The sequence below is a fragment of the Crassostrea angulata genome, chromosome 8 (assembly GCF_025612915.1).
Source record: "Crassostrea angulata isolate pt1a10 chromosome 8, ASM2561291v2, whole genome shotgun sequence".
Lineage (NCBI taxonomy): Eukaryota > Metazoa > Mollusca > Bivalvia > Ostreida > Ostreidae > Magallana > Magallana angulata.
In genome coordinates this window covers 3875901-3940222 of record NC_069118.1, presented here as the reverse complement: position 1 = coordinate 3940222, position 64322 = coordinate 3875901, and the positions used below count along the sequence as shown (strand labels likewise).

Genomic DNA, 64322 nt, shown 5'->3' with positions numbered 1-64322 from the left:
TTCTTTTGATTAAAATGTTTCTCTCGTCAAAATTAAGTATCTGCAGATGTGGCTCTTGCTGGGTTTGGATGTCCGCTCAACCAGTATCAGTGTAACTCCCACTGTAAGTCCATCAGATGTAGAGCGGGGTACTGTGACGCCGCCACCCTGTGGATGAGGTGTACATGTACCGGGTGTAGCGGGAAGGTAGCCCTGTTTATTACCTAGATACAATTACACTAAATTATTTGATATGATAATTAGAATAAATGCAATATAAGCATGAAACTGTTTACAACTTGATTTTTCTTTTTCTTTTACAGAAAAGATCTTTCACGCTGGGTTAATTCTGATCAACAGCTTAAAGTGTAATAAATCTTTAGACAATCTGCAGGAAAAACTGTGTTTTTTTAATGAGATAGCTAAATTCTTATACACCAAAGACGGTATTCAAATAGTCATCAGGAGGCCTCGGTTGATTAACTGCATTGAATTGGTTCACATATGTTTCGTACATATTTATCATTCATCATTTAGCAATGAATAATGTCGTCATGGATTTCCATGAGCACGCTCTTATTTTCATAGGTTATGATTTTAGTAGGGTATGTAAGGCTGTCTTTACACAAAACTGCTATTGCGTTACGCTGAAAACAACAGATCTAAAAGAAAAGTTGTTCACTTTTACTGATGGTATTAAATTGATAATTGTTTTTCCTAAAAAACAAAGATAAAGAGATAAAACGTTTCAAAGGCCTAAGTTTACTCTCTTGTTACATCAACATTTTGAGGAACAAGCTGCAGTTCGAAATGCACATACAATATCAGTATGCATGTTTTGGTATTGGATTCTAACTTGCGCAGAAAATATATATTCTATTTCAATATTTTAACTTCGATGTCTATACTACTATATTAGAATTATAATAGACTCGAATTTTTGGGCTTTAATACCGAAAAAACGGAAGAGGACTGTCTTTTGTTTAATATTTTTAAACAACATTGGTACTTGAAGATTACAAATTTGTTTTTATTTTTTCTCAGTCAAGCTTCGTTAATTTAATAATCAACAAAAATTCCTTTAAAAAATCCTGAAATCATCGGATTCTTTTTTAGATTTTTACCATTTTGCGCCTGCGCATTACATGCACGCTAAATAACGGGAGGCTCTTTAGTTTATGTTTCCACAATATAAAAATACATGGATAAACAAACACACGATATTACAAATACGTGTAAATTTTAATTGAAAATTTGTCATATATTCTGTTCATCAAAGGAAATACGGGAGATAACTCTAACTCATTTAATAGTGCATTTAATATGAAAAATCCTGAGAGTTCCGAATGCCAACATGGTGTGTAAATTCGAAGCGAGTAAAAAACATTGGTAAAAGTGTGTTGAATTCTTCAAAAATATGAATTAAATTTTTTGATGAAAGGTATTTGCAGCCTCAAAATGGTTTGTTATGAACAATTTGTTATTTTCAATGTAGCTGCTGCTTCCTTAATTTTCTCCAAAAATCGTTTCGGAGCATTTCTGGGGCCCGTTTCTCAAAAATTAAGGCGTAAATCTGGGCCTAAGTTGGTCCGACTAACAAAGTTACGCCAATATTTAGTCGGGTCTAAGTTGCGTTTCTGAAAAAGGCGTAATATAAGTTAGGGTTTAAATGTCGAAAAACTTAGACATCTCCGCTGAGTACTAAGCATGCGCATATCGTATTTTGTTTTGCTTTGAGGCTATGATTATATATGGTGGATCAATTTTCCAGTTCATGGTACATGTTGTACCCGAAAGTACGCATGTTATACTTTACCATTGACTGTGCATAGTTCAAGCTGTTCATGACATTTTATATTAATAAAAGTAGAACAAATGCCTATACACTTCTTAACTTAATGAAATTTTAGAGAAAAACAGTTGATATGAAAGCGGCATATGTAAGAGGTTTCAGAAACCAAATATGTGACAATTTAAAAATGCATTGTAGATGATATTGAGGCACAGTCTTACATATTAATTGAACGAAACAATACATAGAAATTAACTTCAATGTTCGTGTAAACTTCAAATATTTATAGAATAGAGGGACAAGGTACAGTGGATATGCCCCAATACGTCTGCAGAATGAGAAGTATGCTTCATAGACACTGTAGATCTTTAGACATTTTCAGATGCTTGGATAAGGCTTGATTCTTTTTTATCAATTCACTATATTATATATAGAAAATAATATGACCATGAGTATAACAGCAACCAACTGAAATCGAAAATATCTACTGTATAAATAATATTACATGAACCTTGTCCATCCTCTGTTCCAATATTAAAGAATGTAGACAATGACATGAAAACGATTCTTGATTTTCTGCGATTCAAATGATAATAGTTTTGAAAGATTTTAATAGTCAACAATTAACAAGACAGGAATTATCAACATTTGAGGCCGGGGTCTCCCCAACTCCCTTTCCTGTTTTTGGTTTAATCTATCGATTGTTTTGTTTTGGGGTTTTTTCGGGGGGGGGGGGGGATGAAAGTAATATACACCATAAACAGGGAATAATTCGCCCTGTTTAATTTTCAATCATTTCACTCTCGTTGTCAGCGGGCGAATTTATGTTGATTTTCAATATCTCAATATCTAATATTAAGTAACTTAAGTAACAGCTGTGACTGGGCGAAGACACGACAGAGTGAAACTGTTTGCAAGTGTAGAAGGACGGAAATTACACGGGACCCAAATATCCCTGTATACAGTATCTTGATTAAAATAAAGATATAAAAGCAGTTATCTAAGAACACCATTCCTATTTAAAGAACGTTTTATAAATAAAAGGTTTTTACAAGTTAAATGGAAAAGGCATCTAAAAAATCACATATCCCCTTCCGGATAAAACATCTTTTATCTTTGCGGTTTTAACAAGTGCATGTGAGTTTTACTTTTTTCCCCTATCTGCTTTGAGTTATTGGGGTGGAGGTGTGGGTGTATACAATTGTTTATTTAATAAGTATGACAAATGCAAGCTAGCTAAATTTGTAAATAATGCACACTGTTGTAAAACTGCTAAAACAACGCTTTTGTATTGCAAGTCGACAACTTAGAAAGAAAAAATATCCCTTGATATACATACATCTTAAATATGATGAAACAAAACTATCATAAATTCAAGTAGTTAAAGATCGATTCAGTTAAATAATTACAAATAAACAATGCATATGAATATGCAAGAAGATCATTGATAGTACATCTGCCCCAGAATTACGATCGATGTTTAATATGAACGCAATTGATCACTTCATCCTAGAATTATTAAGATGAATGGATTTGATTTCCAAAAATTCAAGGTGTGCATGTAAAATTTTAGAATCTTCGAGAACCTTGACAGATCTAAAATTAATGCACACTCTGCCCGCTTCTAAAACATATTTTTAAGTAATAATTTAAGTAACAAAAATTTATTGTATCTAAATGCGAGTTCATAAACATTCCAAAATACATGTAGCTTTCATACGGTTTTGTAAAGATACTAGGAGTAAAAAAATTAAAATGAGAATGCATACGTGTTGTAAAGTTTTCAGTAATATAGGTAAAGAACAAACAACCACACACAAGGACAAAGTACAACTGTAAACGTTTTGAGTTGCTCCTATTTATAATTTTTAAATCAGTTTCGTTTGATAGGTTCAAACTTCATTAGAAACATTAACTTCTAGTTTATGCTTACTGAGTATTGATTTAAAAATCAATAATCTATTCGTATACATCTATCTTGTTGGGGAATACATGTTTAATTTAGAATTATAGCATCTTTTTAATTATTGTGTTTATATCATTTATCGGGGTATACCCATTCTTCACACTTTAGGTAAATTTCATTAACGAGTAGTAATGTATATAACATACGATTAATAATAGTCTAGTCAAGGTGAGCCCATTATTTATCAAATTGATTTAATCTTAATTTATTTAGAAATAGAAACAGTTATCAAACAATATGTATTTTTAAAGTTATACGTACATGTACAAATATTTAAATAAATGTGAATGTTTTCCTTAATAACACATATAACAAACCAAAAAATAAAATTCTCTGTTTATTTTGCCTTGAAAACAAAACACTCGCAATTTTTGTGCACAGAATAAGGACTTACGCCTACCCATTAGCAGGCGTAGATTTAAACCCGTCCCGACTAAGTTTCCGCCTTTTTGTGAAACGCAACTTAGTCTGGTTTTGAGGTTTAGTCCCTGATTTAGTCCGGACTAAGCTTACGCCTGGACGTAGGCCTTTTTGAGAAACGGGCCCCTGCAGTTTTCTGCTATATTACGGGCACAGGGGCCAAGCCCGTTTTAACATTAATTTGAATGTAACCATAAATAAAGAAAGGGGTCGAACTCTGACCCCGAGAAAAAAACTACCAGCTCGCTTCAAAGGCCTAATAAATCAATTATTTTTTAAAACACTTGCAATATGCATGTATTTTTCAAAAAAGTAATGTCTAAGATTCACTCATGCCGAATTTCAAGTTGATGGGTCTTAAAATAGCGGAGATATACGTCATTATTCTCTCGAAGTCGCCAGTTTATTTTTACTCGGACATTTACCATTTATTTATTCGTAAATAAAATAGAATAACGTTTATACATGTACATGCAGTTGATGCATTGTCTTTAAGTTGGTAAGATGACTTATGTATGATTAAGATTTTTTAAAATATCAGTTCTTTGGAATGAAACTGATATATTATAATTTTTGGATAGAGTTGAGCTCGTTTAACGATATAAAATACTTGTATAACACGATGGAATTTGTTTAAGGTTCTTTATTTCATAGACGTAAAGATTTCTTTCTGGAAATGAATATATACAATGTACTTAAATAATGCGAAATCATTAGCATGTATTGTGTTGTCCCATAGGACATCATCAAATATTTATAAACATAACTTTTGTAAAGTTTGATTAATAAAGAAATAACTTAACTGTCTTGTAGAAGGAAAATTATGAAATAAACATCAGTTAGCAAATACTAGTACCGGAGTTTTAAACGTTCAACTACATTTGATCAATCCGAATTGACGCGATGTAGAACTGTCATTGAACATGCTGAAAATACATCAAAGAAAGAAATATTAGAGTTTAAAAACTACACCGGCGGAACTTTTTATTTTGCTTTAATTAACAAAGCTAGAAAAGTTCCTTTAATTCGAATATTTTATCATTTTAATTGTTCCTGTGCCACTTTCAGCTACGAAGAGGTTGTCTTTTGTGTCCACGCATAAGCCCCATGGAGTATGTAAGGAATTGCTTTCAATGAAGCGGAGAAACACACCGTCTTGATCAAGGATGTGGATACGATCGTTGTTACAGTCTGCTACAAGGATTCGGCCCTGGCTGTCTGTAGTAATGCCGCGCGGTTTAAATATGTCCTTGGTTGAATATGGAGGACCTGTGTATGAAAAGCGAAATTTCCCGGCATGATTCACCACCACTACTGCACCAGCGTCAAAGTCAGCCACACATATATCTAGGTTCCTGTTTTCAATGACATATTTACTATTGTCATATGAATAAAGTGGATCGCCCTTGTCGTTGAACTGAATGATTTGTTGTTCTGTCGAGCCAGAATACCGCACAACTTTTGTTGCTTCGCCATTATCACTGACTACGACAACTAGGAGGTCATCAGCAGAAGTAACACAGAGTCCCCGAGGTCTCCTACCTGGCAACCGCATTAATTTCTCTATCTGTGTATTCTTCACTTTGTTTACAAGTCTACCTGTGTAATCGGTATAAACTAAATCCTCACTTTTTGTTAGCGCAATATCAATTGGTCTGTTATTAGAATTGTTTTTAATTGATTTCTGTAACTCTCCCTGGATGTTGAAGAGATTCATAATGTTGTCATCTCCACTGGTCCAGATATTGTCATCTCCCAGACAGGCCACATTATATAGCGAGGAATGTTTACTTTTTATAGTTGTGATGATGGATGGTTTATCCATCAGTGGTTTGAATGATGAAGAAGACGTACCTTCTGTTGTCTTTTCTGTGTAGACTCGCTCTTCTTTTGTGAAGGATAACGCTGAAAGGGAACCAATCTGTTGAGCAATTTGCTCCCTGTTGATTTCCTGAGGAGAAAAACTTGGTAAATTTACTTTCAATCTAGGAGGCAATTTCCTGAATACAGCATTATTGGACTTGTATGAAAAGACAAAGTTGACATCATTGGAGTCGAGTAATTTATGTACATTAATAATTGCTTGTTCGATTTCAGAAATGGTTTGAGAGATTTTATCTTCCTCATCATCTAGGACGATGGTGTGTTTGGATTCCATTTCATTTATATCTGATTTAAGTTTCTGAATGATAATGTCGATTTCTCTGTGCAAGTCGTCACCTTTTTTGTCGAGTGCTTTTGCCAATTCCTGAGAGTGTTTACTCAGACTAGCTTTCTGAACTGGAATGTTAGATGCAAGTTCTCGATACTTTGGAAAAATGGATTTCTCTAATTCTTTTAAATCTCTTTTCAAACTTTCCTTTTTGCTTTTAAAAATTTCTAATATGTCAACGAGTTTGTGCCCTTTATGTTTTTCAGAAGAAATGCAGAAAGCACAAATAGGATTCCGACATTGTTCACAGTGAAGTTCACACTGTTTCAGGGAGTGTTGTGGACATTTCGGATATGCAGGGGTGAATCCTCTGTGTTTGAGTGGCACCACTTTGTGATCCTTTGTTACATCTGAAATATGTGTTTCAACGCAGTCCTTACAAAGATTGACGTGACAAATGTCACAGTGCATGGGGGCAATGGAACCTTTGCATAAAGTGCAGCGTACAGCGTCCTGGGCGCTATATCGTGGATCCATAGTCACACTTTGCTTCAATTACGACACGATAAATCTGAAAAGGATAATTTGCTTGTATGAATTTATTGCTCATAATATAATTCCAAATTTGTTATGAAGTCATATTGTGATTTGTATATGTGTGTACCTCAATGGATCTCCCCCTTCTCTTAAACTTAACTACCGTTCACAGTATACAACATTTTGAAGAAATGTTTGAAGGACCGAGAGTTTAAATGTTGCTCAATGACATTTGTGATTTTACTTCATGTTTTCCTCTTCAAAAGTTCAACAATTTTTGAACGATCCTTGATAGTACTGTCATGTTGTAAATTTTGAATTTACTGGGTGGGTGTAAATACAAAATTTACAAGTTGTCATGCTGTAAATTTTGTATTTACACCCACCCAGTAAATTCAAAATTTACAACATGACAGTACTGCCCTTTTATTGGATTTAACTTTTAATTCCATTGATGTTTTAGATTTGTGTTCTATATTCAGATTATTTATAAATGTTTTTATCCTGCAAAAGTTCTTAGTGTTTGGTCACTTTTTACTACAAGAAGTGGGTAGACATATTTTGATATGGCAGATTACATAATATGTATGCTATGACTGACATTTCCATGTGTTTGGTATTAAAGTTATATAATTTTGCCATTAATATTGTCAATATTTTTAATTTATCATTTAAACTGTTTAATAAGTAGTTCGCAGTTGGTAATTTTCATATCACTTTTTGTAAGTATCATAATAGTGAGAGTGTGTCAGTAAAGATAAGATTTTTAGATAGCAAATTAAGTACGCATATCTGCCTAACTGTGATATTCTATATGTAAATATTTTATTTTATCATACAGAAATATATGAAAAATGAGCAACGTTAACGACAACGACGACGAGGACAATTCTAAACAGAGAGGTTCAGCTTTGGCTTAGTTGAGCTAAAAATAAAAACTTAAGTTTTGATTTCAAATCGTGTCTAGGTCTTGGTCCCTTTAAATTCTCACAATCTTACTTTTGTCGCGGCATTTTACTAAAAAATGCACGGTTTATGCTGCGGTTAATTGCATTTTGACTTTAACAAAATGATTCCTCGAGGAGAAAAAAATCGACACATATCATGTAAACGAATGTTTTATTATGAAGCAAAGAAAGCATGATGCGCTTTTTCTTCATTAAAACGTAACTTATTCAGATAAATGAGTCCCATTTGGTAGGAAAAATACATATGTACCATTAAGACGCTTGATCAAATAGGAGTCAAACCACCACTGTTCTAACCCCCAATATTGACAACCCAGAAATATACATGTATGTTGCATATTTACATTATCTATAAATGATAATAATCTATGTACCTGCTATCATAATTAACTAACAAATATGTTGCATTGAAAACAAATTAATATATTATAAACAAATCAACAAACCATTAAAAATCCAACATGGCGATTTCATTAGTATCTGGACACCTGTGTAAAAGCACGGAACCTATTAAAGGGTCGTGCGTGTACACGAACAAATTTCTGCCGGGCGAATAGACAATATACTTGCTCAAGTCTCAATGCTGTTTTAAATACAGCGAAGTACATTGCAATCTGATTAAAATCAGATCCTTGATGCTCCCGTTTTAATGATGTGTCAAAACGGGAGCATCGAGGATCTGATTTTAATCAGATTGAGTACATTGAAGCGTTTAATAGGGGTTTACTCCAGTTAAGTTTCTACGTAATGTTTTGACTGATCTTTGTCCAATCAGATCGTAGCTGGGCGGAGTTAAGACATTGCCGCTCGTGACTCGAATGAACGAGAGAGAGAGAGAGAAGGTGAATTGAGTAAATTATAAGTGGTGCCAATGAAGGAATAATCATTAGTTATAAACTTGCAAACACATTGATTAAGGTCTGTTAAAAATTACATGTATATCCTATATTGGTATAACTTTAAAGCGTTTTAAAGAACGATTGTGAAAATTTCTTTGGCCGCACGCCGTCGACGACATGTACATGGATAAGAATGACGTAGCTAACCAACTAAATTTCCTAGCATGCATGGAGTCCGAGAATACGGACATTAAATATTTTGAAATGCGAACGAATGATCACTTATGAACATGAAGAATTTAGATATAGTGTAAAAGAAAGGCAACGCAGGCGGATGCTTAGTGGAAAAGTAAAAGAATGGCGGACAAATTCGTCTTATGGTAAAGAATGTTTCACACTGAGTAACCATGAAGAAAGTTTTTATACAAAGTAAATTTACAACCTATGTTTAATTCCAGGAAGATTCGGCAAACTTTGATTTGAATATTAACGATAACACTTGTAATAAAAACAGTTTCTTAAATATCTGTACAGTCTTCGATGTTTGGCATTACCTCATCCTATTACTGATCTATAATATATAGATATAGTTGTCCCCTGGCCAAAGAATTTCAAAACACTTCAAAGTTTCATAAATTTATAAGATATACTAGACCGTGATTTGTCACTTTATACGATAACTATTGTTGATAGATAGTTCGCTCATCTGCGTCATCTATAATTTACTCCATTAACCAGTCTCTCCCTTTCTCTCTCTCTCACAAAATAAATTAAGTCACGAGCGGTAATGTCTCAACTCCGCCTTCTACGATCTGATTGGATAAAGGTCAGTCAAAACATTACGTAACAACTTTTCTGGAGTAAATGCCTATGAAACGCTTTAATGTACTTTGCTGTAATCAATGTTTTATTCTCACAAGCTTATCTTTTAAAAAGATTGGTGAGCTAGCGCTGTAGCCATCACAAACACAGAAGCAGATTTCTAAAACATTGGTTTAAATTTCTGAATCGATTAATTAACAATAAGAAGGCACAGTGGTGTACTGGAATTGTTCTGGAGTGGGGTCTCAATTTAGAATTGTTAATCTAGAGTGGGTTTCACATCGGCAATGGCATAGCTCATTGACTGTGCCTTAATCATTATGTATATACTGTAGTTTCAATTTCGAGGTGAAAATTTTCAAGAACCATTGGTTCCTTTTTGAAGCAATCGTATCTTCTCGGGATTTTCCGACAAGCTCGGAAAACATATCCGAAGTTGTTTTCCGAGCTTGAAGGAATTTAAGATAAAGATAGCTTTTTATCATAATATTGAAAATAACTTTGCATTATAAGACCTGAGCTATTGTTACTTTTTGAAATTTACAATAAAACACAAAACTTCATCAGGTCATGTGAAGACGATAAAACGAAATTCAAATGGTACAGTTTATCTATCGTAGTGCAGTATTCCCAGAATCCCCTTCTATGGAGTCGAGCATGCGTATTCCAGTGAAAAAGACTAACGTAGTTGCTAGCGCTCGAGAGCGCTAGCTATGATTGCGTGGACCCTGAGGTCCACGCAGAAAATATATAAGCGAGGTTAAACCGGATGCTATGGGGAAAATTCAGCCTGCGCATGAGCTAGCCTGGTTCCTGTGCGTAATGGGTAGCTCAGGGAACCAGGTTAGCACACGTTTATCTGAATCGGGATCGGGATTCCGTGCCATATGCACACATAAGTTCAAAGGCGCTGTAATTGTAAAGTTGTCAGTACAGATTGGCATGTGATATGAACTCTTAAGGCTTTCACGTTTTCGTTGGAAACACATGCAAATGGTCCACGTATTGTAGTCCTTTTTTAAAGGACAGCAACTTGTTGTAGAATATTATTATGGACATCATAGTAGTTGTATAGATAAAGTTCTCTAAGTTTTGTTCTTTGTATATCATTCCATGAGACTTAAAATATTATTTACTCAGAAATTGTTTTGGCTATAACAAAACTTTTAAATATCTTGGAGTGCGTTTTGTGACATGTTGAAAAGTTAACTCGTAATAAAATGACGATGTCAGCGTTTAAGGCGGCGCAGCAGTAACTGATACAATTTTGTAAAGACCATGAAATAAATGCTAAGCGGCTTTGGAGGTAAATGAAATTAACAAAATCGATTAAAAATGCGTTTTGTGAATAAGTAGTTAAACAACATTGAAAATATTTGAACAAGTATGACGACAATTAGTGGTTTAAAAGAAACCCCGAACGATATCAATGGACGTCAAAATGCTCAAAGACACATTTCGGCAAGACAGACCTTAGACAACAGTTAAGTAATACAGGACAAGTGTGGACCCGACAGATCGTTTGTCCTAAGAAAATATTTAAAACAAAAAAACAAAACTAGAAATATATGTTGAATGTGCACTCAGGTTACTTGTTCAAAGATAATATTTTTTCTAAGACTTTTTCGGAAATAAAACGTAAATGTTATCGTAAACGATGTAGAGGGTTTAGCAACAGCGTAAAACTGGAAATTTTCGACGTCGAACATTGCGCCGCCTGACAAAACTTGTTGTTAATAATTATTTATTTTCTCGAGAAATAAATAAAGTACAGATTTGAATTTTTCAGTATTGTTTGCCAAAGGGTAATTGAAGAAAACATAGAAGTCTAATGAAATTGCAGTGAACAGATTATAAATTATGTGTCCTGTCTACGCTATTTTGGGACAACCCTCGTAATCTTTGATAATTTTCTTATGGGAAATGTTTGCCGTGAATTAATACATGTATTAAGATATGAAACCTATATAATAATAAATCATATATGGCCTTTACTACCACCAATATTAACTGTTCTGTCGTAAAAGAAATACAGAGTTTTTTTTGCTTATTTATAAATTCATCAAGCTGCATACCAGGTTATAGGTAGAATATGCGTGAATAATGATTATAATTTGACAAACGTTTCTGAAATACCTAATGAATATCATACCAGGACAACCCCTAAAGCTCGAAACTAATTTTAATGGGGTCCTTGTATGGGACATAACTTTTCAAGGGGCATGGTCACGATTTTGGTCAAAAATTATTTTTCCGATTTTAATGTGTACGATGGTTCAGTAATGCATTTTCAATAGGCAACCAAAATTTGAGTGTCATTTGTTGAGTTACAAGCGAGTTACATAGCTTACAATTCTTCGCTATGTAAGCAAAGCTTTTGTTTACATTTTGAATGTTGAAGTGAAAATTCCCGTTTTAGACCTACAGTCAATGTGTTAATCGTTATATAGGAACTGTTTATTTAATGCTTAAAATGAATAAGGAAATAGACAAATCAGCTTGAAAAAGAATTTTTACTGGTATATTGATCCTATGTAAACAAAAACAGGACACGAGCCTTGTTTACATGACGAGGAATTGTGAGCCCTGTATCTTGCTTAAAACTCATCGACTGGCACCCAAATTTCATTTGATCATTAGGTATGCATTTCTAAAGTATAGTAAATAATAGAAAAACAGAAAAATGAAATTTGACCAAAATCGTGACCATGCCCTTTTAACGTTATTAAAGCACTACTAGATATGTTTTTAACTGTTACATGTTGTTGGATACCGTGTTGACTATAACATTCCCAGCACTACACAAAATAAACAAATACTGAGTATACGTGTGATGACGTTGATTTAATTATGAATTTAGTAATAATATACATATTTTCTGTTAATAATACAATTAAATTTAATCGAATTTAAAAATCTCAAAGAGATAATTTTTGCAAGTCTTCTCACCTTGTAAATAAAATGTCGACGCAGAAGTATTGATTGTGCATAGTCTAACGCGTTCGGGGACAACGGAAGAAAAATTTTAGTCTGAGTTTCTTTTGAGTTGATGGGTCCCCAAAAGAGGACACATTGAAGTTATATTTTAATCATTCTCTTATCTTGTGTAAAAAATGATATGGCGTTCCTTATGTTTATTTATATTGCACTGAAGAAATAATCTTAAAATATATATTCTGTCATCTTTTAAAAAATGTATTTTTTTTTTCAAACGACTTATATTTGCATGAACAAACTTACCAGAATAAGAAAATATTCATTTTTTTCTTTTATTAAATAACCTTTAAGTTAGTACTCAAATACATATTATACCAATTTTTAATTCCAAAGCAAAGCAAACGAGTCTTTTTAACGAAAGCATTTTCCTAATCCATTGCTAAGTCAGAATGACACATCATTGACTGATGACATACAAATTGAGACAGTCTCCCTGAAGAATGCAAACTGTCACATTTGTCACAAAGTTTTCTTTCATAATTATCGGCTATTGGTACTTTGCGGAACGGAACGGAACGGAACGGAACCAGTTAAGAGGCCCCAAAAGGGGAAACAAGATTTTTTTTTAAACGTCATTATTTCAATTTAACTTATCGTAAATGGAAGATTGTTTTACAAATTTTGCTGTTTTAATGAACTGTGTATTACATAAAATATGCTATTCATTGCTCTATAAGTCAATACACGCTTCTTTCCCGAGAAAACCTGGAGTCACTAGTTGTTTTATGATGTTTGATTGACACTGTAAATATAAAGTTGAGGTTTAAACCAAACTCAATTAATCTGACTGTGTGTGTAACGTCGTTGAAAATTACTTAAGTAATCTTTCTTCTGAACAGATTTCTTCTGATTCCGTTCCGTTCCGCAAAATACCATTACCCGTGTGGATATTGGTATTTAACGGAACGGAACCGTTTAAAAATTTTGAAATATAAAATATATCATAACAACTACTAGCTGTTTGTTTATTTCTATGTTATTTTGAGATAAATGAAGCAAACCAACAAATCATTTCATCAATTCAAACATCTTGCATATGTGCATATCACTCTTGTGTTGTGTACAGCTATAACTTTTATTTCATCTATGATACTGCATTACTTACACGGATGATATTACTAGTTTGTTCAGCAAGCTAGCAATAATGCAATGTGTATCCCATATTACGTAGAATTCTGAAATATAACGAGCCCATTCACAAGGAAAAAGTTTAATATTCAATACTTACCTTTCGTCTGAACAATTTTCTTCTGGTTCCGTTCCGCAAAATACCATTACCCGTGTGGATATTGGTATTTAACGGAACTGAACGGAATCTTTCAATTTTTTTAAATAATGGAAAATATCGTAACAACTACTCACCGTTCCTTGAATTTTTTATCAGATTCTTTAAAGATGAATGAGTCTATCAATCAAATCAATTCAGTCATCTTGTTTATTTGCTGATTATTAATTTCAGCGTTTGTGTGCGTGTGCTGCATACAACAACAACTCTGTTTTCATTTTTTTTTATCAATTTCATATAATTGTCACGGCAGAACTAACTAGTTGGTTAATTAAGCTAGCAAAAACACAATGCTTATATCAAGTAGAATTCATATTATACAAAGATCATTCACAGCGCAGGGATAATATCGATAAAAATACTTGATAGTCTTATTTGAAATAAATTTGAATGAATGATGATATAACAAATGTTGTTACCATAGTTATAAATAATTTTCTTCTGGTTCCGTTCCGTTCCGCAAAATACCATTACCCGTGTGGATATTGGTATTTAACGGAACGGAACGGAACCGTTTAAAAATTTTGAAATATAAAATATATCATAAAAACTACTAACTGTTTGTTTATTTCTATGTTATTTTGAGATAAATGAAGCAAACCAACAAATCATTTCATCAATTCAAACATCTTGCATATGTGCATATCACTCCTGTGTTGGGTACAGCTATAACTTTTATTTCATCTATGATACTGCATTACTTACACGGATGATATTACTAGTTTGTTCAGCAAGCTAGCAATAATGCAATGTGTATCCCATATTACGTAGAATTCTGAAATATAACGAGCCCATTCACAAGGAAAAAGTTTAATATTCAATACTTACCTTTCGTCTGAACAATTTTCTTCTGGTTCCGTTCCGCAAAATACCATTACCCGTGTGGATATTGGTATTTAACGGAACTGAACGGAATCTTTCAATTTTTTTAAATAATGGAAAATATCGTAACAACTACTCACCGTTCCTTGAATTTTTTATCAGATTCTTTAAAGATGAATGAGTCTATCAATCAAATCAATTCAGTCATCTTGTTTATTTGCTGATTATTAATTTCAGCGTTTGTGTGCGTGTGCTGCATACAACAACAACTCTGTTTTCATTTTTTTTTATCAATTTCATATAATTGTCACGGCAGAACTAACTAGTTGGTTAATTAAGCTAGCAAAAACACAATGCTTATATCAAGTAGAATTCATATTATACAAAGATCATTCACAGCGCAGGGATAATATCGATAAAAATACTTGATAGTCTTATTTGAAATAAATTTGAATGAATGATGATATAACAAATGTTGTTACCATAGTTATAAATAATTTTCTTCTGGTTCCGTTCCGTTCCGCAAAATACCATTACCCGTGTGGATATTGGTATTTAACGGAACGGAACGGAACCGTTTAAAAATTTTGAAATATAAAATATATCATAAAAACTACTAACTGTTTGTTTATTTCTATGTTATTTTGAGATAAATGAAGCAAACCAACAAATCATTTCATCAATTCAAACATCTTGCATATGTGCATATCACTCCTGTGTTGTGTACAGCTATAACTTTTATTTCATCTATGATACTGCATTACTTAAACGGATGATATTACTAGTTTGTTCATCAAGCTAGCAGTAACGCAATGTGTATCCCATATTACGTAGAATTCTAAAATATAACGAGCACATTCGCAAGGAAAAAGTTTAATATTCATCACTTACCTTCCGTCTGAACAATTTTCTTCTGGTTCCGTTCCGTTCCGCAAAATACCATTACCCGTGTGGATATTGGTATTTAACGGAACGGAACGGAATTTTTTCAAAATTTTTAAAATGTGAAACATATTTTTACAAAGGCAACATTTATTCATTATATAATAAATTATTTGATTTTTTTTTTAGGAAGAATTAGCTAGTTGGTTAATCAAGCTAGCGAAAGACAATGTTTACATCAAGTCGAAGTTTATATCAAATCCATTTGCAGGGTTATAATCATTTTTAAAAATAAATACTTGATAGCCTTATGAGTGGGCTGACTTATTAAGTTGGGATCAAACTTCAATTGCGCTTCTGTAAATTAAAATTCTGGGAAGGAATTAGACAGTCCTTGTTAGAGAAACTCGAAGATTCTAGGTCAAACTGGATATATATCTTGAAAGACTGCCCATAAGTATCGTCTGCATTCACGGGCCGGTGTCTTCGGAATCAGCTTAGTGAGATTGGAGAGAAAATGCATTGGCAGTAGTTTGCGACAGGACCATGAAATTCAGAGTGCAATCTTGCAAATTACAATTTTAAGTAATAGGTAGATTTGCAATTCGTTCGTTATAGATTGAATAAATGCCGTGCTTGTTATGATATTTTCCATTATTTAAAAAGTTTGAAAGATTCCGTTCCGTTCCGTTAAATACCAATATCCACACGGGTAATGGTATTTTGCGGAACGGAACGGAACCAGAAGAAAATTGTTCAGACGGAAGGTAAGTGATGAATATTAAACTTTTCCCTTGCGAATGTGCTCGTTATATTTTAGAATTCTACGTAATATGGGATACACATTGCGTTATTGCTAGCTTGCTGAACAAACTAGTAATATCATCCGTGTAAGTAATGTAGTATCATAGATGAAATAAAAGTTATAGCTGTACACAACACAGGAGTGATATGCACATATGCAAGATGTTTGAATTGATGAAATGATTTGTTGGTTTGCTTCATTTATCTCAAAATAACATAGAAATAAACAAACAGCTAGTAGTTGTTATGATATATTTTATATTTCAAAATTTTTAAACGGTTCCGTTCCGTTCCGTTAAATACCAATATCCACACGGGTAATGGTATTTTGCGGAACGGAACGGAACCAGAAGAAAATTATTTATAACTATGGTAACAACATTTGTTATATCATCATTCATTCAAATTTATTTCAAAAAAGACTATCAAGTATTTTTATCGATATTATCCCTGCGCTGCGAATGATCTTTGTATAATATGAATTCTACTTGATATAAGCAGTGTGTTTTTGCTAGCTTAATTAACCAACTAGTTAGTTCTGCCGTGACAATGATATGAAATTGATAAAAAAAAATGAAAACAGAGTTGTTGTTGTATGCAGCACACGCACACAAACGCTGAAATTAATAATCAGCAAATACACAAGATGACTGAATTGATTTGATTGATAGACTCATTCATCTTTAAAGAATCTGATAAAAAATTCAAGGAACGGTGAGTAGTTGTTATGATATTTTCCATTATTTAAAAAGTTTGATCGATTCCGTTCCGTTCCGTTAAATACCAATATCCACACGGGTAATGGTATTTTGCGGAACGGAACGGAACCAGAAGAAAATTGTTCAGACGGAAGGTAAGTGATGAATATTAAACTTTTCCCTTGTGAATGTGCTCGTTATATTTTAGAATTCTACGTAATATGGGATACACATTGCGTTATTGCTAGCTTGATGGACAAACTAGTAATATCATCCGTGTAAGTAATGCAGTATCATAGATGAAATAAAAGTTATAGCTGTACACAACACAGGAGTGATATGCACATATGCAAGATGTTTGAATTGATGAAATGATTTGTTGGTTTGCTTCATTTATCTCAAAATAACATAAAAATAAACAAACAGCTAGTAGTTGTTATGATATATTTTATATTTCAAAATTTTTAAACGGTTCCGTTCCGTTCCGTTAAATACCAATATCCACACGGGTAATGGTATTTTGCGGAACGGAACGTAATCAGAAGAAATCTATTCAGAAGAAAGATTACTTAAGTAATTTTCATCGACGATACACACACAGTCAGATTAATTGAGTTTGGTTTAAACCTCAACTTTATATTTACAGTGTCAATCAAACATCATTAAACAACTAGTGACTTTAGGTTTTCTCGGGAAAGAAGCGTGTGATGACTCATAGAGCAATGAGTAGCATATTTTATGTAATACACAGTTCATTAAAACAGCAAAATTTGTAAAACAATCTTCCATTTACGATAAGTTAAATTGAAATAATGACGTTTAAAAAAAATCTTGTTACCCCTTTTGGGGCCTCTTAACTGGTTCCGTTCCGTTCCGTTCCGCAAAGTACCAATAGCCTAATTATCATGATAATATACATGTACCAAATAATATATTTGCTAGAACGACATACAATATGTGCATGAAGTGATCGGTTATCCACTGCATCCAGAACATGTACATCTGAACCAGAGGAGGGCGGGGTCACACCGTCCTCCATTACAACCGATGAGTTTACAGTGCGAATTACATTGGTAGTTATTATGCGGACACATGAAACTTCCGATGACCTCTGTAGACACTAAAAAATATGAATAAAAATGTTAATAGATTTAACTAAATTTACCTCGGGTTAAACAATAAAACAAAATTTTCCACATATAAAGGTTTATCTGAGCACTACATACGCATAGATTGCTAGACTAAATGATGTTCAATAACTCCTAAAAGCTACATGAAAATCTTTTTCTCCCCAAAATTAGCAAAACATTTACATTGTATTTAGGAAGACATCATTTTAATACAAATGTAATGTAAATTATATCAATTAATTATATATTTATTTTTTATTGCATTTAAAACGATATAAAATAAATCAATACAAACCCATAAGAAGAAACGCCAGAGTAAGAAACCCAAACACCTTCATTTTGTTTTGCCAAATTGTAGACTGATATTTAAGAAAATAAAACTCTGCATTGAATTAATTCGATTTTAAAGAGGTAGAATTTCAATATGAATTGGTAATTTGCAAGAAAACTAACATTTAGCTCTTACCTAGACAGGATTGACAGGATTGTAAAGTTATTTTGATTTACTCAATTCAGCAATATTTGTATATACTGCTGTAACTAAGAGAAAAATGTGTTGCATAAAAGCGTTATGCACCATGTAATACGCAGGCTTGGGGTAATGCTAAATGTAATGGTAATGCATTGCAATGCATTACATGTTTTCAAAGTAATGCTAGTAATGTGTAATGCCACAAAATTAGCATTACAAGTAATGGTAATGTAATTAATTACTTTCCAAAATCTAATGTAATGCTGGCATTACATGGCATTACTTTGCATTACTGTGCTTATTTATGCATGTTCACTTTTAAAAATGTGATGAAAAAATGAATATTTGAAATTATATTTGATTAAATTTATTTATAAAGAAGAAACAATAATTCTTGAGATAAAAATGTTTTAATTGTATTATTAAAAAAGATTTTTAAAAACTTCATATTTGAATTGTTAATATTACTAAATATAACAGCACAATTTCATAACATTTTTTTGAGTGTTGTTATTAAGAGTTTTTAATCATTTAAACAATTTACTCCAATTAGTTTGCACTTCAACGTGTCAACAAAACACTATGCCCCCAGGATAATCTAAATATCAAAACAATCTATTGTTATAAGAAGTGCTAAACACCCCAATCCCCTTCCCTTTGCTATGTCCCAATAGAATAGGAGACACATGCACCTTTAAAAGCAAAATGAATGCAATGTCCATCCATGATGAAAATAAATATCACTTCCAATATTATAACCCATTTGAAAATAATTTTACTTACTTATTCTCTCTCTCTCTCTCTCTTCCTCTCTCTCTCTCTCTCTCTCTCTCTCTCTCTCTCTCTCTCTCTCTCTCTCTCTCTCTCTCTCTCTCTCTCTTGTATCTTAAGTACAATATACATTAGTTTGTACTGATAGAAAATACAAGATTCATGTATTTTTTCTATTATTGCACTTAATATATCCAAAGATAAAGATCGTCAAACAGTACTTTTCAGTCCAAGCTTCGACTTTTCCTGTAAAACATTTATTTAGTATAGCTCAGAAGATTTTCAAACTAACAGGATGCAGTTAAAAGATGAACCCTTTGAAACTTCGATCATAAAGTGCAACAGCAATCTTTTGTCTTAAAGTGCCCTCAGTAGAAAGAAATACGATTAAAACACCTTATCTTAAGAAATATAACTGGGAAAAACCATCTGTTTATGAATTATACAATTAAGTGTCCAAAATTATAGAGATTTGTGTAATCTGGGGAAATATCTGTATTTAGCTTTTAATAACCGCAACATTATTCCATAATTTTTTTTTTGTTATGCATGTAATTCTGTGTCTCTATTTTGTATCCTACATTGTATCAAGCCAAATGTCAATAAATATCATTTTACTTATTTGATACGCATGTTGTTCATAACGCCACAAGATGATTATATATTGAGCAAATAAAGAATGACTCTTGTATAGTCATTGAATTTGAACCTGATACTGAGCATGAACCTGTAGTTATGTTAAAGAGTGTTATATATTTGAAACTTTTGCAAAAACTCTTTATTAGCTTTGCTTTTTTAAAACAAAGTAATGGTAATGGTAATGCATTACTTTACTCATGTAATGGTAATGTAATGCATTACTTCAAGAAAATCAAGTAATGGTAATGGTAATTTAATGCCCAAATTCATGAAGTAATGGTAATGTAATGCATTACTTTACAATGTAATTCGCCCCAAGCCTGGTAATACGTGAGCTACACAATGACCATCGGGGTGTCAGAACCGTCACTACATCAGTATCAGAGTACGGTCACTGTAGTTTTAGAGATCGGTCTCGTAGGAATTTAATTTTCAAATACATATCAGCTAAATTATTACAAATTTTAAACATCATTGTACTCTTCATTTATGTCATGAAATGCAACACGTGTTATACATTGTTTTCACTCCAACAAAGTATAAAAGCAGCATTGTTTGTACATATCAAAATATCCATCAATCCTCTTTCTGGTAAGATACGTGGCTTTTTATGCCTCACATGTTTGTTTTGTCAACTTCTCTATTTTTTTTTTTTTGTTTTATGTTTTGATTATAATAACTTTGAAATATAGAATTCCATTTTAGACGAAAAAGGCCTTAGTTATAAGCAGAATGAAAGTGTTCATCCTTCTGACGTTGGCGGTTCTTCTGATGGGTTTGTACTCATTTTGCTGCAAATGCTAAATGTAACATTTTTTTTAGAAATGTATTTTCATGTAAATTTATATTTATATAAAACATCATGCTTTCGCACTGTTTAGATAAAAAGCAAACTGGCATAAAGAAACAGTCTTAAAATGAAATTATGCAGTAGTCCAAATATCTTTGTTTCTTTTATAAGATTGCATGATTGCATATGTATACAATATTCCGAGTTTGATCTTACTGATCCAATTCTTATTCAGTAACTGCATTGCACATTTTTGGTTTAAGATACAAAAAAAATCTGGATTTTTATTTGAAGTACTGTACATACATATCAATTAAGCTCTTCTTTTGAAACGTTTCTCTCGTCATAAGTTTCTACAGACGTAGCCATTGCTGGGTTTGGTTGTCCACTTAACAAATACCAGTGTAACGAGCACTGCCAGTCCATCAGCTGTAGAGCGGGCTACTGTGAATACTTGTTTAGATGCACGTGCACCGGGTGTAAAGGGAAGGTAAACAACACGAACAACAGTTACTCTGTTTTGAATAATCTTTCATAATTGCAATGATTATATTTTAATCATCAATCGAACTATTTACAATTTTTTTCTTTCTTTCTTTCTTTCTTTTTTTTTTTTAAAATTTTTTTTTAAATTTTTTTTTTAGAAATGAAGACCTTTCATGTTGGATTCTGGCCAGTGAAAGTGCAATAAATCATTTTCGATATGAAAGAAAAACTTTTAATTATTATTTTGTGAATGAATGAAAAAAGAAAATTAGATTCATTGTATTTATTCCACTGGATCATTTCCATTGACACGCTTTTTAAATTCCCATGGGTTTTTTAAATTAATGGTGTTTAACATCTTCTTTACGTAAAGGCATAAGTTTAAATTTGTCATAAACTGCAAATTGGCTGTAAATTCCTTGGTAAATTATAGTGCCTTTGCCAGGATGAAGTGTTCACTTTTGCCTATGAACAGAAAAACGATGAATCGGTCATTTGATGTGTATTTTATTATTAAAAACAAAATATTTACATACACTAAAAAATTCCTCCCGAAAATCCTATTATGTGTTCTTACAGTTGTTGAGAATTTAAAACTATGATCGAATTGATATCTCGATCCAAATAATTAAAATCACTTTGTAAGTTTATTGATCACTACATATTCCTTGTTGTTTCACAATATCAAATTGACATTTTAATGCAGAAAATAACTCATAAATTAACTGTTTTGTGATTTGATACATAATTTGTAAGCCCCCTTCACATGTATAATCAGGGTGTTTGAAAGTTTCATTTTTAGAAAATGTCCTGTATTGTAGTCGATTTTTACAAGAACTACAAACCAAAAAAAAAAAACAAAAACAAAAACAAAAAAAAAAAACCAAAAAAAAAAAACAAAAAAAAAAAAACCCAAAAAAAAACAAGAAAAAAAAATTCAAAAATCAACTATATGAAGATATCTTTATAAAAGGTGACATCACAGACGCCCGCTTGCGATTTATTGACTCGGCTTATTAAAAAAATGATAAGTCAAAATGTATTTTAGCGGCATTAAAAACCTTGACGTGATAGAAATTTATAGTTATCTTTAGTGCAGTGGTTCACGGTAAAGATACATTAAATTGCATTTAACTTGAAAGAAAAAGGAATGAAATATACCCAGTAAAAAATGTACATTACCTGCGCGTAATGTACGGGACGGAGCATTCCGGGGCGAACCGCCAACGGGGCGAAACGTCCCGCTACCTATCAGATTGATGTCAACAAAATGGAAGACGAAAACCAGAACATGATGCCAGTCCCTGATTATCCAAGCTTCCCTCTCTCCTCGTATATGTGTCTTAAAGTATTGAGTTGTAATGCACATTTAGCATGCCCATTTTCAGAAGCATACATTGACATGGTTCCGATGCAAAATGATCGGGAAGATGTGTACTTTTTTCCACTGCAGACTCTGATACCAAAAGCATATTCGTTTCTTTCGTTAGAAGCAAACAACTTTACAGGGATCCGAATAGCAGACCCAGAGAATGCGACTGAAGAACAAAAGGCAGCATTTCACTGTCTCCAAAACTTTCTACAAAGTGAGTAAAACGGTCTGGAACCTGTTGGGCAATTTTTTTTAAAAGATGTGCATTTATTTTGATATCAATTAAAACGTAGTGCTTTGTAAGGAATGCAATAAGACCACTATTTTTATGATAAGCCTTATGGTGTCCAGATAGGGCTATTTGGAAATCCTACATGTAACACTACTTCACAAAGCAGGCCGTCATCCTATCACAACTTTTCACAACAAGCAGTCAGGCTAAAGCATCTTTACACATCTCATCATTGTGCTGTTACCCAACACCCTGTCCTGCTAACATAACTCTCCTCAACATTTTGCACTTACACGACTTTGCACAAGATACTCGGACATGCTAAAGCAATTTCATATAACTACCTTAATATATTGACGCAACATCTTGCAGTCACTAAAAATGCTGTTGCACTAAAAAAAAAAACCCCACTACTTTGCACAATATTCTGTTGGGTAACACAAATTTACACTATCCAACTCTGCCCAGTCACACAACATGCTGTTGAACATATGATAGTACACAATTTAGCATAACTTGCCATCGTGCTATCACACAATATGCCACATCAAAATCATAACGCAATGGTGAGTTAAGTTATGTTGTGTTAACCAACTTAACCTGACAGTGTGTTGTGTTACAAAAAGATGGCGTGTTGTTGAGCGATCACGAGTTGTATGACAGAACTCGTTTTGAAAGCGCAGTTTTACTTTTGCAAGGGCCCTAGCTATCAGGACACTATAGTTAATACTAGCCTTATTCTGTTTTTATTCTTTTGTTTACATTTTAAATAAAAAAAACCCTTTAACTCATTCATATGGAACTGGTGATTATACATGTACCGGTATTAAACATATAACAAAAAACAGAGTGTTAGTACAAATGTATCTTAAGTTATTTGTGAATTAACTTTTTACACAGATCAAGAAGACCATGTTCAAAGTCTTCAAGCCATGAGGATGGAGGGTCAGGATGCCACCAAGGCGTGTTACACATTGGCAGTTCATCTATTTTCTCAGTTGGTACCCGGAGAGCAGGTTACCATTAACAGCAGAATGAAAGGCATCGACGAGTTACCATCTTGTCCCTGCAAATGTGGAAGAAATATAGACATTGGAAACACAGGAATTGGTAAGATCAACTCAAGATTTTCCTTACTGATGGGGATCTATATGGGACATTAATGAATCTTTTTTCTGGTTGATTTGGCATTGCAGAAAATAATAACTTGGTGCAATTCAGCATGTAGCTCAGATTAGTCGGTAAGAGGTCAAGGCTGCATGGTATTCATATTAAAATCAACATATATCCTCTAAACTTTCTTTTATCCTGATAATCTTTTGGTCATTGTAAAGTAAGTGTTAAGTCACAAGCACATACCGGTATTTAAAGAAGATAGAGGGGTAAATTTTTTATTTAACTAAAATTCATATTTTGTCAAGTCACCAAAAATAGACCTTGCTCCTCTTCACCTTATCCATTACAGTCATGAGTGATGGTGTCGTATATACACTCTGAACATGTCCAGCACACCCCTCATCTGAAAAATAGGAAAACAAGATCAAATGAGAAAACCCCTCCCCTCAACCCTCCCCCCCCAATTCTTTGATGTGCACCTGGTGCATGACATTGTAGATTCAGTAAGTTGGAAGAACTTGTAACTAATCCTTCAAATCAATAAGATATGAAGAATGTTCTGATGTAAAAAAAAAGTTAGGTGTGAATGTAACATGATGAATGTTATTTATGCCAATAATAACTTCATTATTTCAATGTAAATAGAGATAGTGTAGACTAATTATACAGGAAAAGAATATTCATGTTAACATTCACATGTGGAATTATTATATATTAAGCAATGTTTCATTATTTTGAATTGATTCCCTGGTTGTCGCCACAAAAATTATGTAAACTTTCGGAATCCCATTATATTTGTTTTAACCTTGAAAATACAGTTAGCTTCACCTACATAAAATTCTTGTGCCCTGACATATAGGCTGACATACTGATCCCATACATTCAAGGATGTGATTTAATACATTTACATATACTTACTGTTGGTCTTTGCTTGAAATTGTTAGGAATAATTAAGGTGGAGTAACACATCATCACAAAATGTCTGACCGCTATCGAAACGACATTTTGTTTTATTAAAAGGATCTTATGTACTGAAGCATGTAACTTACTCCATAGCCAAGTGGATAAAGTGTCAGACTTCTGATCCATTCATCCCGAGTTTGAATACCGCCAGGGCTTTTGTTGTTACTTACTGGAATAATTATTTTAGATATTCATTTTTAATCCCCAAACTGCGAATTTTTTGCATATTTGACATTTGTACAGTTTATTTATCATTATATCTTTCATTATCAAAAAATTTCCTGTTAATTTGAGTGACTTTTTCCAGGTGTGTTATTCCACCTTAATTACTTCTTTTTTTTTTCTTTGTATTCAGGTCATCTAAAAGTGTGGCATGGCAATCCTGATATTGTTATAAAGACAGGGGAAACAACAATTGTAGTCAAGAAAAATGTTAAAGACACTAGAGGGGATGACCCTGAACCAAAGAAATCAAAATTATCTGAAGAGGATGAGGAGGATGAAGACTATTCCTTTTATTCAGTGGAAGAAGGAACAGACATCTTTGAATATAAATTTCAAAATCAGCTGATTAGCCAAACATTGACTAATTCATTTATTCAAAAGAATCAGCATGGATTTATTAAGAGACTTGTCCCAGCCATTGGTTGTACGTACGACAATATCATTGTAGCCTTGTACGACCCTGACAGGGACATTCTTCTCAGAAGAGTTGCACCAATAAGTGTTTTGGAAGAAGATTCAGACAGTTTTAATCTTTTAGGAATATTGGAGATATGGCGTATATTGAATTTGCATATTGTAGGTGCTGACCTCTGTAATCTAATTGTGACTGAGTTGGACCAATCAGGATTTAGATCACAAATTGAAGCTAGAAAGGTGCTTAAGTATTATTCTAGTGCTAAAACAGACATTTCTATTGGTCAGAGTCAGAATATATTACCACCACTCTTGACTGTTATGAGCAATGTGAAACGGGGAAAGTTTGTTGTTAAAGGCATCAGTAATAAATGACCTGTTCAACATCTTCCAGTGTTACATGTATTTTAGGTGGCATTCAATTTTTTGGGACCGTAGAATGTTATTTTTATTGATAGTTGAAAATTTCATGGACATTATAAACTTATATTTACATCTACCAAGTATGATTTCCTCTATTTCTCACAGAAACCTATAGTTAATTCATAGCTCGATTAAAACAGCCAGACTGAAATCTACACGCCCCATTTATTGATTGGTCAAAATCTACAGCGTATGAAACTTACAGGACTGAAATTGACACGCTCTGTTTATCGATTGGTCGTAACCTACAGCGACCTAAGTTAAATCACGGACTGCACGAAATGATTATGATGATGTCAGACTCAAAGTCTCACAGGAGAACATTCCTTTAATTACTAAAGATTAGTTACTTATTAAGTTAAATTTAATCCAAACAAAACTAAGGCTGTCTTTTTTTACCACAACATCTAGCTATGAACTGCCCGAAATATTTTTTCAATATTGTAAGCTAGAATAAATCTCCACACACAAACACTTAGGTTTACATATAGCAAGCGATCTTAAATGTTCGGAGCACATTGATATCAAAGTAAACAAAGCAATAAAAATATTAGGTATCTTGAAAAAATTTAAATTTAGTCTTTGGGGAAAAACAGTCTTTCCAAAATGTATATTACCTTTGTAAGGCCAATTCTCGAATAAGTCTCAGTTGTTTAGGATGGCTGTAGTCAATATGACATTGACAAATTAGAAAAAGTTCAATTATATGCTGCCTGCATTGTTACAGGGTTACCAATTATTGCATCAAAAACATCCTTATATTTTGAAACGGGCTGGGAAACTCTTTCTGCTAGAAGAATGACGTCTACACTTACCACTATGTACAAGATCCACAACAAGTTTGTCCCTGAATATTTATCTCAGATCATCCCTAATATCAGGAGTAACGATTCTGCATATAGAACTAGGAACATTGAAAATTATAGTTTACCTAGGTGTAGAAAAGAATTATTTAAGAAATCATTTGTACCGGACACTATTCAATTGTGGAATACATTAAGTATAGGAGTAAGAAATGAAACTTCTTTACAAAGATTTAAGATTTCATTATATAAATCTAAAACATAGCTAAGCTCCCTCTTTTTTTACACATGGTAAGCGCAAGCTAAACATAATACATATCAAGCTAAGACACACTTGCGTACTTAATTATGATTTACACAAAATAAATATTATATAGAAAGCGGTAATTGTCGGTGTGGATCACCTGAAGATGCTTACCATTTTTTCTTCAAATGCAAAAATTATACAATCGCTAGAAATGATTTTTTTTCGTAATCTGCTACAACTAGATCATTTTCATATAATTAATACTCATCTTTTATTATGGGGCGATGAGTCATTATCGCTTGATATTAACAAGCAATTATTCTCATTAGATCAAGTGTATATCAACGAAACTGGTAGATTTGTTTAATATCGTTTATGTGCATGTTTCTTATTCTCGTATTCCGAATTCCACTTTCTTCTAAAATGTGCTCTATATAACAATCTCAGAAGTGAACTTTATAAAAGTGTTAATTTTTCGAATAATTCAAATTTATCTCAAGACAATCTATTTCAAACTCTTATTTGCAATTTTCCAAGACAAACTGCTAATTTTATACATTCTGCATTTGAATTAAGACAAAGTAAATTCTCACGCATGTATTAAAAATTATTACTTAGTGTTTTCAGTGACATAGGTCCAATGGGCCGGATGTGTGATATATGTAATTGTATACTACTCAGTTGTAAAAGATGTAAAACATGTCACTATAATAAATAAATGATGATGATGATATTCTCGTATATATCACTTATTTTCATTTATCGTAATAACAATAATTATTCTATATCATGCAATAACAGTTGTAAGTTTTGTATAATATTTTCTTCTATTTAATGGTAAAGACCTAGTAAGTTGTGTCCATATCAGTTGTATATGTATCTTATATATAGGTATACAAAAAAATACATGTATGTTCAAATCAGGAGAATATTTGGCTGTTTCTTTTAGCTAACGTAATTTTGATCGTAAACAGTAATTTAGTGAATTTTACTAACTTTTCATAATCAATTCATTAATTAGTTAAGAAAGATGTTAATATAAACAATAAAAGGCTTTCTTTGATGATTCATGCAAGTATGAAGGTAGCGATCATTGCAGAAAAAATACATAACCCGCTGTTACAATATCACTTCCTTGTCTTGTTCTGTAGCTGGAAATCTTACGTTGAATTGTTTTAAGGTCAAGATCCAGTAAATGATTCCAGAGTGTTTTTTTTTTTATGCTGGAACCATCATGACGTCATTTTTGATTTTATTAATCTTTGCCTCTTACCTTAAGACCTTAAAGGAACAATATATGCAGAAGTGAAACAATTTCTTGATAACTGTTTTAAATCATTTGAAAGGAATTTTCCATACCTGTACTCAATTTGACATCATTTTAAAGAGGAGGTAAAGGACTTGTTTAGTTGCATTTTTGGAGAGGCTGTAGTCATTCTGTTGTTTAATTTTTTAATAAATTCATTTTACCGATCTAAATTTGTAATACTTTAAATATGCATGTACAGCAAAATCTAGTGCATTTTAATATTTTGAAATTACCCCCATGAGAATCCAGACGGTAGAATTTAGTATTTTTTTTTTTGGCAAGTTGTAAGGAGAAAAAAAAAATAGAATAAATTTATTGTATCACAGTCTTTAATCTTAATTAATGGTCGAAATTCCAATGCCTCATTAATCATAACACGTAAGAAAAATAAAGTTTATATGTTTATTAAACAAACATCAACAATATGCAAATGAAAAGAGGAATGTAAAACCCTATAGTTATTGAAAAGGAGTGGTGGACTTTAATATAAACAATGAATAAATGATGAAAAACTGCATGTAATTACATGTACTATGCTTAGAGTTACTATATAAAAAATTAGTACTTGTTCTAATGAAAGAGAATTACTACTAACCAAGAGAGGCTAGAGGCGCAACAGTTCAACAGAACTTTGCCACCGACTCACCCGATTTCTGAGAGTGTTCGGTTATTTATAGAAAACTTTAACCAATAAAAATAAAATACTGAATATAGAAGTTAACCAATGAAAACTCTAGTAAAAAATACAAGTAAAGAAAGTAAACTTAATCCGATCGAATATAACGGAATCAGAATAAAATTTACATAAACAATTGGTTAATATTCTATTATAAACGCAACAAAGGCGACCGAAAAAGACCCCTAACCCGATGCAAAATGCAGTCATTCTTTATACACTTGGTAATTGCCAGTAGAGAGGAGAATCTACTTGAGACCGTTTCACTAAACGCCATGACTTACGACAAAACTTAAGACAAGTCTCGGGACATTTAAGGAGGCCGATTTGGGGTTTTTTTTGGTTTTTTTTTTGGTTTTTTTTTTAATTTTATTTTTCAACCATATGTAATTTACACCAACTCTAGTTTAATTTGCTAAGTTTCCTTTTATTGATCATCCCAAAATACTGATACATTTACAATAGAAATGTATAGGAAATTATCATTTTCGCATTTCGAACCAGATTTAAAAAAAATACTATTTCGGTGATTTTCCTCAAATTGTAATATATAATTTGTAATATAATTTTGTACCTTATATCATTTATATGTATATGTATATTCTACTTTCTGTTTTTAGTTGGTCCATCTCAAAATATCAACATGCACCAAATTTTGCTCTTTTATTCGGATTGTTACAAATGTAGATTGGTAAAATTAATAGATTCTTTCAAAAAGTAGAAAAACTAGACTCTTGTTGCAAAAGCAACAAAAAGGTCTTCCGTTTTGATATACATGTATCAATTTAACTGTAAGACATTGCTTCTCTCACATAAAAAAAAGTGGATATGATAATTATTGTGAATGATATATCCAGACGTTACTTCCAATAAAAACAACGAGAATAAAAAAGAAATAAATTTTTTTAGTACTTTCTGTGACGACCGAAAGTAACACCGAACTTAACATCAATGTTAATCATATGTACAATCACAAGTCAATCTTTCCTCAAAGTTTGGTTGTTCATGTCTCTGCCAAATCTAAGATCTCTATGAAACAATATTTTTGTCTGGGGACCGGAAACGGACAATCGGAAGTGATTAATAACAACAAAAGCAAGTATTTCTCATACATTTGCTTAGCGTACATCACTGTTTATCAGGCTAGATGAAACACCCAAGAAAGTCAGTTAAACTTGTTCAAAACATGATTTATTTGAATCCCTCCGGTGAAAACCGGAAATGACAGTTGACAAAATAAAACCCTCTAAACATATCATCAATCAAATGTCTATTATCCATGAAAGCTTCGTGTCTCAATCACTTACAGTGACAAAATTCTTGAGGGCATCAAATTTGTAAAAAGGAAAGCTACATAAAGATATTTGAGATATATCACCGGAAGTAACAGTTATTTGAATATTTAACATTATAAGGATGACACATCTAAGATTGTATACCGATATATTCATTCCATGTAAACGAAATAAATAACGAAAAACAAAATTGTTGTATTGCTTCCGGTGATGACCGGAAGTTACGCCGAACAAAATAAAAGAGCGTAAAAACATGTACATTAATAGGTCTATCATCCCACAAAGTTTGATTGTTCATGTCGACACTGTTTTTGAGATCTCGTCGAAATAAGGTTTTTTGTCTCGGGACAGGAAACGGACAAACGGAAGTGCTCAATGTAAATTGTATTAAATATTTTTTGTTTACTTGCCTTTTGAACATAATTGTTCATAGACAACCTATGCATACATTTATACTTATATATCTATTTTATGGAAAAGGAGTTTTATGCGAAAAAGGAGTTATTTTTGAAGTGCTTCCGGTGACGACCGGAAGTTACGACGAACAAAACAAAATAGTGTGAACACATCTACAGCTAAATGTTTATCATCCCACAAAGTTTGAATGTTCAAGTCTTAACCGTTTCTGAGATCTCGTTGATACAAGCTTTTTCAACGCGGGACAGGAAACGGACAAACGGAAGTGCTCAATATAAATTGTATTTAATATTTATTGTATACTTGCCCTTTTTTCTTCATTTCTCATCCAGCACACTACAAATATCAATGGAAAACAGTTAAACTGATAAACAGCTTTATTTGTTTGAACTCTTCCTGTGTGGACCAGAAGTGACGGAAGACAAAACGAAACCGGTTAAACACATCTTCAATCAAATGTCTATCATCTATGAAAGTTTTGTGCTTTGATCACTTATAGTTTCTGAGATCTCGTTTGTACAAAATGTTTTTCAAAAAAGCTACCTGAGATATTTGAGATATCTCACCGGAAGTAGAATTTTTTTGTTGAATTAACATCGCATAGATAACCTATGCATACATTTATACTTATATACCTATTTTAAGGAAAAGGAATTTTATGCGAAAAAGGAGTTATTTTTGAAGTGCTTCCGGTGACGACCGGAAGTTACGACGAACAAAACAAAAAAGTGTGAACTCATCTACAGCTATATGTTTATCATCCCACAAAGTTTGGATGTTCAAGTCTTAACTTTTTCTGAGATCTCGTTGATACAACCTTTTTCAACGTGGGACAGGAAACGGACAAACGGAAGTGCTCAATCTAGATTGTTTTTAATATTTATTGTATACTTGCCCTTTGTACTTCATTTCTCATCCAGCACACTTCAAAAATCAATGGAAAAAGTTAAATTGATAAACAGTTCGATTTGTTTGAACTCTTCTTGTGTGGACCGGAAGTGACTGAAGACAAAACGAAACCGGTTAAACACATTTTCAATCAAATGCCTATCATCCATGAAAGTTTTGTGCTTTGATCACTTATAGTTTCTGAGATCTCGTTTGTACAAAATGTGTTTCAAAAAAGCTACCTGAGATGTTTGAGATATCTCACCGGAAGTAGAATTTTTTTGTTGAGTTAACATCGCATAGATAACCTATGTATGTATTTATACTTTTATATTTTTTTCATGGAAAAGGAATTTTATGGGAAAAAGTAGTTATTTTTTAAGTGCTTCCGGTAACGACCGGAAGTTACGACGAACAAAACAAAATAGTTTAAACACATCTACAACTAAAGGTCTATCATCCCTCAAAGTTTGGAGGTTCAAGTCTTTATCGTTTCTGAGATCTTATTGTACATAGCTTTTTGTCGCGGGACAAGAAACGGACGACAGGAAGTAAAATTTTGAAAAAATGAAAAAAACGCCTGGAGATATTATCATTTTCTATCAGTCCTGAAAATTTCAAGAGAATCTATCCAGCCATCTCTGAGAAATCTTGTGGACAAAAAACGGACAAAAAAAAATAATAATAAGAAACATTACAATCACTATAAGGTCTTCCGTTTCCAACGGAAGACCTTAATAACCGTGAAGATAGCATTATTCTGTGTATAAAATTTCAAAAGCATAAATTTTTACTTTTTTATGCTATTTCTTACGACGTACTCATACGATTCGCTTCATTTCATCATAATGTCATGATAGAAGAATTATGGCAACGCCCACCTACCATACAGCGTAAAAATCCTACCTTATCTTTTTATTTGTATTTTGTTTATTGTATTTAATTTGATAAATGCTATTTCTATAATTTCACAAAAGGTAAAAATATATACCGTATTTCACTAGAATGCGCAAAGAAAACTACACTCGGCCTCCTGAGTCGGCACAAGTCACGTTTCACTAATAGGCCTACGCCTGACTGTATATACTAGTATCCGTAATTGCGGACTAGGTTAAGGTAACACAGTACTTTATTGACAACGAGCTTACGCACATGCACATATAAATGATAAACAGATAGACAGACAGATAGATAGATAGATAGATAGAAAGATAGATAGATAGATAGATAGATAGATAGATAGATAGATAGATAGATAGATAGATAGATAGATAGATAGATAGATAGATAGATACTTGTCATTTATATTTATTGTGAATGAGAGAGAATATTTTGTTTTGTTTTGATAGGTTATAGTAAAATTGACTACATTGATATGTTCAAAACAATGTAATTAAAAAAATTAATCAAGTTTAGTAGCAAATATCACGCAACAGAGCATGCTAAAATCTTTTGTTACAAGGATACATGTTTAATTTTTCCCAATATAGGATATGTTCAAAATAATATTTACTAGTGTTAAAGAATGGAGATCTCCTAAACTGTAAAATTCATGTTTTTGTCAGAGATTTGAGGTTTTAATTTTAAGCTCACCTGAACCGAAGGTTCAAGTGAGCTTTTCTGATCACCCGCTGTCTGGCGTCCGTCCGTCCGTCTGTCCGTCTTTAATCTTTCCACATTTTTGACTTCTTCTCTAAAACCACTGGGCCAAATTTAACCAAACTTGGTACAAAGCATCTTTATGGAAAGAAGATTCTAAATTGTTAAATTAAAGGACGTAACCCTTTATTAAAAGGGAAATATTGCGAAACAGTGAGTATAGGGTGCGTGTCTTTAAAAATCTTCTTCTCAAGAACCACTGCACCAGAAATGCCAATATTTACAAAAAAAACTTGCTTATAAAGTGAAGATTCTAAACTGTAAGAATAGTGACCCTCGGATCAAAACAGGGCCCCAGGCGGGGTTCAAAGTTAAACATTGAAATACATAGGAAAATGTTTAACAATCGTCTTCTCAAGAACTACTGCACCAAAATTGCCAATATTTATACAAAAGCTTGTTTATATAGCAACAATTTCAAGTGATAAAAATCGTTACCCTCGGACCAAAACTGTAGCCTTGAAAGGGGGGGGGGGGGTTAAACGTTTAACATTGAAATACAAATGTAAAATATTTAAAAATCTTTTTCTCAAGAACCACTAGCCAAGAAATGCCAATATTTATAAAAAAAAATAAAGCTTGTTTATATAGTAAATATTCTTTTTGTAAAAAATTGTGACCCTTAGACCAAATCTTGGGCCCCAGACGGGGTTCAAAGTTAAATTTAGAAATACGTAGGATAAATGTATAGAAATTTTCTTCTCAAGAAACACCGCACCAGAAATGCCAAAATTACACAAAAACTTGTTTAAATAGAGAAAAAATTATTGCCTAAGGTGGGGTTAAAAATTTAACACATATATAGAAAAATATGTTTAAAAAGCTTTTTCTTAAGAACTTCAATGCTTCTGTTTGTGAGATTACTTTGCAAGCATCCTTAAATATTTCAATTAATAAAGGCGTGACCACTGGACTACTGCTGGCCCCTCAAAAGGGGTTCAAAGTTTAACATAGAAATATATATCATAGAAAATGTTTAAAAATTTTCTTTTCGAGGAAATGTTGAAAAATTTTCTTTTCGATAACTACATAGCTACAGTTTGTGAGATTACTAAGCAAGCATCCTAAGATAGTGTAGATTCTAAATTGTTAAAGCCAACCCAAAAACCACGGAACAATACCGGAGCCCCAGAAGGGGTTCAAAGCTTAAAATAGAAATAGCATATGCTACGAAATAAATATGTTACAAGGAACTGTTGTTCAGGTAAGTGATGTGGCCCATGGGCCTCTTGTTTTATTATGTATTAATTTTATTATTTACATTGTTTTGTTCATTGTAAATTACTACAAGTATGTGTCAAGATACTTGATTAGTTTTGTTTAGCTATAAGGTATTTTAGGTTCAAATAACCGCCCCTTCCCAACTTCTCATGTGTGGTCATTGTCTCAATGAAAAATATATTTTTTGCAAGGCATTAGCAGATTTTTAAAAGAAAAAAAAAAGAAACAGGAAAATCAAGAACTAAAATGTTTAGGTGTATTAGTATAGTTTCAAGGAGACTGGATGGTCTACAAATTACCCAATAGATCTACCTAAAAATATCAATACAATTTGCTAAGCCTTTTATAGAGATACCAGTTTTTCTATGTTTAAAAATTTGAATAGATCTTTATATATTTCTACGGAGCTATATTTTTTTTCAGGACTACAGTATTTTCTAAAAATTTTAACGATTATCCTCTTTCACCTAATCCTAGGGAGGCCCTTAACCCTCCATTTTCAGCCGAACAGAATTTAACCATCGAAACAATTTCCATATTTTCCACTGAATCGCCCCCTCCTTCATGGTATGTTCCAATCTGGTACGAAATATTGAGATACTAATGTCAGCTAGATGTTAGAAGTTTGCAATTCAAAGTATCCTGAGAGCAAGTAAGTAGAAAGGATTTATTAGAAATAGGAAACAAGGAATTCATTAAACACTAATACGTAGTGCTATTGAACCTACTATTTTGAAAACAATGTAATAGAAAGATATGGAGAAGTTTACAAAGTACAGCGTTTATGGAGCCAGATGTTCCTCCGATCTACTGAGCCCCAGTCTGAAGTGCCAGGAGTGATTATTTCAATGAACAGGTTCTTTATCAAGTACAATAGAAATTCCAATGAATGAGAGTTTTAGTGACATATTCAGATGAATAATTTTTAGTTATTACATAATTTATGCATTAGACAACTGTAACAGTTGGATTTTGATTCATTGTTATCACAGTATAAAATAGAAGCTCTGTTTTGTCGAAGTAAACTGCTCACGTACAAATCATCTGATCAAGACCTTGGTAAGAACTATTTTTTTCTAAATCGTCATTCGGTGTAGAAATTCATTTTTTCTTGCACTTGATCAAATGGCTTCTAAAATGTATTATCATTTTCATTCTTATTCAGAAGGGTTGCTGGACAAAATGAAAGTATTCCTTATCCTTACATTTGCGATTCTTTTATTGGGTATGTTAATAAGTTTATTTTGAAATATCGGATATTTGCGCGAATAAAAAATTGAGACAGAGTTCTGGTATAAGAACATTTAATGCATAAAGTGATTGATGTTAAACCCTATCAATAGTAAAATCCCCTCTTAATCTTCTTATTATAATTTCATTCATTAAAGATTCGGCGGATGTTTTTACTAATGGGCTCTTCTGTCTTGATAACTATTGCGGCGATCACTGCAAGTCCGTTGGTTGTGAAAGAAGTTCCTGTAGTTCTTTTTCCCACTGGACAAAATGTGAATGCAGCGACTGTATTGGGAAAGTATTTTTATATAATGTTTGGCAACATTTAGAATTCAAAACAAACTAGATGCTGTCATTAGACAGTAATACCCGCACCATGTGTTTGCCCCTAAATAACACTGTTTTATACCAGTTTAATTAAAAATGAAGGCTACATGCAAACTCCGGTAATACATTTAAAAATTATAATTTTCATAACTGAAGGATGAGATCCCTGCCCATATGATAATACACATCGTGACATGAGCAGCACTTTATGTGCAATTTGGGGTAGAACTGTTTGCAGTGAATTTTCAATTAATCAATAATCTTAACATTTTATAGGAAGTATAATGGTCTATATAATTATTACAAACAAAATTAAAAATTAAATTATGCCCCCTCCCCGTGGCGGTTGCCGGTTTTAGATTTGCTTCTGTGTGCCTACATGAACATCATCGTGTGCACAGATTTAGAGAAGGGGTGGGAGTGAGGGGTTCAGACCCCCCCCCCCCATGAAAATTCGTAAATTACCAAAAATACACCTTGGACCCCAATGCTCTTACAGACATGTAAACGCTCTAACCCATTGCGCTTCAATGTTAGGTAACATTATTTGGGGGGTAAATATTTAATCAATAGTCAACATACTTTATTGTTTATCTCAATAGGAAGTATACATGTACATCACAATATGCAGGTGTCCTGCACCACCTTAAAGCTGTTATTTACCTAATAAAATAGTGCAAGTGGATTTGAAGAATAGGTCATAAAAATACATGCATGTTACAAATGACTGATCTTTGTCTGAAGTTACGTACACAACACAGGTTTGCATGTCTCATTAGCGGGTACTAGTTTTACCCAGCTCTTCGATTAGATGGGTTCACGTGTATACATACATGGGTGTTGCTAAAACGCGGAACGGAAAACGGAACGGAAGGAAAACGGAAAATCTTATCCAATGTTATTTACCTCATAGATTTGTTAAGTATGCTAAAACGATATACTTTATGTACCTTTTTAATTTTTTTTGAAAGATTAGCAATATTAGATTATTTATTCAAGAATATTTATTTCCTCAAAATTAACAGTACATGCATTGACCACTATATTCTGTCCCAAAATATCCTGATTCACTTTTTGCTGTATATTTATATATACCTCAGGGTTCAAGCGATTCTCTTTTAGAAGCATTAAACATTCTCATTATTCTTTCTTTTAAACGTCCTCTCTAGCTTATCAGCTGGTATAAATACACGGCTAAAAATAAAGAAGTCTACGGGGTTTTGCATTTTAACAGACCCGGATGATGGTGTTGAAAAATTGTGCAAGGTCTTCTGAGTGACTTCCAAATGGAGAAAAGATGTCAACATTTTCCATTATAAATCGTCCAAATGTGCTGCATGAATATTTTGGGATCGACAGACTATAGTCCCAATATATAATCGGAAAATCAAACCAGGCAACGTCTAGAGCTCTCTATTCGGATCATATGTATATAGCTGCTGGAATAAACAACTGCATGCTTTGTAATGCAAACGTAAACAAAATTGCATTGCTAAAAATACTAGTTTCACAAATTACTAGTTTCATGAATTACCGGGTATTTTAATGTTTACTGTATTTTAATTTTTTAATGTCGTCAGTCCTACAGTTTTTTTCTTCCATCTCAATGATACTGTATCGTCTGTATGATAAAAGATCGTCTAGAACACCGAAAATTCAATTTTGATGTAAGTATATACATGTACATCATATTTGAAAATAATATAAAAATACTCAAAACACGCATAAAACGCTTTCACTAACTGCGTACGTTACGCTAATATGCCAGCAATACCATATAAGAGAAATAAGTAAAAAGTTATAGCTAATTTCCTCGTTTAATCATGTTAATGTTTCACAATTCGTATACATTTGATTTTTCCGTTTCGTACTCAACTAAAGCCGAATGAATACAATGCTATAATTGATAGACATTCATATGAATATTAATAAGATAGCAACATGTTGATAATCATTCATTAGATATAAATAAAAGATACAAAGTAAATCGTTTCTGGCCAGTCTATACCCTTTTTAAGGGATAAACGTGATGATATTTTCCATTCCGTTCCGTTTTCCGTTCCGCGTTTTAGCAACACCCATACATACATGTCTGTGTTTTCCGTGTGCAGAAAAGGATTACGGTAGTTAAGATCAGCTAAAGGAATTCATTATTGTGTTTTAATTGGATTATCATTATGATGTTGACCAATTTAGGTAAGCATAATACATGTAGTAGCAGTAGCACAATATAATAAGATGCCAGCATGGGATTCCTGCCAGCATACATACACATGTATATAAGTTCTACTTTCACTTTCTAAATGTAATCTCCCTTTGACAGCATACTATATCATCATCTTTTAATATTTAAATAAGCTTATCATCGTTACCTATCCTATCGCATTTGTAAAGTTTCTGTCATTTTAGTTGCAAAAGTTATTTTTTTCATTTGTCAGACTGCATGCACTGTTGAGTTGACCCCATATTGACCCTGTATAAACAATTTCTTATTAAATTTGTGTATTTCATATGTAAGTAAGTGTAGACACTTATATTTTTTATATGAGTAATAATAGGAAGGAAGGAGTATTTCTTTCTTAATGTATTATAATGCATCAAATACAATGTAGGTCATGACCTTATGGGACTGTTCTGACCCCACGAAACAGGAAAATACAAAATATCTTCTAAAGTCATTATGATGCATCACCTGGTGTAAAGTACATTAATGACCCCCAGGTGTTGTCTTTAACCCCCCCCCCCCCCCCCCCCCCCCCCCCCCCGCCTTTATGAAATAGGAAATGATATGATACACTGTATATTTTGTTAACTTCTGAGATCTGAGATCCTCATCCCTAAACCGTTTAATTTATTTTTGCTCTTTGTGTCATTGCGCGTAAAATTGTATTGTAAGATTATGCCCCCTTGGAGACACCCTGACATTTTAGAACTAGAAATAATAATGTATTTTATCGTTAATTCATATGTTATACAGTAGTGTTTGATCCATGTGGGTAATTCCTAGCCTAATGATGTCACTGCTTTGTTTAGGAGACTTTACAATTGCCCCAAATAGGTGAATACACATGGCAGTGATGCATATAACATTTTGTTTATAAATCTTAAAAATTGAATTAAGCAATTTCCAAAATGTTAATGTGAATCACGAAAGAAAAAGCAATCAAGAAATGATTTAAAATTTGCTACTGTACACATGTAAGAATGTATTAAGAAGACTGAATCTTTATAAGCAGGTTAGATTGGGGGGGGGGATGAATGTGGAGTATAAACATTTATAATTTGAATCATTTAGTGTTATTAATTAATTTTAACTTGTCAATGAATACTACTTATCGATCCCAAGGTAGAAATATGACCTCTGATCGTATCTCAATAGATCATTTGTCAATTATGCAAGGTGTAATGTAATTTTTTTTAAGAATAACATTTTTTACCAGTTTATAAAAGTTTTTAGACACCCAAATTATATTTTCATTTTAATAGATTATTCGACAAGGAAGGGGGGGGGGAGAGAGAGAACGGTTTATATTTGAGTTTGTTTGGGAGTGGGGGTTCCAAGTCATATATTTGACAATTTTTTAATGTAATTTAAAATAAGACTAAGCCATACTACAGTCATGAACATGAATAGTATAGAACAAAACACAAACTAATACATGTACATGTATATATACATAGGAAGTATTACAAAACAGATGATTGATCTATATCTGGGTTCTTAAATTGAATCATATATCATGTACATATTATATTATTGTTTCTTTGTTCAAGGCATTTAAGATGGTATGTAGGTCATGGTCCCAAGTGCTCTTCCTGAAATTATCAAATATCATAAAAACCATTGAGATCCCCACCTTAATCCAAAGATATTATTCCTCCTTAGGTCATGCAGGCGCATCAGATCATTATGGCATGTAAGTCATGACCCTAAGGGGTCATCCTGACCCCCTTAGAATCAGAAATTGTCAATTATCTTTAAATTATTGATGTTTGATGATCCTATCTCTATTTAATCTTTATTAATTATTAAGTCTCCTGAATGAAGTTTGGAGACTTATTGTTTTTGTACGGTTCTTAATACATGTATATATTCTTCATCTTCTTTTTCTTCTTTCCCGCTCTGAACTTGTTTCTCAGAGATGGCTGAACATAATTGTACAAAACTCTAGGATATGATAGGCCTGCAAATCTAGTTGTGCACCCTGGTTTGATTTTTCTCATTTTGGGTTAGACAACCACTTTTCGGGGGAGGGGGGGGGGGGAGGGGGGTGTCAAAAGGGTGTGGGGTCTAACATTGAACCTTGTAGAAAGAATCATAGACTCTATTGTAAATGGTAACTTGAAAACGGACAAAGATAATAATATAGGGTTTTCATAATCATATATTGGCTGTTACTGGCAATATATAGGGTTTATTAGATCTGACCCCTGGGGTCATCCCCACCCCCCAGGAATTTGAAATTACCATATATCTCAGAAACTGTTATAATCATGACCCCTAAACCATATATATTCATGTTTCTGATGTCAAGGGGCATCAAATGTTATGTAGGTCATGGGCCCTGTGGGTGGTCCTGACGCCCTCAAACAGCAAGTTCCTTAATATCTTCAAAACAGTTGAGATCCCCACCCTTAAACCATATATATTCTTGTACCTTGTGTCAAGGGGCATCAAACGGTATGTAGGTCATGGGCCCCGGGGGTTGTCATGACCCCCTTGAACAGGAAGTGCACGAATATCTCGAAAACGGTTGAGATCCCCACCCCTTAACCATATATATTCTTGATCCTTAAAGGGCATCAAAAGGTATGTACCGGTAGGTAATGGGCCTCAGGGTTAAATTTAATTTTTCAAAACCGTAATGCACATCTATGGAACAGTTCCTTTCATATCCCAAGATATGATATGTCTATCCATTAAATCATAAAAGGAGTTCTAGGATCTATGGGTTTTTTTAAGTGATAAACGTCAATTTTCTGCTACATTTTGACTCCCTGGATGAAATTTAAATTTTGAAAACCTTACTGCACATCTATAGAACAGTCCCTATCATATCCCAAGATATGATTGTCTATCCATTAAATCATAAGAGGAGCTCTTGGATCAATGTTTGATTTTTTAGTGATAAACGTCAATTTTTTGCTACTATTTGACTCCCAGGATGAAATTTAAATTTTTAAAACCTTATTGCACATCTATAGGACAGCCCCAATTATATCCCAAGAGATGATGTAGCTACTCCAAAAGTTGTAAGAGGAGTTCTGGGAACCATATTTTTTTGGCCAAAAAACGTCATTTTTTGTTGCCCACTGATCCCCTTAATTAAAAAAAAATTCTGGAACCTGATCATGCCTCAATATGACACCCCCAATCATATTCTAGAAGATCATTTGGCTACTGCTTAAAAAAAATGACGTTTTTTAAACCAGTTTTTTTGTAAAAAAACGTCATTTTTTAGCCATTAAATGACCCCCAGGACAAAATTGAAAATTCCGAAACCTTATTGCGCATCTATAGGATACCCTAAAACATATTCCAAAAGATGATTTGTCTACTTTTGAGAATGTAGGAGGAGTTTGAGGAAGAAGGTTTTTTGTGAAAAAACGTCATTTTTTACCAATTATTTGACCCCCAGGACTAACAGAGAATTTTTGAAACTTTTTTACAAAACAACATGATACCCCAAATCAAACTCCAAGAGTTCAGTTTGCTGGTTTATAAGATGTAAGAGCAGTTTGAGAAAGTAAAACGTGACAGACGGACGGACGGACGGACGGACGGACGGACGGACGGACGGACGGACGGAACAGGGTAACAACAATATACCCGAACTTTCTTTAGAAAGTGCGGGTATAAAAAGCAACAGTTTTACTTTTTGGTCTCGAGTAACATTTGGTTCAAACAGGAAAATGCATTAATTATAAAAATTGTTCAAATAAAGAAAACAGAAAAAAATATTTTTTACGCATGCATATTTAGCGTCAAGATTACATGTTTATATGATGCTAGTAATAAATGAACCTGCTAGTAATAAAACCTTTGGCAAATATATAATTGGCAGCAAAATATAAAATACTTAAAACCATATTTGCATTTTTTAAAAAAACTGTAACAAACTCAAAATCATAATCAAACTAAACCTTTCATGAAAGTATTGTTTATTTTTGAATAACTGATCTTTGATTTTTTGTTAAATAGGTAATCTTAGCTTAAGAGATAGATAAAAGCCCTTTGGAAATCAATTTGACGGATATAAACACTAGACTTAATGATAAAGTGTTGCAATTGTCATAAACAAGACATCGAAAACATCGCATGATCACTGAAGCTGTTCATTTATACGAAATACATAGTTAATTAATTTAAAATATTCACAGTAAATGTAAATTCATTATATTAAAGCACCATGGAATAGGTATGGACTGTTTTCAGCTTTTACTGCTTTAGCATTTACCAACAAAGTATTTTTATGTAAAGAAGTAGATCATGCAGTTTGTCAACAATCACCGATATCATTTGCTACTTGTATAAGATTTAAGGTCTTAAATAATCAACCCGGATAAAATCTGCAAGCACTCTCTTTTAAACCTGATTTGGTGTGAAAGCTACCATTTGTAATTTTAAGAAGAAATAAAACCTTTTTATTTCTTTTTTATAATAATTTTTATATGTGAAACCTATAAAGAGACATAATTTTATAAATATATATAAAACATAAAAACGTACTAATATTGATTTCTACTCAAAATTCTTGTCACGATTTCTATAAATTTTTATTATTATATTAAATACGAATTCAAAAATATTATTTTGAATTTATCCTATTAAGAGAAACAAACTTCTCAAGAACTTTTTCCGTGCAAAAATAACTTTAAGATTATTGTGCATAATTTTCTTTTCAGGCAAACAACACCCGCACCTAAGGTTGTTTTTGGTTGAATATTAATTCAATAAAATTAAATTTTGATTGCTTGTGATGCGTTATTTTTAATTATATTTAAAAAAAAAAATTGTGTGTCCTTTTTTAAAATATTGCCAAAAATTGAATTAATTTTAAAATTTAAACGGAATCAATTTTTTAATATGCCATTTAAATCAATGTACATATACAACTAAGTTTAAAAAAATCCATAAATATCTAGGTTTATGTATCTTAACCCAAGAATTCGGGCTGAGGATCACCTTCAATCATATATGCCCCCCCCCATTTTACATTTATTTAGTTTTAATAAGTAAAAAAAGGTTCAACGTTAATTCTAATCTTATAAACTGGTGAAAATTCACATTAATATCGACAGATGTCCCATACCACCTTATGTTGTATTTAATACATAACAGCTTAAGGTGGATGTGCGACCATCTTAAACATTTGAGAATTAAAAAAATTTTTGAACTGGCTTGTTTCTGCCCCAAACTGACCAAAAATGTTGTTAAAAGATAAAAAAGCAATAAATATGACGTTCTACAAGAACAGAACAATGCTTTTTTAATCACTAAGAACAGCTGTAGAACTGCGCAGCTGCAGATTTGTATGGAAAATTTGAAAATCTGAAAAAAATAAAAGAGGGGTTCATTGGTATGATTTTATACAGCCTGAGGCCAAAGGCCCTTGATTGAACCTGGATAACGTATTTATTTCAAATGTACACCAAATCAATCTGTATTCCATGTCCAATCAAGGGTGTATTGCATTTTCAAGATATACCGTTTACATATTTAATATATTTTGACGTCACTTTTTTTTACTTCCGGGTTAAGTCGGGTGAACTGAAAACACTAGGCTTGTTAGCCAATTTCCTGCATAGGAAAAATAATATCAATTATCTAGGTTCAATCAAGGGTGTAAGGGGATTTACCCCTGGTTGTATTCCATACATCCTAAGGCGAAAAGGTGTTTGGAATGTGTCCCGCGGTAAATTCTAGTTTGACATTAGATTTTCAGACTTTTGCAGAAATCTCTTAATGCACCCCATCTTAAGTATAAAGGGTATATTTGTATTGAGCAAGGGAATTAAGAGACTTAGCTGACTAGCTGTTAGACTAAGTATGTTCATGTATTTGACACGATTGTAATATTTGCTGTCTTGTGATATTTTATTTTTCTGTCTTTCAAATAATGTAAAATCTACAATCAACACGCAAACGATAGTAAACCAGCTTTCGTACATTCCGTTTTATAACATGCCAGTTTTAATAGGGACATACCGCTCTACAGATGTAGAATACAATGCTATTGTAGTGTTCGGTCAAACCTTTTTGTAAAGATAACATCTACATTTATCTACATCTAGATTTATTCAGTCTAATATCACTTTGTAAAAAGAAAGAAGAGGTTCCAGTTATAAGTTGTTTTATATTTCCCTCCAGAATTCCCACTTCAATAAAGATATGTTAAATGTTTTTCTAGAAAAGCTTGTTACTGTCATCCATTTTGCCGCAAAAGACTACAAATTAAATGTAAACAGTATTGATTTCAAAATTAATATTTTTGAAAGAAAACACCGAATTATATTAACATTTAACAAATTATGACTCACTTTAGTTTAATAATTATTGATAGATATTTCATTTGACAGTTTCCGTCAAACGCAAAATGTTTGTGAAATAAAAAACAGGATTTAGAGTGTCCATTACTCGCATTGATTTTGTTTTAAGGTATCATATTGACGGACTTTGACCTACAGCTGCTAAACGTCAACAAATGTTGCTTTTTTCTCATCTGTTTTTAAACTAAGTGTAAACCAAATAAAAAAAAATTAACGATAGCATTTTTCACTACCGTTCTGAGAAAAGTATATTTCAATATTTTTATATTTGCATCAAAGAGTGCAAAATATTTTTGTTTTTTATATGAGCAATATAATGTGTCATCTTACATTTCTAATTATCTTTGGCTTGTGAAAACAATAGATGGATCAGTCAATTTTCTTGCGGTTTGAACATACGAAGTCAAAATCTTGTCTTAAAATATGAAAAACGATTAATATGAAAGTTAAACATTTTAACTATCTTGGTATTTTGTGGCTAAAATTTGGTAAGTATTCAGCTGTAAATCTGAATATATACAATACAGGGAACGTTGTTATATGCAAAACAATTGTCAAAATACAAACTGGCCGGTTTTCAAACATTTTAACAGTGAAAAAGAAGAGCCGAAATCACACAAAAAAACAAAACAAACTTGCGTGTCGCACGCATTCAGACTAAATTCTAACTTATCGAAAATTATTTACCTTTGTTTCTGTTTCACAGTCAGTAATGACAATACAAATGAGAAATCTATAGTTTCATTTTTTTTGTACAAAATATAATCCACTGATAACATTTCCAATTAAAGATGTACTTGCATCCCAAATTATTAACCTTCAGGATATCTCTGAGACCCAGTTGGGTATTGAAAACATCGTACATTTGAGGAATTTTTCACATTAACAACTAAAGCTATCCTGTTATATATTGAATATTATGGTTGTCCCATATTTTAATTAGATATTTTAAATAATGTGCAAAAGTACTTTAAAAAATATGCTTATTAACCTTTATTACAATGTTTAATATAAGTAAAAATTAAAAATCTTTTTTTTATGAAAACATATTTGTTTAAGATTTTTTTTATTGTATGAAATCTAAACATAAGGTAAACATTACGATATTGGCGATAAAACATTTTGCACCAGATTTTTAAAATGCTTATGTTGAACAAAAACAGTACCGAAAAAATTGTAAATGAAAATTCGGAAATTTGTTGACTTTCTAGATAAAGTTACAGGAAATTAGATAAGTACCGTGTGACTAATGAAATCGATCAATGAAGATGCAGCGCAAAAAACTAGTAGTTGAAGATCAATTTATCTCCAGGATGTGCAACAATATGGGTTGTGTTTCTTGTTAAATCCTGTTCATTACAATATAAAAAGCAAGCATGAATCTATTTTCAAACAGTGTTATACCAGTTGTTCATACAGAGGTAAGATAAATTTTGTTTGATAAATTTCTTTCTGTTACCTATTAATTTTTATATGTAGACACATGTATCTATTATTATTATTACCAACTGCCTGTGTCAATCAAACAATGTAAATAGAATAGGTGTAGAGTGATTAGATCATTTCTAAACAATGTTTCAATTAATTTTCACGAAAATTCTACTGGAAAAAACATGTGCTAGTTCTATCTATGGTAATTTTTAAAATATGAAGTTGTTTAAATATACATTTATTACAGACAATGAATATTTGCAGATTTTATTGGGTTTGAAAAATAGTTCTTTAAAAACGGTCGGCACCTTTCTATCAAAATTACAATGTATACATCTAGCTTCAAAGAAACCAAAAAAAAAAAGAAGTAACATAAACACTAGGTAGCCTTGTCCCATTGCATAAAGCTGTAGACAATACTTATAACGAACCTTCGTCAAAATTTAAAAAGAATCAAAATCATATTGATAGTTTTCTTCGTTCGAACGCTTAAATTAAAAAAAAAAAAATTCCTTCAAATTTTAAATTAAAATGGTTAACAGACAAACTTAACATCACAGAATTGCATATAAGAATATTGGAAGTGGCGCTGAGATAAAACTGGGCGACATGTAGATTAATATGTAAAACGAACACTGACATTAAAAGATGAATTTTTTAGAATTATGTTCTTATCGATAATATATGTTTGTTTGAACATTATTTCGGTATGAATTACTTTGAATTGTTTTTTTAGATTAGAAAAAGTTGCGGAGCAAAATGAAAGTATTAGTACTTCTTACATTAGCCGTTCTTCTGATGGGTTTGTTTTCGTTTTGCTATTTAAAATAAAGTAATCAAATATAAATATTCATACATTTACTATTTATCTATATCATTTTTGTTACGTAAATGTTAATCTAACTGTTAAAAGGCTTTGAAAACGATATAAGGTAGATTTTATTGTTATGTACATTTGAAAGAGGGACAAACATCAGTTATTGTATACTTTGTTTCGTTTCTAAGAATATGTGGAGTTCATTTTATAATGCATGTATTCCTAATTTAGGTACCGGTGCTTAATTAAAAAATGAATTGTAAACAACCAATGGGATATATTATATAAAAGATAAAAAAATGAATTTGCCATTAAATACATAAAAATATATTTGAGGTTTTTGGGTGATTTTATTGTTTTTCAATGGTTAATCTATGGGTCCGAACTTTATAATATAGGTTATATGAGTCTATCTCAGAATTGTCTTCTTTTGAAAATTTTCTCTTATCAAAAGTTTCTGCAGACATGGCTTTTGCTGGATTTGGGTGTCCGGGTGACCAGTATGAGTGTAACCGTCACTGCAGGTCCATTGGTTGTAGAGCGGGCTACTGTGATGCAGTCACGCTCTGGTTAAGATGTACTTGTACCGGGTGTAGTGGAAAGGTAAACAAACTTTTGTACAAACAACAATCATTGAACATTTGGAATAGCAATGAATGCTGTTTTATCATAAACCTGTTTATAAATTTTTTCGTTTTTCTTTTTTTTTTCTTTTTTTAGAAGTAAAGATCTTTCATGCTGAATTATCCAGTCTGAATCTGACCAAGAAGTAAACGTGTAATAAATCTTTATGCAATCTGCAGGTATTTGTTATTAATGAATAAGCAAAAAACTTCAATTAAATTAATGGTGTTCAAATCGTCATCAGGAGGTCTCCATTAGATTAACTGAATTGTAACTTTGCAGTATTTCCACGGGCACGTTTTTATTTCCATAGGATTTTTTTCAAAGGTGTCTACCGTGATCTTTGGAAAACCAAATGGTTTGCTTTGTCATCAACTACTATGCAACACACCTTTTATCACTCTTAAAAAAGACAGTTCTAAGAGGAACTAGATCACTTTTATTAATGGAAAAAATGATGTATTGAGCGAGTAATTTGCATTTTGTTCTAAATACTTACATCCGATAAAAATTCCTCCTTTTTTAAAGAAATCATAGAGTGTAAATAAAGCTTAAGTAAGCTTTTAAATGCATTTATTCAGCGCTGTTCAGACAATTGAGAGAGAGAGAGAGAGAGAGAGAGAGAGAGAAAAATGAGAAATACACTTTAAACGTTAACTTTATTTTACATTCATCCATTAATGCATTCATATATTTACATACATATATATTAATATAATATATGCATAAAATTAGTATTCATAAAACAATATGGTACTTAACGATAAAATCCAGCATGCAGTTTCAGTCTGAGTCTCCTTGCGACACCGGTCAATGTTATCAGCCTGCAAGCTGCTCCTTCTATTATAAATTCATTTTAAGTAAAGAAAATAGAATAAATGAAAATTAATATATCCATCTATAAAGTATTTGTGATGTTTAAGGTGATGCTTGATATTCTGTGGTTGTGAAGATTAACTTGTATACTACGTTGTTTTAACAGAAATGTCTCTCTCACGTTTCGTTCATATTGAACGTTTGAAGTTGTTGGCGTGGAGGAACATCTTATACATGTTTAACATTTTAAGAACGCAGTAAAATGAAACAAAAAGAAAAAGATAATGTTCGTTTAACATTTGTGAAATTTCAATAAAAAATTTTCCGTTCGCGAATTAATATCTTAATAATTATGTGATACAGTAACAAAAGGTATCAATTATTCAGATGTTTATGAATATTTTCAGTGAGTTATTAAGATTAGAGGTGAAATATTGCAGGATTGAAATTTAAATTCTGCGTAAGTGTAGACATGTTTAATTGAGAAAGTAGTAAGGAATTGAAGGATTTATAATGATTGTATGTATCAATTTCAGGTGATGATAAGATAAAACTCATAAATGACCCATGTCCCTTCTTTAATTGCATCAACTTCATTTTTACAAAAGCTGCATAATTTCTTTGATTTGCTATTGTGTGTCTGAAATTATATGTATTTTCACGCATTTCATGCTTTTAGTAAAAAAAAGAAAACCTTCCTATCTTATGTAACTTTTTAATATTCTTTTCCATTATTGCCGAAACATCAAAGAAGCTCAGAAATGCAAATTTTGGCCAAGAATACGAATATAAACCCGTGAACTTGCACATTGATACGAAATAGCAATTTAAATAGCTGTGCATATGTATATGTCATATGCATTGGATACGTAGATATATACAAAGAATTTAATGTACAAACCCTGTTTTTTAAGCATTTTTTGATATTGAATTAAAAACAACAACTCTTATTACGTGAACAAAACAAACATGCATGTCTATGGGAAACTAATGTATTACACTTAATTTTCATCCATGTAAATATAATCAATTTGCATTAGCAATTAATCGTTCAGAATAAATATTTTTAAAAAAAGAACCACAACTAATGTATAACATTTTTTCTTCCTGACACATTACAAGATGCATTTGCAATCCAAACTATTCTAATTTTGCCTTCAGTAGATTGCTGAGCGATAAATGTAAAGATTGTAAATAAAGAGAAAAATTTGTTGTTGTTAGGTAGAGTTTAAAAAACACGTAAAAATATTCAGACAAGCATTAAATTTTCTTTATTTTACCCATTCATCAAGTTGTGAGGGTATAATGTTCTGACTCGTCCGTCCGTCAGTCTGTAATATCTGGGGGGGGGGGGGGGGTCATTCAGCACACTCCTCTCAAACCGCTGCACAGAATTTCTTTCAACTTTGTAGGCACTTGTATTTATAAAACTTTGTGTAGATGTGCATATTACATGAAACATACAATTATAAAACTTAAATACGAGGGTTGATCCAAAAATAATGTCACATAGTGCATTACGCCGGTATTTGGCTCTTTGTGATAAAATGTTATATATCAAAATATGTACAATATAATTCTTATTCAAATTCAAAATTTTAATAAATTTCGTTACATTGTTTAAAAAATATACATGATCAAAACGCCTAACATAGGGTTCATCGCCGCGTTACAGATAAACATCATAGTTTTAACTGTTTTCTTTCAATCGAAATATAAACTGCTGCACAGAATTGCTAATAAAGGTATGTAATATTTAAGATACTGTGTTGATATATTTTGGCAAGCAAAGATTCTGATTCAATCATTTAGCAGGGAATTTCTGCTTTTTTAAAACTTTTTAGTTTTGAATGTAATAATACACACTTTGTCAGTGCAACTTTTCTTAAACGGAAAGAAAGCGCATGTTTTAAATATACGACTGATACCATTATTCCAAAAAGCTAATAAATCCTGAATTTCATAGATATTAAAGTTTGCGTTCTTCACAAAAAATCCTTTAACCATTTTCAGAAATTAAAGCAGCATAAATTCAACAATGAATTATAGAACTGATAAGAGCTCAAAATAATTTTCACATTAAACATTTTTATTTTACTTATATACATAATTTTCTTTTTGAAATTTGCCCTCTCCTAAATCATGAAAAACGCCTATTTTCAAAAAGATGTAGAAATGATATTTTCATTGTAAAGTTGGAAAAAACCACGTCGGGTATTACGATGCCAATAAATGATAGTCAAAAAACATTGGTTCTTTTTTCATATTTAATCCTTTTTTGATAAAAGAAAATTATAGGTTTAAAGTACATCAACGTGGGTATGGATAATTTTATCTATTGACGATTGCACACTGTCGTATTTTTAATTGAATAGATACAAAGAAAGTGAGCGCACAAGATTGTAAGTTTGCAGGAATCCTCGACACGAATCAATTGGGATTTAAATGTCTATAACCTCGAAAGGCTATGTACAGGTTTCAACAACAATATATTATGTTGAGAGTCGAAGTACATGGCTATTCCGGTTATTAAAAAACTCACAAAGCTTTCAAAAAATGGCAATGAGAGGTAAACCGATAACTAGTTGGAAATGTTAATGAAAACATTATTTAATGAAGTTATATTGTGTTATCCTAAAAAACTAGTAATAAGAAAAGAATTTTTTATAGTGTTCATACAGCAGATCTAGAAATCAATAAAAACAAATTAAAATATACCGGTATATCATAATTCAACATCATGTTATAATAACATACATTTAAAACAAAAAAGTTTATTTTTTTTTTAAAAGACCACCAGTTGGATTTGAACCCAAAACACTGAATGTATGTATTCACTAAATCCAGGACGAAACCACTGAGCCACGGAGACTTGTCAATATATGCTCTATAAAGTACTGTTTGAAACACCACTGTCATATCAATGGACTTTGTTTTTTATCCTTCAAAAAATAATTTGAAAAGTACATAATTAGTCATCTCTGGGTCATCTCTCCATCTTTTTTTAAAATGCGACATTTTTAATGTTGAAATATGTTACCTTTACACGTTTCAAATTGGTGGAGAGAAGACCCAGAGACAACAAAATCATTTAAAAACAGTTGTAAATAAGTAGGATTTTGCATGAATTGCATCGTGTTGCTATATTTAGACCCATATTATAATAAAACCTTTTGCATTTCAAATATTTTTCCACTCATTCCACATCCAACAGAAACCAAATAACGGTTATAATTCGAAAAATATTCAAAATTAATTGATGAAATTTTCACTCTCCTTGTGCGCCCAGATTCCTGCCGAATCTACATCTTAAGCGCCCACATTCTTTTACTCAATGACTTGTACGAACATAAAACGATATTGTTATATAATTCATCGACACAAAGCTTTTTGTTTTACCGTAAATATAATCTGAAAGAGGGACTGAAAACATTATGTTGATTTCATTACACAAAAGGTTTCTATATCTGTACCGAAATTTATTACTGAATGTATGCGATGACGATTTATATAACAATAGATAAAATAAATCTTTAATATATTTCTTAATAAATCTAAAAACTATGTACTATAAGGCTCTTCACTTCGATGCTGAACAATCTATATTTCAATATTTTTATGTTTGTATCAAAGAGAGCAAAGTATATGGTTGTTCATTCATGCAAGGTCATTTGTAATCTTACATATTAAATTATCAATCTTTGACCAGTGAAAACAGAAAGTGAATCACTCAGGTTTTTTTTTTGCGATTTGTAATTTTCGCTAGAACTCTGGTCATATATATGAAGACGAAATATTTTCTAAAAAAAGGTTGAACGATTTATAGAAAAATAATCATACTCTCTTCGTATTTTGTATTCATCATTTGCAAAATCTAGTTCCTATTTCTTTTATTGTTCTTTTAGCTTGTAGTTTTAGTCGTAGTGCTAGATTTTGTTTTCCTTGTTATTATTCTAGTATGTTTTTATTCTTTTGTCCTGAAGAAATGAATTGATACTGGTTGTCCTGAAAATTTGACAATTTCAATTATGTCGTTAGCCATTTTTAGTACTTTATTCATACACTTAACCTGATATGATACAAGTATGGATTTCTCTGTAGGTCGAGCTAGCTCGGTTAATATCACTTTTTGTGTTGTTGGTCGATATCACTACTCATGGGTCCATATCATTACTTATTAGGTTTGGTTTTCCGAACGGCTATCAAGATACATATTTATTCACAAAAACCAATGATGATCTACGTGAATTTATTTACAAAGTTAGATACAAATTATGTATACACTAACTTCAGAAATATGCTGATTAATATTAACATTTATTACTTTATTACTTATTAAAATTCTTTATGTATTGTGGTTTAAGTAAAAATGAAAAAATCCAGGTTTTATGAATGACAGGTTTGCTTCAGAATCTCATTAATTTGTACGAAATCTGATTGTTAACTTGAAGATTTTATTATTGACAAATGACAATAAAATATTGCTGAAACATATTTTGAAATTGAAAAGTATAATAAGATCAGAATCGAAGAAAATGTATGCATATTAAAGCCAAGAATGAAAACTTGATGGTCAAAAATTACTGATGGAGACCTTCTTGATAAAATAAATAGGCATACAAATAAGTACTGTGTGACTAATGAAAATCATTCAATGAAGATGCGGTATGATTAAAAGTGATGATCTATTTATCTTCAGGATGATCAACAATACAGGTCGTTTTTCACTGTCAATCCTATTCATTACATTATAAAATAGCAATCATGACTGCACTTTTAAGGTGAATCAAACCAGTTGCTCATACATAGGTGTCACAATTGCATTCAAATTGTATAGGTTCTTATTAAAACATTTCACCAATCTGGTAAAAGGATGGTCCTTGTAAGTCAAACAAAACAAAATTTATAAAACAAAAAACAATTTATTTACAAATATACAATAATTAGGAGGTTGTTGACATCAGTTCTATCGGATGGACTAGATGGCATTCGACAAGACATCTCACATAAGTTTTTGGTTTGGATATTAATTGTCCCACCATAAGTCCTTCCACGGATATATCATGGTCCACCACGTGCACGTGCCCACTCCGTGGTCACCTATTCAAATATCGAACAACGTAGCATAATAAGTTTTCTTATACACATGTTTGAAATTAGATACATATACTGACTCATTAAACACACCGCTGCAGTATATTACAATTCTGGGCTACCGTAACATAACAGCTATTTAAATTACAATTTCACACACCTGTAGTCTAACTCTACTCACAATGCAGAATTAATATAAACCATAAAAATAGAAATAATGTAACACTTACTGGGTTGTATCTCTCTCACACAAATTAGCCCACACATGGATGCCGTTCCCAAGATCACACAGCATGGGAAACGTCCAAGATATCTCAGCAAGAGTTACAGACACGTCCACACAGCTTGTCGCCTAGAATACATCTAACCTCACTCTTCAAACCACTAAGCAAGTTGATTTAAAAATAAATAATACCTGTTAAACAGGTTTTTCTCCAGTAGTATTACTACACCCAGTGACCACTCATGCAAGCAAAAATATATAAATAACTCAAAAGTATGGAAATTCATTTCAAACAAAATTTAGATACCAGAACTCAACCAAAAGTATGGGAGTATGGTTGGAACATAATTGTGACAATAGGTAAGAAAGACTTTGTTATGCACTTCAATTTCTTTCTAATACCCATCAATTTGTTATATGAACGTATATACCACGAATTGTCTGTATATATCATTCAAACAATGTAATAAAGATAGGTATAGAATGATAGTGTTCAGATCATTGAATTCTAAACAATGTGTTAATATTTTTGATAGAAATAAGATCTATAGGAAGAATTTAATTATTTTTTTATCTATCTATGGTTCTTTTCATTTTGGTAAGTGCTTTAAATATGCATTTATTTAAGACCAAGGAGGTTGGCATTTTTGGGAGTTAAGAAAATATTTTTTTTTATAAGAATCGGTAAATACTTTCGCTATCAAAATTATGTTAAAAGTCGAGTTAATCTAGCATCTGACACATCGAACAAAGCTATAAGAATACTCAAAACGAACTTTGGTCGGACTTTTTAAAAAATCCAAATAATTATTTTTTTTCCGTTCGAACGCTTTACCTTTGAAACTTCAACCTACCCACCCCCCCCCCCCCCCTCCCCAAGGAAAAAAAAATAAATTGAAATAGTTAAATGTACACTATGAACAACAGAGACTTGCATTGCATGAGAAGTGAAAGTGAGATAAAATTGTGCAACATGTAAATTTAAATGTAAAAACAAAACCTGTCATTGAAAGTGAAAGATGCACTTAAAGCCAAATGTACCGGATTTATCATCATTGCTTGAAGGCCTATTAGAAGAAAACCCTTTTTTTTCAAAATTATGGTCATATCGGTTAGTTCATCACTCGGTTAAAACAAACAATTGCAATGTCCTCCCCCCCCCCAAAAAAAATAAAGAAATAAAAAAAAATATGTAGATGAGTTGGATCCATGCAAAGCTAAGTTAAATATGATTCACTGAAGTATTTTTAAAAAAACCCAAATGTTTGTAAATCATACTAACTGTTATAAAGAAATCCCAGTAATGAGTAACCTCTACAATATAAAAGTGAATTTATTTCAATTGTTGTTCTATGATCGTCTAACCTTATTGCTAAACTTAAGAAGTACGTCACACATGTTTGTTTCTTCTTTTGGGCATCTTTATGGCATGAAATACTTTGAAATGTTTTTTTAGATTAAAAAACATTGCTGCATGAAATGAAAGTATTCGTACTTCTTACATTGGCCGTTCTTCTGATAGGTTCGTATTCTTTTGTTACTTTACATTGAAAAAGAAACAAAATATAAACCTTTACACTATTTATATATATTTACATTGATACACATTGTAAATCTGATTTAGTTACTGCATGCTGCTCTATTGTTTTATTTACGACAAAGTACAAAGAAACATTTATGATATACATGTAAATTAAAAAATATTTTGGCAAAAATTGGGAATTTATTTGATGTTAGTGTTTACTTGTGTGTTCTAATTGAAACGTGTCTTGGTTTTTTAAACTCTGACACGTCTTTTTTACGTTTTTGAACTATGATATACATACTTTTTCTTTGAGATATAAAATCATTTTTGATTTTTTCCAATGCTGTTGGTAATTTAAGGTTTTCAGAGAAAAATACTTGGTTTTGATATGAAATTTGGACTATGGAATCAAACCGTTATACCCCCGGAATTGATTTCTTTAAAAAAGTATATCTTATCATAACGTTCTGCAGATTTGGTCTTTGCTGGATTCGGATGTCCAGATGACGAGAAAGTGTGTAATAAACACTGCATGGGCCTCAATTGTAAAGCAGGGTACTGTGATGAAGCCAAGAACTGGTTGTGGTGTGCATGCTCCGAGTGTTATCCTCATGCAACGGTAAACAAACCTGTATACAAGCAACAATTACCCTAAATTAAATATTTGGAATAACAATGAATACACTTGAGACATTAAAATGTTTATAAATGTTTTCTTTTTACTTTGCTTTGTCCAGGTGACACCTACGAGTGTAATGAACAGTGAAGGACGATCATTTGTAGAAAGGGGTACTGTTACACAGCAATCGCGGGATTAAGATGTACATGTACGGGTGTAGTGGAAAAGTGAACAAACCTGTATACCAACAGTAATAACTCTGATTTGAATATTTGTAATGAAAGCAATTTAGTCATGATTCTGCGTATAAATTTTCTTTCTCTTTTCAAGAAGTAAAGATTTTTCAAGCTTAATGAACTCCGAACAACAGCTAAAAGTGTAATAAATCTTTATTAACTTGCAAGAAAACTAGTTATTCATAAATTAACAACCAAAAATAATAAATTAAAGGTGTTCAAATCGTCATCAGGTGGTCTCTATTAGCTATTAACTGCATTGTAAATGTGCAAGATTTTCACAGGCACTCTTTTAATTCCATGGGAATTTTTTAATATTACGTTTATCGCCATTTTAAGCAAAAGCGAACGGTTTGCTTTTTCAGAAACTACCATGCAGTAAACCTTTTGTTCCTTAGAAAATAACAATTTTGTGTGTAACTTTATTATTTTTACCGCTGGAAAAGAGAGTGTGCGTATGACAAGTTTTAATAGAACTTCAGCGTTCGCGATTTAGCGTTCTCACAATTATGTAATAGAGTAGGATAGATATAGAATATCCAGTGTTGTTTTGATCACGGCCCTGGTATCAGCTCAAGCGGTTGGTATTGACCAAAGCCCGAAGGGTGCGGGCCGATACCATCCGAGGGCTGATACCAGGGACGAAATCAAAACAACAATGTGATGTTATTTATTCTAGACAAACGATTGTCGTTTGAAATACAGTAGATGAGAGTATATCGTCTGAAATGAAGCACTATCTTCTAGAATTCAAAATTATCGAGAGAGAAACTGCCATCCTTCGAAACGTCGTAATGAGTCAAATTCCTTCACTGGGATTTCGTAAGTTTCCTGTCAGATTCCATTTATAAAAATCCATACTGTTGTGGCAGGTTGTTTGAGAACGTTCATGAATAATCGCGTCAATTACTTTAATTACTTTATTTTTATAGTCTAATCTCTGGTTTTCTAAGATTAGGTATCGTTCCATTCCTCTCTATATCCTCCATAATTTATATGATGTTTGTTATTGAATAAAGCTTGCTATTGATCTGAATACACAACCGTTGTGTAGGTTACCTCCCCTTGCTTAGATACATATCACTCTTTGGCGCTATTTTTGATATATTATTTTTCAATATTCAGCAATAAATAAAAATATTCAGACGTGTAAGGCGATGTTTTGTATTATTTATTTGTTATCTATCGTTATTTTACAAACTAGTCTTAGTTTAAAACAAAGGTATTTGGGAATTAGCGATTTTAAATTTGAGGGCAATACACCCCTTGACAACGGGCTTAGACAGAGAAATATCAGCCCCGAGGGCAATACAACCCTAGTTTTTGGTTGCTATCTCACCTAGTCCAAAACACGTGTAGCAGGGCTGATACACTACTACATGTAGGTATATGATATGATATATTTCATTCGTGTTTCAAAGTATTTACAAAGACTTTAAAGATAAAAGGTAACAAGACACGATCTCCTTGCGAGCAACGAGTATGTCTTCTATTTAATTATGAATGATAGAGTTAAATCAAAATGTTGACATTTGGTACGAGTTTCCATATCAACTTCCTTTTAAACTAATTTTTGGACTTACACTGAAATATTGAGATTTCCGAAAAAAGGTCATTTCAAAACTGCAATATCTCTGCAATTTCAAAACGGTTTTAGTTTTGCATTCAGTACAAAATGTATACAAAACGTATATGCTTTAAAAATCCAAAATTCGAAATTTTGGAATCACTTCCGGTGACGACCGGAAGTGACGGACGACCTGCTCATATTAAAATTTGATAAGTTTAAAACTATTCTGATGAAAAGAAAATGTAAATTTTTTTAATTTGAAAAATTTTTAAAACAAAATTTTCCAGAAATGCTGTTTTAGCGGACCGGAAGTGATGGACGATCATGTTTTTACCTGATCGGCACTAAGAATTCAAAACTATATAATTTCTGAAAATTTCAATGTTCTATCTTTAATTGTTTTTGAGAAAAAGGGAGCACAAAATCACCTTTAAAAATAGAAAAACGAACATAACGGCCGACCGGAAGTGACGTCATCAACAAAAATGCACGTGATAAAAGACCTTGATATTTTGTATTATTCGTAAAAAAATTCATAAAAATCCATTGTAGCATATTCGAGATATTGAGTTTTAAGAAAATTAAAAAAAAAAAAAGGGAAAAAATAATAGTGAAAGATAAAGAAAAAGAAACCTAACAAAAACGGAAGACACTAAAAAGGTACATTATTGAATTCTAAATTCTACAAAAAAGTGTTTACATAACAAAACAGAAAAATTGAAGGAACAAATCGAAGAAATGATTTGAATTGCAAGTGGAGATTAAATAAAACTTTTCAAATGGCCATTGCTTATCATTTTATTACATCAACACTATATGGTCAAAAGCTGCAATTGAGAATGCACATGCAATACTAGTATGAATTTATTTTTTGGTATTACAACCTATAAAAAAAGCCTTTCCTTATTTAAACTAACATTAAAAAGAAATTTAACATCTCACAATTAAATTGAGATTTATATTACAGATATTACAGAAAAATTCTTTATTTACTAAAAGATGCATCCTGTTCCAAAAGTGCTATACAAATAAACGGATACAAACATAAATTTAAATGTTTCTACTGAGATAAGATCTTTCGCTGGTGATCATAAATTCGGTTAAGGGTAAAAAAGGATACATTTAGCTAAAAGTACATCTATACCAATTAGATCCTGACCAACTTAACAGAAAGCAGACCCCGACTAAACCATGGGTTTATTTTTGAGGTTTACCGTAGCCTCCCCGACTAAACCAAAGGTACCTAGAATGTTCACATAAAATAAACCCGGATCGAAAAAAGATCCCTGGAATCTCTGGAAGAATCAGCTTCAGCAAAAGGATACTGATTATTTTGTACATGATAAGTATTAATTATTTTTAGGATTTTTCATCAAAGTAATACCAGCTAGGATTAAACGTTTAGATACAGTACCGATTAGACCAGAGAGTAGACCTAAACTAAACCCTGAGGTTTTTTTTTCGGGGACTTCTTGGAGTTTGCCCTGAATTTGCAAGAGCAGATTTAGAGAAAACTCAAAGTAAACGCAGGGTAGACATAAAGTTGATACAGAGCGTAAATCCAGATGAAGAGTAGGTTTTGATCCTCCGATGCACTTTTAGAAAAATTCACTTTTTTTTTTTTACTTTTAACCGAATTCATTTGCATCAGTGTAATACCTTTTAGGGAATATTCAAACTTGTTTATGTCGATTTATTTATTACTCATTTTGTGCAAAACTTTATCCTTTAGAGAGAAATGTTTATCTATAAATGATTTGTTACTATGCATTCATGTAGCTAAGTTAAATATAATCTATGATCAACCGTTCAGTTTTACATGAAAAATGTGTCATCTTTGTGAAACTGACCAATTATCATAGAGCAGGTAAATAATGCACTGATAACCACAATAATTGGTTCACAAAGGTCAACAAACACAGATATGCCTCAATAGTGTAATTGTATATAAGGCGTTTTCTGATAGGTCTTGACAGCCACGTAAAATGTCGTAATTTTGTCATATGAGATAAACGATCCAAAGATTCAAAGAAAACAAACGAATAATTCAATTTAAAGCATTTTAAAGTTTGATATGTATTCTGTCACGAATCATTAAATTTTGGTTCAAATTAATATAAAAAGGAAAAGTTTACAGGTGTTGAATTTCATTAATTTTATAGGTAGCAATATACATTGATCACCTGCAGATAGAGTTTTTGTCACTCATTTGATTCAATACACAAAAGGCATTCTCTAAGTATAAACAATTTTTAAAACGAGGCAAGCTACTGATATAAAACAAGTTGATAAAACAATGTTTTTAACAGTTTCAATTGAAGTCATCATTTCATAAGGTCTATGGTCGATACAACGAAATAATTTTCCGCTAAGTTGAATGCTGTCTGAATTTTTCATTCTTATTGTTAGGTCAATATTAATCCAAAATGTCTACGGATTTCTCTGTTTTCCCGATTACCACAAAGAGCGCAAGGCAGGTTTGACCGGTCAGCATAGGATGCTCATTCATGACACCTGAGTTTTGTAGGGATCCGTGTTTGCACTGCTTCTGTTTTGTTTTTTTCTTTGGACTTTTGATTTTAAATATTGTTCGTTATCACAACATTTCATTTAGAGCTCTACGAAGCGTGTAATATTATCTGTTGTCCAGTATTAACACACACATTAAGGTCAAGAACTATTAACTGATTCCAGACTGTCTTTTTGATGCTAGAACCATAATGACGTCATAATTGATTTGATGAATTTTTATCGTATTTTGCGGCGTTAAAGGAATTATGTAGAAAGTAAAACAATATTTTGACATTCTATATTTAATCACGGGAAAAGTATTCCCAGTACCAATATTCTATTTGACATCATTTTAAAGAGGATGTCAAAAACTTGTTTAATGCCGTTTTTAGAGAGACAGTAGGCATTCTAGATATATATCATTAGACAAAGATGGACAAAACTCTGATATTTGTTAATTTTATCCTTCATACTTCATAGGAAGTGATTGTTTAAAGCATGATTTTTCATTGCGTTTACCAAAAAATTAAGCCCCGGTACACCCCATGAAACAAATGTATTGTTAAGAAGCATCATTAAAAGAGTTTATATCTTGAATTTCATAAATCTACCTTTCATTCAGTAGATCTTGACCTTAATGAAACAATGTTCGTGAGGTTTAAAGATTTATTCCTCCAGAAAAAAGGTATTGCTCTTGTTAAATGTGATTAATTTTGGAAAAATAAGTTCATCTTCTGTTTTTAAAAGGTAGGACACTCAGACATATCCGCATTGCTGTACTTTTACGTGTAAGTAAGTTTTTATGTATCGATTTAATATAAAAAAAAAGTTCAGATCGAATTTTATCGGTCATTAAGCTATCATTCAAATAACTTAGTATTTTCAGAAGAATTTATCTTTTTTTAATCAGCTAATGTGAAAATGGTGAAAATGATAAAATAAAATTGTTTGACTTGATCACAAACACGTTGAAAAGTTATTTCTTTGTCCTATTCTTTTTTTCAAATAAAAGTCGAACAATGATTACATAGCTCTTAGTTCTTTTTATTCCCTTTTTTACCGTGTAGAAATATTGTTTAAATCAAAATAATATTGTAAATCTTATTAAATAAAGTTACTACTTTTTTTAAAAAAAGTAACAGTTGAATAAGCAACTTCTCTTCCCGGTTGCTGCTTTGCTTAACATAAGTTCTATCACCAAAAACATTTCAGTAATTCATACAGAGGAAAAAACTTCCTCTGTATGATCCATATACGCTGTGGAATCGTTTGATTCCGTGGAAGCCATTTTTTGTGAATTGCAGGTTATTGGCTTATTTGTAGATGCGTCGATTTTCAGTTTCAGTAGGAATTTTTCACCAAGGATGTAAATTTGTGGGTTAGGCTTACGCACGAAAAATGAGCCACCACATTGTTTAATGATTTCACTGTATTGCAAGGCGTCGTCCACTCTAGATTTGAACTGCACATTGCATTGCAATTGAGAAGGCTTTGACCATTTTTAGAACATATTAATTTCCTTTAAAAGAAGAAATTGGAAAATACTCAATCTAAAAGCTAAACTTTACGGAGGTTAACTTTATAATAGTTTATGGCTTAAAAATTCATATCTCAAATATAAGGTACTGATGGTTAATATAGTGACCATTAAGCCTCCTTTGAGCTTTAACTTGTTCTTGTTGTTAAACCAAGACTGATCAAACTTCCAGCTTTTATTTTTTTTATGTTTTATGTTATATATCGTTTTGTCTATTACCGGTATCTAACTTTTGAATGAAGTAAACTTTTACCAAAGTTTGAAGCTAAAACGTTGTAACACACCTGGAAAGTTCATAATACAAAATTAAAAACAGTATGAAAAGTAATAGTACCCATTTTCTGTGAAACATTTCATGCATCATCGTATATTTTCAAAGTATTTTTCCGAGACGTCCTGAGACGATTTTAGTTAATTATAATGTTCTGTATTTTGTGAACGATTCTTAATAAGAATGACCATGTATAAAAAATTATATATTTAATTCAATGTATAGATATATTTGGTTTGGCGAAACAATTTCGTGAAGTTTTTAGTTTTTTAATCTTTACTTTCCTTATCTTGATGCATACATAAACAGCTGCTAAACATCCTGTAGATATAGACCCAATCAAGGATATCATGTATTTAAGTTAAGACGTAAATTTTTTTATCTGATGATTAAGTACAACGATCGTATCAACAGGATCCTGTTGGTAACGTATAAAGAGACGTTTTTTGCCTTTTGCAAAGAAAAAAAAATTTAATTGCAGTAAAGGTAAGCCAAATTAAGTTTGATGTTTTGAATTCCCACTTTATATGATTTATCCTTGTCCAGAAGATTAATTAAAAACGTTTGTTAATGATATTATATGTTTTTCTTATAGATCAACATACGGAAGATGAAAACTTTTATATTTCTTATTTTGGTAGTCCTTTTCATGGGTATGTAGTTTTTTTGTTTTTCTTTTGTTTTGATTTTTGCATAATTAACACTTCTAATACAACAAAACCAATAATTCAAATTAAATAACACGCTTTGACTCAACGTATTAACGTTCAAATACTCAGTTGTTTTGATATATGTTTAAGCGGAACTGACCATGGCCGGCTATGGATGCCCCGGGGATCAAGATCAATGTAATGCCCATTGCCAAAGCATCCAGTGTAGAGCAGGGTACTGTGCCTTTTGGACAGCGTATTTAAGGTGTACCTGCGTTGACTGTTCCTGAACGGTATATCTATGCTTATAATTTTTCATTATTTTTATTCATATCTCGACATGTTTAATATTCAATAAATCTATAGGTGACAGTTCCATATTGTGACGTACTACTTATCGCTATAAATAATAAAATCAAGTGTAATTGAAAAAATATTTTCTTTCCCATAGTAACTTAAGAGCGTAGCGCAATTGGTTAGGGGGTTCCCTACACATCTGTACGTCACTTCTCTTTATCTTTCCAAAAATCTTTAAAAGGTATTTTCAGGTTCAATATTGTAAAAATTGAAAATTCTTACCCGGTAAAAATATTTTAACTATAATGTAATTTATATTAATTGTATTCCTTTTGGAAATACTAAGGTTTATAGGAGTATATGTTTCAAGATTTAGTATTATGATTTTTTTTTTATCACAAATGCAAGTAGTTAAAGTCTGAAATAGAATCTTAAGTGCATGTTATAGATCACAATTAGGTTACATTTTATCGATTATTTAAAGAATAAGTGTTTATAATTACAGTATTTTACATAATTATGTCATTAAACCTTTTTGTTTTCAGAATTACCGCCACATATCTTGGTTTCACCAGTTAAATAAAGATAAATCGGTAAACTCTTATTGATGTTTTGTTCTCTCTTTATTGCATGTAATGAGTACTTTTCCGCATGATGCTCGATGAGTGATTTATACTTATGTACCGATATTCATTGCATGCATGTGAGATATCTTAACTAATACATTAATATTAAACAAATATAATTTATTCTCAACTAAAAAGGATGATAGCTACTACGCATTAGCCTATGCATCTAAATCGGTATGTATTTAAATGTATATCGTGTCTTGAGTATGATTTAATTATATCGAAATATATCAGACTGGCAAATTAAAATTTGGAAACAAAATATGACCATAAGTTAAACCGCCTGACAGCTACACCAATATATATGCAACACAAAATTATAGCAACTTCAGAAAAAAAGTTTTTATAACTAATTAATTTAGTGAAAGTGTCTAAAAATATACATACAAGGAAGAGACTGACATTAAAGTTAGACAAATACTGTGGAATCATTTTTATTCGAGAAGGCCAATGTTCGTAGGTAGCTAACCATTTCCTGGTTAGTGGGGACGTAAATTCGTTGGTGGCTTGTTCCATTATATGAATACATACTAAACAAATGCTTATATATACGTTTGTGAGGATGTAAATTCGTGGGCAAGGGTTACCACGAAAGCCACACACTTTGGTTCCCCAGAAAGTTAATAGTAAGTTTTTACTTATAATGTTCATATTTTCACATTTATTAAAATATTTCACTTACATATTTCATTCCAAGTGTGTTACATGAAAAAGAAAGGAAATCTCTCGCTGTGGCCTTCAACTCGACATTTAGGTATATCGACGACTTATTATCAATTAACTATTGTTACGTCCATTCCTACGTCGACTCAAAATATCACAGTGAACGTAACTAAAAGATAACACAGAGT

At 31.9% G+C, this 64322-nt stretch overlaps 3 protein-coding genes and 2 long non-coding RNA genes across 5 annotated transcripts; 4 read left to right on the top strand and 1 right to left on the bottom strand.

Annotated features, from left to right (window-relative positions):
* Positions 1-4790: 4790 nt before the first annotated feature.
* On the bottom strand, positions 4791-8480 carry LOC128159856 (tripartite motif-containing protein 2-like). The gene is made up of 2 exons (XM_052823069.1): positions 8261-8480; positions 4791-6880 (listed from the first exon to the last, which is right to left on the bottom strand). Exon 2 carries the CDS (start codon positions 6844-6846, stop codon positions 5179-5181), a length of 1668 nt encoding a protein of 555 aa, XP_052679029.1. The 5' UTR covers positions 6847-6880; positions 8261-8480; the 3' UTR covers positions 4791-5178.
* Positions 8481-22456: 13976 nt separating this feature from the next.
* On the top strand, positions 22457-25961 carry LOC128157701 (uncharacterized). Its single transcript, XM_052820296.1, has 3 exons — positions 22457-22837; positions 23756-23965; positions 25290-25961. Exons 1-3 carry the CDS (start codon positions 22522-22524, stop codon positions 25946-25948), a joined length of 1185 nt encoding a protein of 394 aa, XP_052676256.1. The 5' UTR covers positions 22457-22521; the 3' UTR covers positions 25949-25961.
* Positions 25962-35525: 9564 nt separating this feature from the next.
* Positions 35526-36037, top strand: LOC128157891 (uncharacterized). Its single transcript, XR_008239875.1, has 3 exons — positions 35526-35570; positions 35677-35736; positions 35900-36037. It is a non-coding gene; the product is annotated as an uncharacterized LOC128157891 (long non-coding RNA).
* A 19006-nt stretch (positions 36038-55043) lies between these two features.
* Positions 55044-56139, top strand: LOC128160364 (defensin Cg-Defm-like). Its single transcript, XM_052823673.1, has 3 exons — positions 55044-55148; positions 55625-55770; positions 55889-56139. Exons 1-3 carry the CDS (start codon positions 55106-55108, stop codon positions 55967-55969), a joined length of 270 nt encoding a protein of 89 aa, XP_052679633.1. The 5' UTR covers positions 55044-55105; the 3' UTR covers positions 55970-56139.
* A 6154-nt stretch (positions 56140-62293) lies between these two features.
* LOC128161251 (uncharacterized) lies at positions 62294-62824 on the top strand. Its single transcript, XR_008240343.1, has 3 exons — positions 62294-62381; positions 62491-62548; positions 62696-62824. It is a non-coding gene; the product is annotated as an uncharacterized LOC128161251 (long non-coding RNA).
* Positions 62825-64322: the final 1498 nt, after the last annotated feature.

What these genes read in the sequence shown, in the direction of transcription:
- LOC128157701 (XM_052820296.1), top strand. Translation starts at nt 22,522, where the DNA reads ATGGAAGACGAAAACCAGAACATGATGCCAGTCCCTGATTATCCAAGC. An exon ending in TCTCCAAAACTTTCTACAAA is followed by an intron (nt 22,838 to 23,755) that starts GTGAGTAAAACG and finishes CTTTTTACACAG; the next exon opens with ATCAAGAAGACCATGTTCAA. An exon ending in CATTGGAAACACAGGAATTG is followed by an intron (nt 23,966 to 25,289) that starts GTAAGATCAACT and finishes CTTTGTATTCAG; the next exon opens with GTCATCTAAAAGTGTGGCAT.
- LOC128159856 (XM_052823069.1), bottom strand. Translation starts at nt 6,846, where the DNA reads ATGGATCCACGATATAGCGCCCAGGACGCTGTACGCTGCACTTTATGC.
- LOC128160364 (XM_052823673.1), top strand. Translation starts at nt 55,106, where the DNA reads ATGAAAGTATTCGTACTTCTTACATTGGCCGTTCTTCTGATAG. An exon ending in ATTGGCCGTTCTTCTGATAG is followed by an intron (nt 55,149 to 55,624) that starts GTTCGTATTCTT and finishes AACGTTCTGCAG; the next exon opens with ATTTGGTCTTTGCTGGATTC. An exon ending in AGTGTTATCCTCATGCAACG is followed by an intron (nt 55,771 to 55,888) that starts GTAAACAAACCT and finishes TGCTTTGTCCAG; the next exon opens with GTGACACCTACGAGTGTAAT.